The following is a 72,089-nucleotide window of genomic DNA, read 5'->3' on the forward strand; positions in this document are numbered from 1 at the left end:
GCCTTATCCGGAATAGAAAAGCCACTGCAACAGGAGCTTATCAGTGCCGGAATAGAAGTGGTTGTAGGCAAGTTGGCTAACTTGTCTATCCAATCGAATCTGCTAGAAGACATACGGAATGGTCAGAGACATGATGATTCACTAGCAACGCACATGGATGCAGTCAGAGAAGGCAAGACTACAGATTTCTCAATATCCAGTCAAGGTTTATTGAGATATAAGGATCGGGTATGCGTGCCAGACGATCAAAGTATTAAGAAGATGATCCTAGAAGAAGCGCACAACACCCCATACTCGGTTCATCCAGGGTCTACCAAGATGACTCATGACATCAAGGCAGTCTATTGGTGGCCAGGGATGAAGAAGGACATAGCGGAGTATGTATCTAAGTGTCTGGTATGCCAGCAAGTGAAGGCGGAGCATCAGCGGCCTGCAGGATTATTGCAACCGCTTAGCATACCGGAGTGGAAGTGGGACGATATAGCCATGGACTTCGTGACGGGTCTGCCAAAGACAAATAAGCAGCATGATTCTGCTTGGATAGTCATAGATAGACTAACCAAGTCGGCTCATTTTCTGCCTGTTAAGACTTCTTATACGGCAGACCAATATGCAGACATCTACATCCAAGAGATTGTACGATTGCATGGAATCCCCAAGACGATAGTATCAGATAGAGGATCAGTGTTTACGTCAAGATTTTGGAGAAGCTTACAGCAAGCCATGGGTACTAAGTTAAGTCTTAGTACAGCTTTCCATCCTCAGACAGATGGGCAGTCAAAGCGTACGATTCATATTTTAGAGGATATGCTACGCGCATGTGTACTTGACTTCGGAGGATCGTGGAACAAGTACTTACCGCTGATCGAGTTCTCGTACAACAATAACTACCAGTCGACGATCGAGATGGCGCCTTATGAGTTGCTATATGGAAGAAGGTGCCGATCACCGTTGCACTGGGACGAGGTAGGAGAAAGGCAGCTTCTAGGGCCCGAAGCTGTTAGGCAAGCTCAAGAAGCAGTAACGCTTATTAGACAGCGTATGCTTGCTGCTCAAAGCCGACAGAAAAACTATGCAGATACCAAGAGACGCGATGTGGAGTTCCAAGTTGGAGATCAAGTCTTCCTGAAGATATCTCCTATGAAGGGTGTCAAGCGGTTCGGGAAGAAAGGCAAGCTCAGTCCCCGATTCTTAGGTCCTTTTGAGATATTGGACAAAGTGGGACCAGTTGCGTATAGACTAGCCCTACCGCCAGCACTAGCCGATAGTCACAACGTCTTCCACATCTCGATGTTACGCAAGTATGTGTTAGACCCATCTCACGTCCTCAAGTACGACACCATAGCGCTCCAGAAGGACTTAAGTTACGAGGAACGACCGGTTAGCATCCTAGATAGGGGGATGAAGCAGTTACGGTCCAAGAGCTTTCCTATAGTTAAAGTCCTATGGAGCAATAGTTCTGAACGCGAGGCAACGTGGGAGTTGGAAGAGGACATGCAGAGCCGGTATCCGGAATTATTTTGTAAGTAAATTTCGAGGACGAAATTCTTTTTAGTAGGGGAGAATTGTAGAGTCCAAGAACTTTACTTAGCTAATTGTTTAGTAGTATTATAGTATGTTTAGTGTTATCATTGTTACTTTGGATTTTTGGTTCAGACCGGGAGTTATTTGGACACTCATAGTAGTACTTATAGATTTTCTAAGTTTAACCTATAGTTTAAGAATATTAAGTATAAACCTAAGGTTTGATTAATGTGTCTGATATTAAGGATTATATTATTATATTATAAGGTTTAGACATCAACCAATAGGATTTTAAGCACATGTTTTGAATGGTAATTAAGGATTAAGTATTTTTGAGGATTAAATTAAATAAGGGTAAAAGTTTGAATGTATAGGGTCAGTCAGCAGCTTTGAGCACGTTGAGGGCTTAGTCAAGGCTGTTTACTCCATTCAAACTCAGCTAAAAATGTGTAAATTCGTGTTTAAATATTCAGCGTATGCCGATATATCGCAGCTATAGGGGGCGATATGTCGCAGCACGTAGATACGGAAAACACGAATCGATGCACGGTCGCCTCGGGAACAAAGGTCCAGGCGATATATCGCCTATAGGGGGCGATATATCGCCTCCACCAGCATGAATTCAAATACATTTGAATTCTTTTCCCTTCAGCCATTCAAACTCCTTCAACAGTCCAGCATCTTCTGAACGAGTCTTCAGCCTCTGCTGAACGATTATTCAAATGATTTTCACTTAAAAAGCCATTATTTTTATTCAAGTAAAATCAAGATATTTTCATTCCCAAACTCTATAAATAGGACCTAGTACCCAGCCATTATTCACCATTTGCTCTAAGTTCAGAGGCTGCTAGTGTTAAGTGAGTGTGAGAGTGTAAACACTTGGTTTGGGGAAAAACTATAAGCTTAAACATCATAAGCTTATCAAACACTTTGGGAAGTAAGTGAGTGCTATAGTATTTCGGTGGATGTTAGATTGATCTTGCAATCTTTGAGGTAAACCCAAAACTCTAGTTCTAATCTGTATTTTATGTTATTTCCTTTCTCAAAACCTTCTACTCAGTCCCCTAACCTTATTCTTATTTTGGTTAGGGAATCCAAGCTTTTAAGCATATAAGTTGGTAAGTATGTTTTCTATGGTTTAGTCTTTCCATCTCTTTCATTTCATCTCCTTTCTTTAGACTTACTCTTTCTTATGGTTTTAGGAGTGTTCCAACAATCCCAACTCAGTCCATAATCTCGGTAACTTTGGTAAGGAAAATAGGCTAGAATCTACATGTTTATGATTATGCTATTTAATGTGTTATGTTTTCATATGTTATATGTTATTGATGTGTATGTTGTAGGCTTGGGCATATGCCTATTTGACTAACAAGACCCCAAAAGGATTATGGGCATAAGCCTATTTAGCTGGTAGGACCCCACTAATCTCATGGGCATAAGCTTGTTTAGTCTATGGGACCCCAAGTAATAATGGCCATTATAATAAGTGAATTATGTGTTATGATATGTCTTTATGTTTTCTTATGAAATTATGTATATGACTATGTGTTAGGTTTTCCTTGCTGGGCATTAGGCTCACTCCTTTCTGTTTATGTGCAGGAAAATAAGTTTAGAGGCGGTAAGATTCGTGACGCTTGGAGGATGTGTATCGATGATGAATGGAGTCAAGGGGCCGAGCGTTATTCGATTCGAGGATATAGTCTCCTTTTATGTTTTCATGGTTTTTATGTGTATTTTCCGCATTATTATGTAATGTCTTTTATTTTAAATCTTGTTTTGTTTTAAAGACAATGGGATCCCAAAATCCTTCTTAGTATTCTGTTTATTTGTAAATAACTCTTATTTTCAAGTTACTCAATAAATTATGGTATTTTCGTAAAAATGTAAGTTTTATGTATAGTTTCGATAATGGTCCAATTAGTCTAGATTAGTGGGTCATTACACTTTCACATTAACATTGATCCGCCTAATTAATCTGCATTCAGCCCAGTCATAAAAGTAGATGAAGTCATTTGAGCACATTGCTAATAATGTCCCTCCATACATGTGCTCACATAAGAATGTGGGTCGAATATTTTTCTTAACCTGAAAAATGCCATTTCAGTAGAATTCCATTAATGAATAATTTTTTTATCGTCCACAACCATAAGACTCGTAGCAATCTCAGATTTCAATCCTCTTCCAAATTATGCATTCAAAAGGGTCAAACCTGGAATGTCTTGTTAAATAATTTGATCCTTGTTGTACTTTCTCTAACTGCGTATTCTCCATCTGATGACCAGGAAAATTCCAGTGCTGAGCCAAAGGATCTATTTCTCCAAGCTAAGGCTGTATATATAATGTACTCGCCATCTCCACAAACAACAACAAACCTCCCATTGGGATTGTGTTTTAAGCTCTGACACCAAACGAAAAGTAAAACACCTTCATATTTGGTTTAAATGCAAAATAAGTGAAGCTAGAAACTAACCTTCTTTAGGTCATCTCTCCAAATTGCAACTATCTCTGACACCTTGCTTGGAAGGTAAGATCGTGCCATTAAAGCTGCTTCAGGTATTCGGTTACGGTCCAACTCACCACCCCCAAACAGCTTCATATAGAAGCTAGTCTGAATCAACCAACACAAGAAATGTATGTTAGGAGAAGAATTTCACCTCAAGAAGATATAATAAATAAATAATTTAATTAGAGAGATTCACATTTTACCAAAATTTCAAGAAGAAAGAAGAGGGGGCTCGGACCCCTCTACAAGACTGAGCCACCTACGACCTCTCTGCGAGACCGAGCCACCCACCCCCTCCGCGAGGCCGATCCACCCACCCCTTCCGTGAGACCGAGCTACCCACAACCCTGAGCCCGTCGTTTTCACAAGACCCACGAGCCCGTGTCATTTGCGCCGTTTGCCGATGATAGGGAAGGTCGGGCTCCATAAAGACAGGTCAGAGAGAAAGAGGAAAGGAGAGAGGTCTGGTGGGAGAAAGAGATCCGAGAGAGAGGATATGTGCCTCCTATATCACCTTCGAATGTGGTGTAGCCCTTCTCAGGATTTGTCTTCCGTGAATGGGAGTGAGAGACCGAGAGAGATAGGTCTACGGGAAATGCGTCAAAGGGAAATGGGAAATGGGTCAAAGGGAAATGGGTATACCAGGAAAAATGAGACACGGGAGAGTATACCAGGAGGAGAAAGATTGAAGAAAATGAGATTGGAAATGGGTATAGGGGAAATGGGAACACGGGAAAGGGGAGTTACTGTACACGGGAAAGTTTGGCGCTTTTTTATTTTACTTGCTGCCTGAAACTTTGATAATATACCATAACTCTTTTTAAATAGTATTATAATGATGTGTTATGGTAATGGGTGTTTGGTGTAGTGAGAATTATGAAATGGTTGTGAACTTGGTTTACGTCATTATGGAATTTGGTGGTATCATGTCTTTGTCATGAGGAAAAAGGTAGAAAGCTAGAACAATGAGCTGAGGGTTTGCTTGTTTGATGGCTATTCTAAAGGTACTCAGGGTGGTCTGTTTTATAGTCCAGTAGACAAGAAAGTGTTTGGCTCTACAAATGCTACTTTTCTGGATAACGACTCATAATGAATTTCAAGTCTCATAGCAAAATAGTATTAGATGGAAAAATGATAAACTATTATTTCATCCTTACCGATGCAAGTCGATGAAAACAAGGTACATTTAGAAACCACTAATCCAAGTCAGAAAGTTATGATGCCTCGTCATAGTGGGAGGATTTCTCGGAACCCGGTACCTATGATATGGATAGTGAAACCCACAAGTTGGTTGGGGACACAAGTAACAATGATTTGTTGGCCTTTAAATAGGCAATGGGTAAGTCTGAAAGGGATTTTTGACTCGAAGCCAAGTACCAGGTAATAAAGTCTAAGTACTCTTAATTTGTGTGAGATCTTGTAGATGTGCCATTGGAATTTAGGCCCATGGGGTGCAAGAGGATCTATAAGAAGAAGAGAGGAGCTGATAGAAAGGTCAAGACATTAAAGGCTCGACTCGTGGCAGAGAGAGAAATTTAACTTAGAGAAAACTTTTTCTCCAGTAGCCATGTTAAAATTCATTTAGTATACTCTTACCCATAGCCACAACTCTTAATTAAGAGACAAGGCAAATGGACATAAAAGAAGCATTTTTCATGGCTATCTTGATGAGACAATTAACATGCATCAATCAGAAGGATTTAAAGTAGTTGGACAAGAAATTCGACAAGCTGAGTAAGTCAATCTATGGACTTAAACAAGCTTTGCGCTCCTGGAACTTAAGGTTAAATGGAAACATTAAGACCTGAGTTTTTGAACAAAATGTATTTGATCCTTGTGTTTGACAACTTAGGGAAAAAGACATTGTGGTGTTTTTAATCCTTTATGTAGATGATATCTTATTCATTGGAAACAATGTCAAGAAATTATCAAACATAAAGAACTGGCTAGAAACGAAATTTTAGATTTTATTGTAGCAAGTCGTGTTCTTAGTATCCAGAACATCAAGGAAATAAATAACTAAACTTTAGCTCTAACTCAAGCAACCTACTTTAGTGAGGTTCTTGGTCATTACTCTGTAACAAATTCTGAGAAAGGATGTTTAGTGTCTTGACATGGAATTTATTTTTCTAAGCAGCAGTCTCCACAGACTCCTCAAGAGAAAGAAAAGATGTAATGAATTCCTTATGCATTTGAAATTAGAAGTCTAATGCATGCTATGTTGTGTGTTGGGATCGAAGATCTTCTATGCAGTGGGAGTGGTGAACAAGTGTCAGTAAAACCTTGGAAATAAACAATATATGGAAGTCGATATCTTTGATGGACTAGAGACTATATGTTAGTCTTTTCAAGTGGATCTTTGTACCTGTTAGGCTACACATATTCAAATTTTAAACTGATGTTGAAGAAAAGAAGTCTACTTTTGAAAAATGTGTTTACTCTTGGGGGTGGAGCTATGATTTGGAGAAGCGTTAAGCTATATGCCATTTTAGAATCCACTTTGGAGGCTGAGTACATAGCTGCGTCTATGACGGCTAAGGAAATAGTCTGGCTAAGGAAGTTCTATACGAATCTCGGTGTTATTTCAGAAATGGTTAAACCACTCATTTTGTCTAGTGACAGTAATGAGGCAATAGCGAATTCGAAAGAACCTCAAAGCTACAAAAGAGCAAAGCATATAGAGAGAAAGTACCACATTATCGAGGATGTGTGGCGAAGGTGTGAAGTGAAGGTGATGAAGATAGCATTACAAGGCAATCTTTCATATCCCTTTACAAAGATATAAACAGAAAACATAATTGTGAAGCATGTAGAATGCATGGTTTTGAGAAACATGTCCCGTTTGCTTTAAAATGGCAAGTGGGAGTTTGTTGGGTTTTATGCCCTTATAAAACCATGTTGGACATGTAACACGATTTCATATTATCAATAAAAGTAGTAGAAATCATTTAGTTTGAAAACCGTGTTGCTTGCTTGTTTCATTACATGATTATTGAAATAATACAAACATTTATACAATCCCGAACATATGGATAGTTACAATTATAGTGACTAGGTCACAGTGGATTATAGTTGTAATTATATGTTCAAAAGAACGAGTCCTAAGATTAGATCAGTGCATTGGATTTTCACTGATTAGGCAATCTACGATATGATCTACTTACACATTCAGGGTGTGATGTCTTGTCCAAGGCTTCGACCAAGTAGATAAGATCAGATGTATTTAGTTACATCAGACTAGGACCGATATTGATTATTGATTGATAAATAAGTATCGTTGTTATCAAATCTAATCAATGTCACAACGTTGACCATATATTAAGTCGATCTTAATTCTGAGTGATAATATTATGCTAATTATATTATTTAAATCTTTTGACTTGTTCGTTACCAGCTTACCCTACGGTTTAGCCCATACTTACATCTTGGAGATTTATTAGTGTAATTGAGTAGGAGTATTATTCATAGATACGAAATCTATAACTTCTGTATGAGAAGTGAAAAAATGATTTCCTTAATTTCTTTGTTCAAAAGGTTAAATGATTGAGATCTCATTTCTGTGATTAAGTTCACGGAAATATCATTTATAAGGAACTTAATGGGAGTTAAGGATAAAATACTGATGAGGGGTAAAACGGTAATTTGCACCCAGCTCGTTTGTAAGTCATCGATAGAGGATTGACTGATTGTAATGGTTATAACAATGGATAACGTATTTATGGTTTTGAAAATACGTTCTATGAATTCAAGAGTTCAATTCCGAGTCTATAGTGGAGTCACGAGGAATTAATAAGGCAGTGAAATAATTCGTAAATAAATTCACGGTAACTTGTTGGAGCTTGATTTCATGGATCCATGGTCCCCGCATCACCTTTGAGTAAATCATCTAGAATGTCTCAATTATTTGATTTAATTATCAATTAGGATTTTCAAAGTTGACTAGACCAATTTTGGAAAATTTACAGAGATATGAGATTTACAGAATAAAAGAGAATCTTTGGGTAAATTTATTAATATTGATAAATTGGTATCAATATAAATAAATAATATTAAATCAAGTTTCAAATTATAATTAGTTAATTTGAATAAGGATTTAATTAATTAATTAAAAAAAATAAATAAAAGGTTTTGAATTTAGGCCCAGTTGGGATTTAAATTCAAAACAAAGAGATTGGGCCCAAGTCCATTTATGGTAGCCCAAGGCTTTTATTTTTGTTTATTATTTTTAATTAATTTAAATTTAAATAAATCTCATTAAGTTGCCTATATAAGGAATATGATATCTAGGGTTTTCAAAAAGGGAAGTGACTTTCAGTTGATTGGTAAGTGAAAACCTAGACACTCTAATCCTTTCTTGGCCACTCTATCTTCTTCTTCTCTGCAAGATCTCTATCTCACGTGTTGAGAACTAGCCCACACTAGTTCTAGGTTGATCAAAGGCTTGGTGAGGAAGACTGTGTTGCTGATCTTGTTCAATCTCTTGATAATACTCTGCTATAGAAAGGAATCAATGGTTAGAGAGATTGAAGGATGGAGTTGTTCCAGTTCCGCTGCGTAATGTAAGTTTTTACGTTACTTTGTATTTGTATCAATTTCATAGGAGCATGTTCTAGGAATTTGCATATTTGTTTGATAATATGTAAATTGCATGAAAATAAATAAAGATCCTGCAAATAGTTTTTCCTACACTTACTATGCGAATAAACAAGTCAAAAATAATGTTTCTTTTGCAGGAAGGATTGGCTGTAGCATATGGTTTGATGGGAAAAACTTGTGACTTTCGTAGTAATCCAAATATTATGGCACTTCCCTGGTGGAAAGAGGGGCATGCCATCTGGTTACTAGATTTCTTGGGAAATTTATCTCTGCAGGATGCTTAATGTGAGTATTAATGGCTAAATTTGAAATTAGGATGTTTATCAAACCGCTCACACCGCATAGTACGATGTCACTACTACAAAAATAGACTTCAACTTCGGTTTTTTCGCTTGTTATTCTTCGGATCTCGCGTAGATATTAACCGAAGTTAATCCGTGCGAAGTTAAAAGTGTCTAAAAACTGAAGTTAAATGTATTTTTTCCTAAAAAAAATATATTTATTTTATTTTATTATTAATTTGGTTTTTTATAAAATATTTTAATAATTATTTTATTTCTAATTTGCAATTATTTTAATATTAATAAATATATTTGAACATTCCAATAAACTTAAAATAAAATAAAATTCACAAACTATATAGACTTAATGTACATATATATACACATTCAAATAGAAATAAATGCTAAGTACCACATAAAAATCTAATGTGTTCATACAACTAAACATGTGAAGTTCACCTAAGTAATTATTTGAAATATTACAATTTCTTAAGTATTAAATATTTTTCAAAAAATTTAGCAGAATTTCCTCTCTAAATAGGACTACCCATACTTGTTGACATTCAATCTACAACTAAAATTTTCAATAGTTTACATAGCAGATAAGCATAATTATGTCAAGTTTATCAGAAATTGGAGGAATATTTCATACCGAAAAGAAAAGCTTAGTCTCCAAATATTATAGAACTCATGTTAATCCATTTTCATCTTGAATGCTTGCCTTGAATTTTGATGGTATCCATAGGCCTCCTAGTTCAAAGTAACATTATCTAGTCAAGAGGCATGATAAGGTTACTTCAACCTAGGGACTTATGGTTATCACCAGAGCATATGGTTTGATGGGAAAAACTTGTGACTTTCATAGTAATCCAAATATTATGGCACGTTCCTTGATGGAAAGAGGGACATGCCATCTGGTTACTAGATTTCTTGGGCAATTTAACACTGCAGGATGCTTAATGTGAGTATTAATGGCTAAATTTGAAATTAGGATGTTTATCAAACCGCCCACATCGCATAGTTGGTTTGTGGTTTTGAATTTATAAATGCAGTTTAAACCATACATTACGACATCACATCATTATATATATATATATCAAATTTTCACATATATATACATATTCAATTTGACCACATTTAAACTTAATGTATATATATTTATATAGTATAATATACACAACATCATATGATGCTAGCACATATTTTACTTCAACCTAGAATTATTCCTCCTTAATCAAAACCTTTATTTCTAAATCACATTTTCTCTTTGTTATTAGTGTTGTATTTATTTATTTATTTTTGCTAAAAACTTATTAGTTTGTTATAGTTTTATTGTTTTGTTGAACACTATTTAATTATGAGTTTTATTATGAATTTTTATTAAATATAATATTTAATTGTTAAATTATTTAGCGATATGTATAAACCGTCCACAATGCATTGCATTTTGCGGTGCGATTTGTGTTATTGGAGGTCTGTGTGATGCAGATTGTGGTTTGGAAAATTGATCAAACTACATGTGCGGTGTAATCTAATAAATTGCCAAAATATCGCACCGCTCACCCCCCTAGTTGAAATTGAATCTGTGAGAGTTCTGTCTTTGGTGAATTATAAAATTCAAATCATTGAATTTTTTTCTTGTCTTCTCTGTGTATATTTTATTTCAAGTGGGATAATCATTTTATATATGGTACTTGGTTATTGTGCATTAGTATATTGGAAAAAGGGGGTACTATGTTTACATTTGAAGGAAACACAGAAAGATGTACTTACAAAACAACTATCAAAGTTCACAGTCCACAATTTTATTGGAAGGTATGTAGTTTTTTATTTCTATCATTTGATGAAAATGTGGTTCTAGATTATTATTTTTAGCATAAATGTCTACTCTCTCAACTCCATTATTGACAGTTAATATCTATTCCTCAGGTTGCGACACGAGCTGATTTAGGCCTTGCAGATGCTTATATCGATGGAGATTTTACTTTTGTTGACAAAGATGAAGGTCTACTAAATTTCTTCTTGGTAAGAACCATTCATGAGTTCTAAGATAAGTTAACATTTCTTGATTATTTTTTTTACACTAAGTAATAACTTCTTGTTGAGCTCGCTTTTGTAGATTGTTATTGCTAGTAGAGATTCAAATTCTTCAGCCTCCAAACAAAACAAGAAAGGGTAAAATATATACAATGTGTAGAAATGTGTTAAATGAAGTTTGGATTGTAGTTTTTATCTCCTAGAACTTACTAACTTAGGACTCCCATGTTGTAAGCCCGAGGGGATGGTGGACTCCATTGTTGTTCACAGCTAGTATAGCCTCAGCAAAGTATTTCTTTCAGCATGTTTCAAGGCAGAATACTCTTACGCAAGCTCGTAGAAACATCTCTCGCCATTATGATCTGGTATAATATCTCTGAATTAGAGTTTACGACTCTAATAATATTTGTACTTTTTTTTTGTAGTATAAAGACACATAAATACATGATCAAACAAGTTGAAAAGGAACAACTTGACAACAAGGCAATGGACAATAGTGATATTTGAAAGAAATCTATAGAATAAGTGGTAACCATAAAATATTGAAAGTCCACATAGAAATTCTGAATTGATTTTCATTCAACAAGTAAAATCCCAAAAGTAGCCAACTATTATCTCTATGTGTGCTTTTAGAGTAATGAACTTTTTGCTCTGGTCCTGGATGAGACAATGTTATACTCGTCTGCGGTATTTAAGGTTAGAATTAACCTCCCCATTGATTTTCTATTATAAAGGTTTAACTTGTATATTAATTTGTACCACGAATTATTTCAGTCAATAGATGAAGACTTGAAGGTTGCACAGCTACGAAAAAATTCTATTCTAATTGAGAAAGTGAGTGTCATTGTATACAAATTCTATAGATAATTTGACGTTCATTTTTATAAGTTATTATTTTCTCTTTTCCTCTTCAATGTTATCCAGGCCAAAATTGATAAAAGTCATGAAATTCTTGAACTTGGGTGTGGTTGGGGAAGCTTGGCCATTGAAATTGTCAAAAATACTGGATGCAAGTACACTGGCATCACTCTATCAAAGGAACAACTAAAAATAGCACAAAAGAAAGCTAGAGATGCTGGCTTGCAGGTATCAAATATAATCGACAATCTCTTCCATATTAGAACATATTATAATATGGAAGCAATGCAAAGCACTGCATATGTATAGCCTTGATATTTGGGTACTTTTATCTTATATTTAACTCTTTTCCACAAGAATAAGAGACCAATTAAAAAATAATCGTTATTTACTTTTGACCACTTTTGCTAATAGGAAAGCATAAAATTTCTTCTTTGTGACTATCGAGGATTGCCTGCGAGCTACAAATGTGATAGAATCATAGCCTGGTGAGTCAATATATTATGCCAAATTTTATTGTATTAGACAGTAACATTCTTAATTGATGTTAATGAATCAAATGTTGCATTTTATAGTGAGATATTAGAAAATGTTGGTCATGAGTTTATTGGAGACTTATTTGGTTGTTGTGAGTCTGTGCTAGCAGAGAATGGTCTTCTTGTTCTACAGGTAATGAATGACACTTATTTTCCAAGTTAATAATTGACATTGTACAATAAATCTTCTTTTATAGTTCCAATGGCGTAAGGTAATAATCAGAACGATCATATAATTTTGCAATCTTTTCCAATTTTGTTAGTGTACAACGATGCCAGATGAACGATACGATGAGTATAGGAGAAGTTCAGACTTTATCAAGGAGTACATTTTCCCTGGTGGATGTATTCCTTCACTTAGTAGAATAGTATCTTCCATAATGTCTGCTTCATCCAGACTCTGGTACATATAGTTTACATTTTTTTGTTGATTTTCTTGGTCATATTTTGTTTTTATAATAACTAATAATGGAATTGCAGCGTGGAATACCTTGAAAATATTGGAATTCATTACTACCAAACACTAAAGATTTGGAGGGAAAATTTCTTGAAGAAGCGAAGGTTAGTAAATAACCATATAATGATGTAGATTTAATAATATATTTTTCTTTCTAGGACTTTGGTTTTGGGAAATTAATATGAGTGTGTATCAACAGTGAAATCTTAGCTCTTGGATTCAACGACAAGTTTATTAGGATGTGGGAATACTATTTTGATTATTGCTCAGCAGGGTTCAAGTCTCGCACTCTCGCAAGTTACCAGGTACGCACAAAGCTTTCTGCATTAATATTAATTTCTTTGCTGCATACAACCTCAACTATTAAAAAGTTTTTAACTTAAAAACTTTTAGATATTAAAGACAAATTTTTAGACTATCAAACTAATAATGATTTTGATTAGTACCCGATGACAAATTCATATTAAATAAATTTTTGCAGATTGTGTTTTCACGTCCTGGGAATGTGGCTACCTTTAGCAATCCATATAAATACTTTCCTTCTGCCTATGGAGTTGAATTTTATTGATAACATCCTGCTATTGGATGGTATGCTGCATTTTATTTTAAAAAAGTCATTCTCTTGATTTTGGCCTTGCATGGCAAGACTTTTTAAAAGTACTTTTGACTTTGTAAAACATTTAAAACTATTTTGAGCGTTGATTGGATTTACTCATTTTTTGCTTTTTATTTTCAAACAACTCATTAACAAGAAATCATATTTTGTTATTTTTTGAGAAAAAGCTTTAAAATGTTCAAAGCTCAAAGTAAAAATTTCGCCAACCAAACCTACTTTGTATTAAACCATAGCTTCTTCTTTTCGTTAATCTCCTTAAATATTAATTAGATGGTGTTTCTAAATAATTATTATTCTATGGATGAATCTAACTTTGCGGTGACTTGATTCTCATTAAAATATCCCCTCTCCTTTCTTTGACCTCGTTCTTCTTAACTAGTTTTACTTTTCCTACATCAGTGTTACTGTAAATGGATATTTATCAATATTAAATCATACCCATCGAAGCCTGATATTGTGTGATGTTGATTTTCTTAGAATTTTATATATGTAATTTTACGTGACAATTCAGGTTTTCAATTATAACATAATTTGGAGAAGCTTTTATGCATCATAATTTTATGTAATATTCGTATATATTTATATATACTGTAACGCTCTATTAATCCAGGACCGTGGTTACACTGTGTGTAAAATAATGCTTAACTCATTAAATGAGTCATTTGCACTCAAAAGTGTAATTAAAATAAAATAAGAGTTTTATAGTGCTAAAATTTTTGGTCAAAATGTTTAAACCTTTAATTGATATTATAAAAAGGTTTACAGGTTGAACATGCATGCGCTGCTCTGAAGTCCTCCAACTTATGGTTGATTTACTTTCCCGTTGCCCTTACCTACACCATAGAACATATGTAGCCAAGGCCTAGCAAGAAAACTCAACAAGGCATAGAAACATCATTTCAAACATAAACATCTTCTAGCATGCTTTACAAGTTATAAACATATTCATTTCAATATCATAAATAGTTTATATGGCCTATGCCGAGCAAGGCGCATCATGGGTGTAACGACCCAAATTTCCTAATAACGCTCAGGGCTTTGATTAGGGGGTCAGGATGACAAATTTTGGAATTATATGATTATACGATATTTATGTGTATCATTATGTGATTATGTGAAAAACATTATAATATGACTTAATATGCATGTTTAGGTGTATTAAATATGCATGTGGACCCATTTCTGTTTAATTGGGTAATTTTCATAATTTGAACCGTTATGGGTATATTTGGCATATATGTGGTATGTGTGCGGTGCTTCATTATTATTTGGTTATGCTAGGGTTACTCAGCACGAGACGATCCTAGGAGACAAGCTAGTGCGAAAGTCACAACGAGATTCATACTTGACTCGGAGTGAGTCAAGGGGTATTTTGGCTATTTAGCTCATTACCAGGATATTGGGTAATGGGAATAAATATTTGATGATAAATTGGGAGTTAGTGAGATCACGAGGGAATTATGGGAATTTTGACTATTTTACCCCCGGGGGCGTTTTTGGGACCCTGAGCATTATGATTTGCTTGAGGTTACTTAAGCTTGAAGTAACCTGTTAGAATTATAAAAAGAACATTATGAACGTTCTCTCTCCCTCTAGTTCCATTTTCGATACCCGATCACATTTTTGAAGGAAACTTGAGTTTTAGAACTCGGATTCAAGCAAGGATCGAGGCATATAGATTCTAGGGAAGATTAGAAGCTTATTAGCCTGAGGATTTAGCTGGGAAACAACTCAATTGGAGGTAATCCAAGTTTTAAGTTTTGAGTTTTTAAGCTTTAATATTTTCTGTTTTGATGAGTTTTTGGATGATTTGGAGCTTGAGTTTTATTGGTATTGGATAATTAGGATGTTTGGGAACTTTGATTTTGGAATTTGGAGATGTTTGAATAGGTTTTCGAAAGGTTTTTAAATGGAGAAAAAGAGGTTTTTGGCAGGATTCGTGGTTGGGTGGCGACCATGTTCTTGGGCGCCGCGGCCTAGGCTTGAAGAAGGAGGAGGCTGGCTGATTTGCAGATAGGGCCGCGACACAAGGTTGGTGCGCCGCGGTGCAAGGTGCAGACAGAGAAGCGGCTCAGCCTCTGTTTGGAGGCGGGCCGCGACGCTTAAGGGAAATTTTGCCCAGAGTTGGTTTTTATTCATGGGAACTTAACTCTAAGGGCCTAGGATCGATACTACTACCCAGTTCAGTAGGATTCGACGTCTCGGAGGCTAGGTTTGGGTTTGGAAGTATTTATTTACTCATTTTGATGAGGTTTTATATTATGGTTGTGACTAGGTTATCACTAGGGGCTTGGAAACAGGATCGTGCTTGTGGCTCATTTATTGGTAACCTGTGCTTGGACCAAAGGTAAGAAAACTGCACCCAGTATGTGATGCATAACATACATGTGATTAGGGCATGACATGAATGTTGAAATTGAGATTGATCAGAGCTTGAGTCTTTGTAAATGTGCATGATCATAATTATGCTAGTGAATGTTGAGTAAGCATGCTGAATGCCCTGTATTTGGATATTTGACATATGATATATGCCTGGTTGCATTGCTTACTTGTGAGTAGAACTGACTCCATATTCAGAATCAGCAATGGTGTTAGTATTGACTATGAAGCTGTGACTCATTAGTCAAGTTCGATAATAGTACTGAGCACTGGTCGTATGAAATTTGTTAGGAAAATTAGTTTTTATCTCAATGGAAATGATAAGAAAATTACAACTCTATGAAAAAATATTACAATAGACAAGGATCGATTAAATAAAGTGTTACAACTCTATAACTGAAAATACAAGTGAACAAAAGAAGAAGAAGATTAAGAGAATAGTGAAATACAACTCTAAGCAAAAGATTACAAATAAAGTAAAGTGTTTTAAAAAAAAGAAAAGAAAAGATTACAACTCTTAAACAAGAAGTACAAGTAAATAGAGAAGAAGAATATAAAGATGAGAAGCAATAGAATAAAAGAAAGGAATAAGAAACAAAAGATAAAAAACTCTCACTCACACTACCAAAGTGAAGAGTGTTGGGGATCACCAACTTGAACAAGGTTTGAAACCTTTGTCCAAATGCTTATTTCCCCCCAAACTCAAGCACTAAGGGATCTCTCACAGATTATAGGAAATGCTTTATGGAATTATCAAGCCTCAAGATGTTTCTAGCCAAGTGCTCTAATGGATAGAAAAATTGTTGTGTCTTTCAAGTGAGCTATAGGCTCCTATTTATAGAGTTTAGAGACACCATTTGAATTTCAAATTCTACCAACCCCCATGGCTGTTACCAATGATTAATTGGATTATTATAGAATTAAAAATGAGATTTGGGAGTTATTTGGGTTTTTGGAACCGTTCAACATATTTGGAAAAAACTGAAAAATTGGCCTGAAATGCACTTGTGGTCGCAGCCACTGCTCTCTGTCCCCTAGGCCCCGGCCACAGCCCAGTTTCAGCACACCAATTTGTGCTGTTTTTCCAAACGGTTCTAAACCCTCCCAATTGATTTTGTAACCCCCAAAACACATTATTGGGGTTAAAATCATATCTTTAACAGTTATTTCACATATGACTTTATGAAATTCATCACAATATTGTGTAAAAACAAATTTACACAATAAATGGTAATATTTGGAAGTTACAAATTTGTAACACCAAATATGTTACATATTTGGATATATCTCATATGTCTAAATATTGTAACTCTCTATTATATGTTACAATATATTACACTCTTTGTCACATTTATTTAATCTAAAATATTATATTATAATATAATATAATATAACATTCCCCCACTAGATTAAATAGTTATCTATTGTAATACTTATTTAATCAATCATTATATTTTAAAATATAACATATCCCCCACTTGATTAAATAAGAACTCTCTCTTATAGGAGTCATTGCATTAGTGCATAAAGAAAAGTGTTTTTCAACTTGAACTTTACTATAGTGTAATTATCACGAAATTTGTCGAAAATTTGGTTGCACTAGGCATTGAACCATCTTTTCATAATAACAAATCGGTGATAACACACACACCTTTGCGATGTTCATTTGAGACCTCTATGTCTCGCTTTGCACCGTTAATGGCCATGTGCACTTTCCATTCATGGACGTTCTTGAGAATACTCCCAATTTTCATGAGAGACGACACCACCCCTAGGTCCATATAGGTATAATTCTTACAGTATTTTGTTACCAAAAATACTTGTCTTCACAAGACAGAATTCTATTAAAAAAACCTTTCGGTTTTAACCCTCAACTTGGTAACTCACAAGTACTCAATATCTTAGATGAGACTTGTTTTGAGTACAACTAATATTCACTTGATTGACTTGTCGTTACCTATTGAACATAACACTAGTTGAATAACTAGTGTTAAGATAAGTTACCATCAATCGTGAATCTCTTTAGGGAGTTTAAGTCTCATCCCTCAAGATGATGTAGCCACTAAATCCCTCATTAGTGGCTTAGTGAAAGGATCCACCAGATTTTCACTTTTTCTCACATAGGATATTGAGATGACTCCTCTTTGAATCAACTCTCTTACATATCCATGTCTTAGACTAATATGTCTACACTTCCCATAACACACTCCGCTGTATGCTCTAGCCAATGTCGCTTGGCTATCACAATGTATCGATATAGTGGATACATTTTCTTTGATTAAGGGTATCTCTATTAACAGATCCTTTAACCATTCAGCCTCTTTGCCGGTAGCAGCTAGAGCTATAAACTCTGCTTCCATAGTAGAATGAGATATACATATTTGTTTCTTGGAACCCCAAGAAAGTGCACCTCCACCAAGTGTAATACCCAACCATTTGTGGACAAGTTGTCCCCAAGATTGGATATCCAACTTGCATCTGTATATCCTTCTAAGATTGAAGGAAATTTGGAGTAGTGAAGGCTTAGTACTTTGGTTTTCTTGAGATAACCTAGGACTCTTCCAATCGCCTTCCAGTGATACACACTTGGATTACTTGTAAACCTACTAAGTTTACTTACTGCAAATGCTATATTAGGTCTAGTACATTGGGCAGCGTACATTAGACTCCCTATAGCACTAGCGTACTCCAATTGAGCCACCGCTCTTCCTTCATTCTTCTCTAGTTTTACACTATGGTCGAATGGAGTATTGACATCTTTAACCTTGAGATGATTAAATTTGTTCAATAATTTCTCAACATAGTGGGCTTGACCCAGCGCAAAATCCCCCACTATGTTTCTTTACTTTGATACCAGGTATGGTGTCAACTTCTCCAAGATCTTTCATCTTGAAGGTTGATGATAGAAACCTTTTTGTTTCTCATATCACTTGGAATAAGCATGTCATCCACATATAAGCAAACAATGATCACATATCCTTTACAAGTTTTGGAATACAAACACTTGTCTCCATTTTTATGTCTAAACCCATTAGACATGATGGCTAGATCAAATTTCTCATGCCATTTCTTAGGACCTTGTTTCAATCCATATAAGGATTTTACAAGTCTACATACTTTATGTTCATATTTTGGTAGGACAAACCCTTAGGGTTGTTCCATATAGATCTCCTCATTGAGGCCACCATTAAGGAATGTCGTTTTGACATCCATTTGATGAACATAGAAGTTGTGTATAGAAGTTAAAGTGAACAAAATTCTTATAGAAGTTGTTCTTGCAACAGGCGCATAGGTATCGAAATACTTGAAACCCTCTTTTTTCCTAAACCCTTTAGCTACTAATCTAGCTTTAATGGTTTGAATAGTGCCATCAGTGTGATATTTTCTCTTAAATACCTACTTACACCCAATTGGCTTAGACCCTGGTGGAAGGTCTACCAATTCCCAAGTGTTGTTGGAAAGAATGGAATTCATCTCATCATTAATGGCTTTTTCCAAAATGCACTATCTCTCGATTGCATAGCTTCTCTATAAGTCTTAGGATCATCCTCAACGAGAAGTACAATAGGAATTTTCCTAATGACTTCCTCTCTATTTCCTTCTACCATGTAGAATGAAATTCGTTGAGAATCTATCTCATCCACTACTAGACTTTAATGATTTTTAAGTCTTTGACTTCTTCTAAGTTCAAAGGGTTGCTTTACATTCTTTTGAGAATTCTCCTGTTGAGAGTCAACTTTGGATGTAGAAGCTTGAGAATTGTTCTCATATAACAAATTCTCCTTTAGAGATGTTGAAGCTTGAGAATTGTTGTCACATAACATATTCTCAAAAATTCAACTTCTCTAGATTCAATCACAATATTAGACTCTAAGTCTAATAGCCTATAATCTTTAATATTGTTGGCATAACCAACAAAATCACACTTTATGGCTCTTGAACCTAACTTTGTTCTATTAGGTTCGTTTTTCTTGCAATATGCAAGACACTCCCACACTTTGAAGTACCCTATGTTGGGTTTTCTTCCTTTCCATAACTCATATGGATATATCTCATTTTTCTTCATCGGTATTCGATTAAAAATGTGACAAGCAGTTAATAACGCTTCACCCCATAAGTTGAGATTCAACTTAGAAAAACCAACATAGAATTTATCATCTCTAGATAAGTCCTATTTTTCCTTTCGGCAACACCATTGTGTTGTGGTGTATAAGGTGCGGTGCACTCATGAATTATACCATTTTCTTCACAAAATGTATTGAATTCATTAGAGAAGTACTCTCCTCCTCTATCACTTCTTAACACCTTAATCTTTTTATTTAGTTGATTTTCAACTTTTAATTTATACAATTTAAAAGCATCAAAAGTTTCATCTTTATGCTTTAAAAGAAACACATATGTATATCTACTAAAATCATCTATAAAAGTAAGAAAATACCTATTACCACCTCTAGTTAAGACACCATTTAATTCACAAAGATCACTATGGATTAAATCTAGTAAATTAGATGATCTTTCTACACTAGGAAATGGTTTCTTAATCATTTTTTCCTTAACACATGTTTAACATTTACCATAGTTTTTAATATTGCATGCAATCATACCACATTTTACTACTCTTTTCATGGTTGAAAAACCTATATGCGATAGTCAAAGATGCCACAAAAATAAAGAATCATACTCAACAATATAGGCGGAATTAGCATTTTTATTGATAACATTGAAAGTTACATCATTGGTGCACAATTTAACCATACCCTCACAAGAGTACCCCTTTCCCAAAAATACATTTGATTTGGTAAGTATAAGTTTACCGAACTCAAAGACGGCATTAATGCCGGGCTTGCCAAGCAAATCACCACTTACTAAGTTTCTACTCATTTCAGGAACATAAAGTACATTCACTAATGTAACTTTCTTGCCGGAGGTGAAAAAGACCTCAATGGTACCTTTGCCAAGCACCTTGGATTTTCCCTCATTGCCCATTTGAATCTCATGGTTGCCCTTTGACTCTTCAAAGGTCTTGAACAATGAAGTCATAGGTGACATGGACGGTGGCACATGTATCATACCACCACCCTTTCACCTTGCCTTGGACCGTATTCACCTCACTAAGGGTAGCAACTATGTTTTCCTCTTGAGTTGCATTCACCTTAGGTTCTTGTTGGTATTTTCTATGCCTACACTCTCTAGCATAGTGACCCTTTTTCCCACACACAAAGCAAGGACCTTTCTCGTCCTTAAACTTGTTTGGGTTGGTTTTTGGACCCAAGGATTTCTCGTTACCCTTTTCCCCTTTGTTTTTGGGATGTTTTGGTTGTGACATCGCATTTTCTTGGGAAGTCTCTCCATTAGACCCCTCCACAAGTTTATCTCTACATATGATTCCTCATCGATTCGAATATGTTTTTGGATTTCTTCCAAAGAATAATCCTCATATTTATGAAGGATTCTTTTCCTATAGCTCTTCCAAGTTGGTGGTAATTTAGCCACTATAGCACCAACTTGAAAGGCCTCGAGAAGCTCAATCTTTAACACTTTCAATTTGTTAACAATTATATGAAATTCATGTATTTGAGGAAGAATAGGTTTATCACCAAAAAATTTGAAATCAAAGTATTGAGATATCAAAAACTTTTTGGTACCTTCCTCTTCTGCCTTGAACTTTGTCTCAAGTGCATCCCATATCTCCTCGGCCAAGTTGGTCTCTCTGTAGAGATCATAGAGCCTAACGGAAAGGGAGTTGAGGATATGACCCCTACAAAGGAGATTGTCCTCCTCCCTCTTCCTTCTTTTCTCCACATCCTCGGGAGTGTCTTTGTCGGATGGCGTTGGGAGAGGTTCTAGAGTGGATTCTAGAATGTAGGCAATTTTGAGAGTGGTCAAAAGAAACCTCACCTTGTCTTGCCATCTAGTGAAATTGAAACCATCAAACCTATCCAACCTCACTAGGTCTTGATTCATTATCTTGATGGTCCCACCTTCCATTGAAACAAACAAGGATAAGCTTTTGAATGTTAGGAAAAATAATTTTTGTCTCAATGGAAATGGTAAGAAAATTACAACTCTATGCAAAAATATTACAATATACAAGGGTATATTAAATAAAGTGTTACAACTCCATAACTGAAAATACAAATGAACAAAAGAAGAAGAAGATGAAGAGAATAGTGAAATACAACTCTAAGCAAAAGATTGCAAGTAAAGTAAAGTGTTTGAAACAAAAGAAAAGAAAAGATTACAACTCTTAAACAAGAAATACAAGTAAATAGAGAAGAAGAATATAGAGATGAGAAGCAATAGAATAAAATGAAGGAACAAGAAACAAAAGATAAACAACTCTTACTCACACTACCAAAGTGAAGAGTGTTGGGGATCACCAAGTTGAACAAGTTTTGAAACCTTTATCCAAAAGCTTAGTTCCCCCTAACTCAAGCACTAAGGGATCTCTCACAGATTATAGGAAATACTTTCTGAAATTATCAAGCCTCAAGGTGTATCTAGCCAAGTGCTCTAATGGATAGAAAAAATGTTATGTCTTTCTAGTGAGCTATAGGCTCCTATTTATAGAGTTTAGAGACACCATTTGAATTTCAAATTCCATCAACCCCCATGGCTGTTACCAATGATTAATTGGATTATTATGGAATCAAAAATGAGATTTGGGAGTTATTTGGGTTTTTGGTACCGTTCAACATATTTGGGAAAAACTGAAAAATTGGCCTAAAATGCACCTGTGGCTGCGGCCACTGCTCTCTGTCCCCCAGGCCGCGACCACAATCATTGGTTGTGGCCACAGCCCAGTTTCAGCACACCAATTTGTGATGTTTTTCCAAACGGTTCTAAACCCTCCCAATTGATTTTGTAACCCCCAAAACACATTATTGGGGTTAAAATCAAATCTCTAACAGACATTTAACATATGACTTTATGAAATTCATCACAATATTGTGTAACACCAAATTTACACAATAAAGGGTAATATTTGGATGTTACAAATTTGTAACACCAAATATGTTACATATTTGGATATATCTCATATATCTATATTTTGTAACTCTCTATTATATGTTACAATATGTGACACTCTTTGTCACATTTATTTAATCTAAAACATTATATTATAATATAATATAATATTACATTATATTATAAAATAATATAACAAAATTAACTTATGAGTCAAGAGTGGCATAAGCGTAATGAACGCAGAGCCGAAAAGATTAGATATAATCAACATAAGCATTGAATAAAATATCATGAGCATTAATGCTTGACTGACCTTAAGTTCGATGAAAACTAAAAGCACTTGTCTAGTCTAAAGGCTAGTTACTTAGAGCCAGGGCCAAAAGGCTCAGGTGACTGCAACATCACATGGCTATGGGTGTTGAGCCCAAGTTCGTGACTCACTCATTAGTCACTTATCTGATTAGGGTGCGGAGCCCAAAGTGTGACTCTTTAGTCACCTATCTAATTCGGGTGCGGAGCCCAAAGTGTGACTCACTCATCTGATTAGGGCTACAAGCCCCATCATGATTATCGGAATCATAAAGTGTTATTCACTTATTTGATGAGGGTGCAGAGCCCAAGTGCGTGACTTAATTATCACTTATTTGGGTCACTTATTTTAGATGGACACATTAGTCATCTATTCTCATTATGACTTGATAGTCATTGTTATATTATTTTATAATATAATGTAATATTTTATTATATTATAATATAATGTTTTAGATTAAATAAATGTGACAAAGTGTGTCACATATTGTAACATATAATAGAGAGTTACAATATTTAGATATATGAGATATATCCAAATAATGTAACATATTTGGTGTTACAAATTTGTAACTTCCAAATATTACCCTTTATTGTGTAAAATTGTTGTTACACAATATTGAGATGAATTTCATAAAGCCATATGTGATATGGCTGTTAGAGATATGATTTTAACCCCAATAATGTGTTTTGGGAGTTACAAAATCATTTGGGAGGGTTTGGAACCGTTTGGAAAAACAACACATTTTATTACTGAAAATGGTTGGTGGCCGCGGCCACTGAATGTTGGTGGCCGCGGCCACTAATGTCTCTGGTCGCGGCCACAGGCCAAAAACTGACCATTTTTTAATTTTTTTCAATCTTTGTTGAACGGTTCAAAAAACCCAAATAACTCCCAAATCTCATTTTTAATTCCATATTAATCAAATTAAACATTGGTAACAACCATGGGGTTGGTGGAATCTGAAATTCAAAGGGTGTCTCTAAACTCTATAAATAGGAGCCTATAGCTCACTTGTAAGACACAACATTTTATATCCATTAGAGCACTTGGATAGAAACACCTTGAGGCTTGATTATTCTAGAAAGCATCTCCTATAATCTGTGAGAGATCCCTTAGTGCTTGAGTTAGGGGGAAATAAGCTGTTGGACAAAGGTTTCAATCCTTGTTCAAGTTGGTGATCCCCAACACTCTTCACTTTGGTTGTGTGAGTGAGAGTTTATTGTTTTGGTTATTGTTCTTATTTTCTTCTATTGCTCTTTCTTCTTTTCTTCTTCTTCTATTTACTTGTACTTTTGTTTAAGAGTTGTAATCCTTTTATTTCCTTTGTTCAAACGCTTCTAGTTTACTTGTATCCTTTTGTAATAGAGTTGTACTTTCTATTTCTATCATCTTACATCTCCTTCTCATTTTATTTGTATTTTCAGTTATAGAGTTGTAACACTTTATTTAATCAATCCTTGTCTATTGTAATATTTTGCATAGAGTTGTAATATTTTCTTACCATTTCCATTGAGACAATTTATATTTTCATAACATTCAAAAGCTTACCCCTTTTTGTTTCAATGGAAAGGGAAACCATCAAGATCATGAACCAAGACCTAGTAAGGTTGGATAGGTTTGATGGATCCAATTTTACTAGGTGGCAAGACAAGGTGAGGTTTCTATTAACCACTCTCAAAATCGCCTGCATCCTTGAGTCTTCCTTGGCACCTCTAGCCGAGCCATCCGACAAAGACACTCCTGAGGAGGTGGAGAAGAGAAGGAAGAGGGAGGAGGACAATCTCCATTGTAGGGGTCATATCCTCAACGCCCTATCCGATAGGCTCTATGACCTCTACACCGAGACCAAATCGGCCAAGGAGATATGGGATGCACTTGAGAAAAAGTTTAAGGCGGAAGAGGAAGGCACCAAAATTTTTTTGATATCTCAATACTTCGATTTCAAAATTTTTGGGGATAAACCTATTCTTCCTCAAATTCATGAATTGTAAATTATTGTTAATAAATTGAAAGTGTTAAAGATTGAGCTTCTCGAGGCCTTTCAAGTTGGTGCTATAGTGGCTAAATTACCACCAACTTGGAAGAGCTATAGGAAAAGAATCCTTTATAAAAATGAGGATTATTCTTTGGAGGAAATCCAAAAACATATTCGAATCGAAGAGGAATCGATATGTAGAGATAAACTTGTGGAGGGGTCTAATGGAAAGACTTCCAAAGTAAATGCGGTGTCACAACCAAAACATCCCAAAAAACAAAGGGAAAAAGGGTAATGAGAAACCTTTGGGTCCAAAAACCAACCCAAACAAGTTTAAGGGCAAGAAAGGCCCTTGCTTTGTGTGTGGGAAAAAGGGTCACTATGCCAGAGAGTGTAGGCATAGAAAAGGCCAACAAGGACCTAAGGTGAATGCAACTCAAGAGGAAAACATAGTTGCTACCCTTAGTGAGGTGAATGCGGTCCAAGGCAAGGTGAAAGGGTGGTGGTATGATACATGTACCACCGTCCATGTCACCTATGAAAAATCATTGTTCAAGACCATTGAAGAGTCAAAGGGCAACTGTAACGCCCTGGATAGCCAAGACCGCTACACTGTGTACTTATAAAGGTGCAAGACTTGCTAATCAAGTAAACAATTTTAAAACGTGTCATTAAACATGTAAGAGCTAGGGTGAAAAAGTTTTTGGTCTCAAAAGGCTCACTTTATATAATTAAACTAATACATACACGGGATCCCAAAAGAAACAGAGTTAAAAATAAGTTTATAGACTCCCAAAGGTATATGAGTACTCATTAGCCATGCTAAGGCAAATAGACAGTCTTTGTGTCTCGCGTCCCTGCCTAAAACTCAACCGTGGCGGCTGAGCAACTGGCCATGTACATTCCACTCGCTGAGCTCTCCAATCAAGGCTGATCCAACTTGCCCTTGCCTTTACCTGCACCACGTAGCACTCGTGAGCCAAGGCCCAGCAAGAAAACATCTTATATAACATAATCGATGATATCAAACAGTTAAGTCATCAAGCATGATTTCTTATCAAATAATTCACAATAGACATTCAGCACATATACTCAGATTCAAGATGCTCATATCACATAATATTCAGAGCCGAAGACTTAGGCCGAACCCTCTGTTTAACCCACTGACTCCGACCCACTTAAACCGAGCTCAGTGCATAATAAGCTGTCCTCGGCTACCAGTGGCCGAGTCGTGCCCTGTGCACTTGTGAAACCCTTGGCACCCTTAGGCCGTTGGTTCACTAAATAGCTTGCATGGACTTATACCATCATTTCAAGCCTTTACAATAGGGAGCCCTTGGTCCCATCACATATATTCAACCAGGTGTAGTTTTCTTACCTTTAATCTTTACAGTTGTTGAATTACGAGCAACACCCCTTAATCACTATCCGTTCCTGAGCCTAAGCCTTTATCACCTAGTCACAACCAAAGTATAGGGTTCCATTAATATTCAAATATAGGTTTCCGGTTACAAAACTAACTCCCGGGGATCCGAATTCCACCAAGCACGGTGGTGAAACCAATCTTGAGCAACCTAGACCACATTCCCATGCCTAAATGTAATGACCCACTAATCTAGACTCTTGGACCATTATCGAACTATACATAAAAATTCTTACTAACACATACATTTGCGAAAATACCATAATTTATTATAAACTTGTAGAAACAAAGGTTACTTTCATAAAAATAAGTAGGATATGGGTACCCATTGTCTTTAAAACAAAAATAACTTATAGTGAAAAGAGTTACATAGAAAATGCGGAAAATACATTTAAAACCATAAAAACATAAACAAGACTACATCCTCGAATCGAATAACGCTCGGCCCCTTGACTCCATTCACCATCGATACACATCCTCTAAGCGACACGAATCTTACCGCCTCTAAAGCATATTTTCCTGCACATAAAACAGAAAGGAATGAGCCTAATGCCCAGTAAGGAAAATCTAACACATAGTCATACACATAAATTTCATAATAAACGTAAAGACATATCATAACACTTAATACATACACTTATTATAATGGCCATTATTACTTGGGGTCCCATAGACTAAGCAAGCATATGCCCATGGGATTAGTGGGGTCCTACTAGCTAAGTAGGTCATATGCCCATAACCCATTTGGGGTCTTGTTAGTCATATGGGTCATATGCCCAAGCCTACAAACATACATGCATACATATCATAACACATTTAACAACATAAAACATAAGATAACATAAGCATATAACATATTGATTCTAGCCTATTTTCCTTACCAAAGTTACCGGGATATGTGGACTGAGTTGGGACTTTTGGAACACTCCTAATAACCATAATGAACAAGAGTGAGTTGAAAGAAGAAAAGAGATGAAAAAGGAAAATGGGAAGACTAAACCATTTGAGAATCATGCTTACCGAAACTTATGTGCTCAAGAACTTAGATTCCCTAACCAAAATGAAGATTAAGGTTAGAGATTGAGTAGAAGACTATGAGAAAGAAAATAACATAATACAGAAATGAACTAGAGTTTTGGTTACCTCAAAGACTTGAAAGACCAATCTACTCCTCAACCGAAATACTATAGAACCTCACTTCCCAAAGTGTTTGATAAGCTTATGATGTTTAAGCTTATGATTTTTCCAAACCAGGTGTTTACACTCTCACACTCACTTAACACTAGCAGCTTCTGAACTTAGAGCAAAAAGGTGAATAATGGCTGGGTACTAGGTCCTATTTATAGAGTTTGGGAATGAAAGTATCTTGATTTTACTTGAATAAAAATAATGGCTTTTTAGGTGAAAATCATTTGAATAATCGTTCAGTAGAGGCTGAAGACTCGTTCAAAAGATGTTGGACCTTTGAAGAAGTTTGAATGGCTGAAAGGAAAAGAATTCAAAAGAGTTTGAATTCATGCTGGAGGAGGCGATATATCACCCCCTGTAGGCGATATATCGCCTGGGCCAGTATGCCCGAGGCGACCGTGCATCGTCTCGTGTTTTTCGTATCTACGTGCTGCGATATATCGCCCCCTATAGCTGCGATATATCGGCATACGCTGAATATTTAAACACGAAATTACACATTTTTAGCTAAGTTTGAATGGAGTAAACAGCCTTGACTAAGCCTTCAACGTATTCAAAGCTGCTGACTGACCCTATAACATTCAAACTTTACTCCTTATTAAATTTAATCCTCAAAAATACTTAATCCTTAATCACCATTCATAACATGTGCTTAAAACCCTATTGGTTGATGTCTAAACCTTATAATATAATAAATATAATCCTTAATATCAGTCACATTAATTAAACTTTAGGTTAACTTAATATTCTTAAACTATAGATTAAACTTAGAAAATCTATAAGTACTACTATGAGTGTCCAAATAATTCCCGGTCTGAACCAAAAATCCACAGTAACAAAGATAATGCTATAAATACTATCATACTATTATCTATCTTAGCTAAGTAAAGTTCTTGGACTCTACACTAAAATACTCAAAAGTTCATGTGCACAACCAAGGGCTGCGACCCTTGAATCTTAGCCGCGACCCTAGCTTCAAAATAGAACCAAGGCCAACCTGAACAAAGACACGTGTTGCGGTCCTTGCTTTGGGCGCTGCGGCGCCCACCCTTGGTCGAGCTTTCTTGGCCTTTCTTCATCCTAGGGCCACTGCGCTCTAGAACAGAGCCGCGACCCTTTCCTTCGTGCCCAGAAAACCCACCATTTCAAAGCTCAAAACCTCAGCCAAAACCACCCCTAAGCTCCCTACTTCAACACCCAACATTCCCACAACTTATGCTACACATTTCAACAAAAATTCAGTCTAAAGAAACCATAGAAATCTCACTTTTAATTCTTGAAACTCTAAGAACTTAAATACCCAATTTAACCAGCCAAAAACTCAAACCCAAATCATCAATTCATGAATTAAAGAGTACCTTCTTGAAAGAACCCTTCCTCTAACCAAAACTCAGTTGATTCCCAATGATTTCCCAGCTCAATTCCACCTTAAACAATAGTTGGACAACACTTCAATAACCAATTGATACACAGAGTTAAACTTAAAAAAAAAACACATGGATTAACCCTTACCTTAGTCTTGATTTAGTCCTGGATTGTTTCTTGAGCTAAGCCTCAAAGTCCAGCTTAACTTCCCAGCTCAAAGGTCCAAAATTTCCCTTTGTTTTCCTTTGGATTCTCACCTAGCTTCTTCCCATTGTTTTCCTTGAGAAAGAGAAGAAAGTGTTGAGAGAAAGGTGTTAGGTCAGTTTATCTTTTCCTTCTAAGGGTTTCTTATGTTTGTCTTACCCACTAAGTTAATTCCCAAAGCTCGGGGTGCCGGAACCGTCCCCGAGCGCAAAATGGTAAAATCCCCCAATATTCCCGTCTAGACATCCTAACCTCAAATATATCTCCATATATTTATTTTCTTAACCCAATAGTATAAATAACTACCCGATACCTAAAATACCCCTGACTTGTCCAAAGTCATATTTTAAGTCCCGTTGTGACTTTTCTCGCTCTCTGACCCTAGGATCGTCTTGAGTCGTGCTCTGCGGACCTGCTCACATAATAATGTCGTTCTTACATATATCACATGTTTATTTCATATTATCATAAAAACATTACTAGACATATAATTACACATTTAAATCAAATTAATCCATTAATGCCCTCGTGGCACACTAATCAAGTCCCTTAAGCCTTATTAGCGATTTTGGGTCGTTACAACTATCCCCTCCTAATGAGAATTTCGTCCTCGAAATTTACCTGAATAGCTCGAGTTACTGATCCCGCATCGCTGTCTCCAATTCCTAGGTCGCTTCCTCGACCTTGCTATTCCTCCAAGACACTTTCACTAACGGTATCGTCTTATTCCGCAAAACTTTGTCCTTCCGATACAAAATCTGAACTGGTCTCTCCTCGTAGGACAAGTCTGTCTGCAACTCCAAGTCCTCATACCTCAACACATGTGTTGTATCAGAAACATACTTCCGGAACATAGAGACATGGAATACATTATGAACTCATGATAGCGACGGTGGCGAGGCCAGCCTATAAGCCACCTGTCCAATCCTCTCTAGGATCTCAAAAGGTCCAACAAACTGAGAGCTCAACTTTCCCTTCACTCCAAACCTCTTCACCCCTCTCAGTGGTGAAACTCGCAGAAACACGTGGTCCCCAACCTGGAACTCCACGTTCCTATGCTTAGGATCAGCGTAGCTTTTCTGTCTACTCTGCGAGGCAAGCATTCTTGCTCGAATCTTCTCAATAGCCTCATTGGTCTTCTGAACCATATCTGGCCCTAAATACCTTCTCTCACCCATCTCATCCCAGTGAATGGGTGATGTAACGCCCTACTCCCTTAGATCCGTTACCAAGTGTGTTTAAAATCGTGTCTCAACTCGCTAATCGAGGTATTAAATTAAAAATGTGTAACTAAGCCATAATTAGAAGAAAACATTAGAGAAAATAGATTTTCATAGCTAATCATAAAATTTTACACTTGGGATCCCAAAACATAGTTTAGAAAAAAATATTTACAACGCGAAACTGATCAGAGTCGACTAGACGACAAAATCAAGGTTCCCTTACAAACATCTCCCAAAATCAAATCCCCTGGCTGTGGCGGCCAGGCTGGCAGGACATGTACACACCGCCTCACGCCAGCTGTGCTCATGGTTGGTTGATCTTTTCCTTACCCTTACCTGCACCACAGAGCATCTATGAGCCGAGGCCCAGCAAGAAAACCCATAACAGATAACATATGCAATACACAAATCACACATACAAGCAGGCCACCAAAGGCTAAGCATATACGGCCTAGCCGTCCCAGGCATTTACTAAGCCCTGGGTTCATGGACCACGCCGTAAGGATATCCCAGGTATCCTATCAGGGACTCACCTTGGCAACTCGCACCCCTCGTGCTCAATGTTGCTCCCGGCCCTTTGCCGTTCTCGGCCTTGCACTCAATGTGCCCGATGCCGTTCCCGGCCTCACGGCGTTCTCGGTCTACACCGTTCTCGGCCCTTGTCGTTCACCCATATACTAGCAAACATGATATATCAACAAGTAAAGTATTCAAGCATAAACAGACAAAGAGCTACACTCTACAATTCCAGCATATAGGGCTCGACCCTGCATATCATTCCAATTCAACACATTGGGCTCAGCCCTGCACACAAGCTCCATGGAAACAGGGGTTTTCTTACCTGAGTTCCGAGCTTCCTGAGCACCGATGCCCCGAGCACAGTCCACTATTGTGAGCCTCACTGAAGACCTAGTCACAACACATAGCAATATTTGACCATCAAACTCCAACCTAACAAACAACCTCAAATCGTAACCCTAGCCTCCGGGATCTTGAATTCTATCACTCCGGGTGATAAAATCCATCCCGAGCCTTCCCCTTTAAGTTCTTAGATAAAAAATATCATGAAAATCCCCACTGTCACTAAGGGCTGCGACCCCACCCCCTAGAGCCGCGGCTAGCCTCAAAACAGAGGCTAGCTTCCCACTGACCAGCACGCGGGCCGCGGCCCGCCCTGCAAGTGCCGCGGCGCACCTAAGTTCATTCAGCCTCTCGAGGTTGTGCGCGCATGCGGGCCGCGGCACACCCCTCCTAGGGCCGCGGCACTAACAGCAAACCCAGAATTTCCATCAACTTTTCATCCCTTCTTCAAGCCAATTACCACTAAAACCAACCCAAGACTCCTAGATACTCAACACAATTACTCCAGCGCAGAAACAACATTGAACCTCATTAAAATATGCTCTCAAGAACTTGGCTAAAAACACCCAAGGATCAAGCTAGCTTAACTACATGCCAACCTCTAAACCAGCAGAAAAAAAATGAAAGACTTTGAAGCTTACCTTGCTGAGTTTAATCTCAGAATTATGATCCTCAATCCCCAAAGCTTCAAGCCCCTAATGTTTCCCAGCTGAACCTCTTCAATTCCTTGGTAATTCCTCTAGGTTTCCTCTTGAATTCCTCCCTTGAAAGTGAAAGAGAAAGGGAAGCAAACTAACTTCAGTTCTTAGGAGTGTGTGGGTCGGTTTCTCAAGGCTTCTAAACTATTCCTTTCTTTTATTTTGTTTTATATAACTTAAGTCTAAAGGTTACCTCAAAGCTCGGGGTACCAAAACGTCCCCGAGGGCAAAAATGGTAAATTCCCCAAATATTCCCACCTAGACATTCTATCCTCGAATATATCTCCAAATATTTATTTCTATATCCCGATAATCCCATAACTCAACTAATACCAGAATTACCCCTCGACTCGCCCCGAGTCCGAATCTCAACCCCGTTGTGACTCTCTGGCTAACTGCTCCCCAGGACTGTCTCGGGTCGTGCTGCACAGACATATCACACATATACCACATATATTCCATTTATCACATTTAACTCAATTAAACATGCACCATAATCATATAAACACATAGATTCACATATAAGCATATTTAAACCACTTATTGCCCTCCAGGCACAATAATTAAGGCCCTAAGCCTGATTAGCGAATTCGGGTCGTTAGAGGTGATCTGCACTTTCTTCCATATAACATCTCATAAGGAGCCACTCCAATCATGGACTGATAACTGTTGTTATATGAAAACTCGATCAATGGAAGATACTTACTCCACGAACCCTCGAAGTCAATCAAACATGCCCTAAGCATGTCTTCCAATACCTGAATCTTCCTCTCAGACTGTCCATCAGTCTGAGGATGAAAAGCTGTGCTAAACTTTAGCTGAGTCCCCATGGCTCTCTGCAGAGCTCCCCAAAACTTGGAGGTAAAGATAGGGTCTCGATCAGATACAATAGACTTTGGAATCCCATGGAGATGAACTATCTCCCTCACATACAGCTATGCATACTGTTCCACTGAATACGTCGACCTCACTGGTAGAAAATGAGCTGACTTGGTGTAACTGTCCACTATCACCCACACCGAGTCATGAAGTCCAACTGTCCTGGGTAATCCTCCCACGAAATCCATCGTAATATCCTCCCATTTCCACTAGGGGATACCCAAAGGATGAAGCAACCCCGCTAGTCACCGATGTTCAGCCTTAACCTGCTGACATGTCAAACATCTAAACACATACTCTACCACATCCTTCTTCATCCCGAGCCACCAATATAGTGTTCGTAGATCCTGATACATCTTCGTGGTACCTGGATGAAGTGAGTATGTCGTAGTGTGAGACTCATCCAATATCTCTCGTCTAATCCCCTCATCTGCTGTAATACATATTCGTCCCTGATATCGGAGCAAACCTGTCTCAAAAACTGAATAATCCTTAGCTGTCCCCGCTAAGGCATGCTGCCTAAGTTCCTGCAACTTTGCATCCACTAACTGACCCTCCTTGATCCGCTCTAACACAGTCGACTACAAAGTGATATTGGCTAACTGGCCTACCACCAGTTCTATCTTTGCCCTGACCATCTCATCAGCCAATTCCCTCGAGATCTGGGTAGAACCATACAACTGTCCTGGGCCCCTCCGGCTCAACGCATCTGCCACCACGTTGGCATTTCCAGGATGGTAAAGGATATCACAGTCATAATCCTTAACCAACTCCAACCAACGTCTCTGCCTCATATTTAGATCCTTCTGGGTGAAGAAATACTTCAGAATCTTATGATCAGTGAATATCTTGCACTTTTTCCCCATACAGATTATGGCGCCACACCTTCAGTGCGAATACCATTGCTGCTAACTCCAAATCATGAGTCGGATACCGCTGCTCATAATCCTTCAGCTGCCGAGATGCATAGGCTATAACTTTCTCATTTTGCATCAGCATGCAGCCTAAACCCATCCTCGATGCGTCACAATAAACCACAAACTTTCCTTCCTTCGAAGGAAGACTCAACACAGGTGCAGAAATAAGCCATCACTTTAGTTCTTGAAAGTTGTTCTCACACTTCTCCGACCAGACAAACTTCTGATTCTTCCTTGTCAACTCTGTCATCGGTGAAGAAATCTTTGAGAACCCCTCTACAAACCGCCTATAGTAACCAGTCAACCCAAGGAAACTTCGCACCTCTGAGGCATTCCTTGGCCTCAGCCAATCCCTAACTGCTTCTACCTTGGATGGATCCACCTTAATCCCTTATGCCCCAACAATATGTCCAAGAAAGGTCACCTCTGGTAGCCAGAACTCACACTTCTTAAACTTGGCATACAACTGATGCGCCCTCAACCTTTGTAGAACCTGTCGGAGATGCTGCTCATGCTCTGCCTCAGAACTGGAGTATACCAAAATGTCGTCGATGAAGACAATGATGAACTGATCCAAGAAGTCCTTGAACACCCTGTTCATTAAGTCCTTGAAAGCTGCGGGGGCGTTGGTCAGACCGAAAGACATGACCAAGAATTCATAATGCCCATACCGCGTCCGAAAGGCCATATTTGGTATATCCTCATCTTTGATCCCCAGCTGGTGATAACCAGATCGAAGATCAATCTTTGAGAACACCGTCTTACTCTGCAGCTGATCGAACAAGTCATCAATCCTTGGTAGAGGGTACTTATTCTTGATAGTCAACTTGTTCAATTCTCTGTAATCGATGCACATCCTCAAAGTCTCATCCTTCTTCTTAAGGAACAACACTGGAGCGCCCCAAGGAGAATAACTAGGCCTGATAAACCCCAAATCCAGAAGTTCTTGCAACTGTATCTTAAACTCTTTCAGTTCTGCTGGTGCCATCCTGTACGGTGTCCTTGATACTAGTTCTGTCCCCGGTGCTAACTTGATCTCAAACTCAATCTCCCTGCGTGGCGGCAACCCTGGCAGATCCTCAGGGAATACATCTAAAAACTCATACACCAACCTGGTCTCTCCCGGCATAACTCTAGCAGTATCCACTACACTGGCCAGAAAACCTATGCATCCCCCCTGCAACAAGTCTCTGGATCTCAATACTTAAATCATGGGTACGCGGGGTCCAGACATCGCACCCACAAAAACAAAACGGTCCTCGCCCTCAGGCTCAAAAGTAACCATCTTCTTCCTGCAATCAATCGTAGCACCATTCCTGGTCAACCAATCCATCCCTAAGATCATATCGAAATCCTCCAAATATAACTCAATCTGATCCACCGAGAGTTCCCTACTATCAACCATCACTGGCAGTGCCCTAATCGATCTCCTAGAAACTACCAGCTCCCCTGTAGGCAATAAAGTCCCAAACCCTGCAGTCCGATACTCACTAGGTCTACACAATCTATCAATCACTCTACTAGAAACAAAAGAATGTGTAGCACTAGAATCAATCAACACTATAAAAGGAAAGCCAGCGCTAGAAAGCTGACCTGTCACTACCGAGGGACTAGCCTCAGCCTCTACCTCAGTCAAGGTGAATACTCGAGCTGGAGTCAAGCTATCCACCTTTCCCACTTCACCTTTCTTCACGGTTAGGCAATCTTTCCTGAGATGCCCTACTGCCCCGCACACAAAGCATGCCTTGGCCCGACACTCGCCCAAATGACGTCTTCTACACCTCGGGCACTCTAGATAGGTCCACCATGCCTCGCCGCCCCCCTGACGGCCATCCTGACCACCTCGACCCCTCCTATCAGGACCAGCAGCGATCGAAGTGTCAAGAGTCTTTCTCTTGAAGTCACTGGGGCCTCCGCCCCTGAATAAGGAGGCACCGCTCTGCGGCCCTCACACCTTACTGCGCTCTCCCTCCATATCTTGTTCTCCGCTTCCTCAGCAGTAAGAGCCTTCTCAACGGCCTGGGCATAAGTTGTTCCTCCAGGTACCGTTGTGATCCTGACATCCTGGGCTATCATAGCATTAAGCCCCCTAATAAAACGATCTTGCCTAGTTGCATCAATAGGCACAAGATCTGGTGCAAACTTCGCAAGCCTATAAAATTTCAGGGCATATTCAATAACAGTCATATTACCCTGCACCAGACTCATAAACTCATTGACCTTTGCTGCCATGACAGCAACATTGTAATACTTCTGGCTAAAAAAATCTTTGAAACCTTCCCAAGTCAAAGTGGTAACATCCCTGGTCTGCGATGCCACTTCCCACCAGATGCTTACATCCTCCCTCAACATATAAGTGGCGTAGGCCACTCTATCATGCCCCTCAATTCTCATAAAATCCAGAATTGTAGTGATCATAGTTAGCCACTGCTCGGCTTTTAACGGATCCGATCCACCCTCAAAAATTGGGGGTTGCTGCTTCCTGAACCGCTCATATAATGGTTCCCATCTGTTACCAACCTCCCCTGACTGCACAACTGGTACCACTGCAGATGGTACAATAGGGCCAGCACTCCCTGATGGAGCCTGCTGTCGCAGGATACGAATATGCTCATCCTGACTCTGTAATCGAGCCTGCATATCAGCCATTAATTGCTGCCAGTTCTCGGGGACTGGCAGGGGATTCTGGCCCTGATCATCACTACCAGTCCTGGACCTAGTGCGGGCTAGTCGTGTAGATTTTCTTGGACACATAGCTATCCAAGTCAATCTGCAAATAACGACTCGGCAGTCAGACCATGATGACTGGGTAAAAGCTTTTCCAAGATCCACCAGTGGAACATAACCAATCACAAGGATTCAACATATAAACATCCATCCACATGCACTGGCTGCTCAAAACCACGCCTACAATTTCACTACACAATAGCTATAAAATAGGCATTCATCCATGCACAATATACAATCAATCATCCATATATTCATGTACACGCATGGCAATGCTAATAAACATGCCTCAATATTTTCACACCATAGTCAAGGGCCAGGCCCTATCAGTATCTCATGCTTCCTAATAATCCAGTAAATAACAACATTCATAGCTCATCTCAGGCATATAAGCACATATACACATTACCGAACCCTGATTTGAGCTTGTCTCAAGCAGCGAATGTACATGTACAGCCTGTCTTTAGGAACCCTTAAACCTAGGACACTCTGATACTAAGTTGTAACGCCCTGGATAGCCAAGACTGCTACACTGTGTACTTATAAAGGTGCAAAACTTGCTAATAAAGTCAAAAAATTTAAAACGTGTCATTAAACATGTAAGAGCTAGGGTTAAAAAGGTTTTGGTCTCAAAAGACTCACTTTATATAATTAAACCGATACATACACAGGATCACAAAAGAAACAGAGTTAAAAATAAGTTTTCAAACTTCCAAAGGTATATGAGTACTCATTAGCCATATTAAGGAAAAATAGACAGTCTTTGGGTCTCGCGTCCCTGCCTAAACCTCAACCGTGGCGGCTGAGAAACTGGGCATGTACATTCCACTCGCTGAGCTCTCCAATCCAGGCTGATCCAACTTGCCCTTGCCTTTACCTGCACCACGTAGCACCTGTGAGCCAAGGCCTAGCAAGAAAACACTACAAGAAAAAGCTTCATTAATAGCATTGCATTTGGACATTATTAAAAAAACGCTATTAAAAAGTTACATAATCTATACAGCACACTGTTCATTTAATTGGCGGGAGTATTATTTCATTATTGGCGCTTATTGTTGTTCTTTTTTTTTTTGTCAAAACAGCTTAATTGAAAAAGGAAAAGACAAAGAAAAACCCATTTCCCCTCCCTCATTCCCGCCTGTCTCTCTCTTCCCACGTTACCCGTCTCTCCCATTTTCTCCATTTTCACTCCATAGCATAATCCATCTCTCTCTCAAAGGAACCCAGACGAACTCGCCTCTCCCACCCACTCACTGTGAATCCCTCTCTCAGAGGAACCCAGACGAACCCAGTGCCTCTCCCACCCGCTCACTGTAAATCACTCTCAGACGAACCCAGACGAACCCAGCGCCGACGAACCCAGTGCCTCTCCCACCCGCTCACTGTGAATCTCTCTCAGAGGAACCCAGACGAACCCAGCGCCTCTCCCACCCGCATATCGGTTCTCTCAGTCAGCACAGCCAAGGGTCTCTCTCGGTTCTCTCAGTCGGTGCCTCTCCCGTCCGATCACTCTCTCTCAGTTAATCAAGCAGCTCCGAAGTACACCTCTACCCAGCAAGTAAGTGCATGCATTTTTGTTTCTTCTAATTGTATACATTAAACTCATTTTTAAAAACAATTCTCTGTCTTTCCTCTAACTCCTTGATGTATAACTTGTTTTCTTCAATAATTTGAGCTTGTTTCTCTGTAAGACTCTGCAATCGGTTTCTGACCTGGGCATAGTGCTGATGTTAAGTAATAGAAAACACCAAAAAGAAACTCCAAGGGGCATAGAAAGATGTGAACAGATAGAATTTTTTTTAAAAATGTTGTAGTTTTCTCTTTAGTAATTGAATGGTAAAGGGTATACCTGGATTCTTCCAAAGATCGCCTCAACTTAGTTATCTCAAGCCATAAATTCTTTGTGGTATTTGTAATCCACATAAAAGAAACAAGAAGTCTTAACTATATAAAAGTTAATGTTAATATAGTTAAGGTGGTTAAGTTAGTTAATAGTCTCGGGTTAGATTAGTCTTTTGCTCTCTATTTAAACCGATGGTTAGAACTCTTTGGAGTACAGAGTATGATGAGTTAGTGAGATTGATTCATACTGAATCATAGCTAAGGAGATTAAAGTCTGAACAAGAATCACTTTTCTTGTTCTCAAGTGTTTTGAGAGGCAAAAGTTTTCCCGAGAGTATTTTTTTGTATTTGTTCATGATCATGGTGTTTTGATCATTGAGAGATTGAGCTGCTGTAATCAAGAGTTGTATACACATTGTATCAAGATCAATAAAGGGGAGAAACTGGAAGTAGGAACTACCATTTGGCCGAACCAGTATAAAACTGTTTGTGTTTCTTGCTTTATTTTCTTTTCTGTTTTGCTGAGATAATTGCTGTAGCAATACTTTAGCATTCGACTGTTTGATTGGTATTTCTGTGTTCTTGTGCATCAGTTTTAATTATTGCTAACATTTAGCATTAGTTTGTAGTTGTGCTTGCTGTTTAGTTGTGTTAGCAGGAATTACCACATTCTTCATTATCCTCTCCACAGTTGATGCCTAATAAGAAAATTTCAAAATGACAGTAATTAGATAGTTTTAACATTTGTCCGATTCTCAAAGGTCAATCATCTAGTTCCAGTTTCAGACTAATAATGAAATTGGTGTTGGCCATTCTTAATCAACTAAAGGTAGGTAATCTTAGTACAGACATACCAGGCTTTTATTCGTGGAGAGGATAGAAAATTTACAACCTTATATCACTAACAAGCTCAACTAGGCACCACAACGCACAGGTCAAGTAATTTCTATAAAATTTGAAATGAACCCACAGCTAAAATTCCCAATTACTAGAAGAGCCACACCCTTATACCTCATCAAAATCCTGGAAACTTCTATATATTTTCAACAACCCCACTATCTTAATTACATATATGTCTAGATCTCCAATCCACCTAAAATTTAAAAAGTAAAAATTCACCTATTTTCTACGTCAGAGTATGAGTTACATACAAATAAGTAAATCATCCTGTCAGAATTTCGAAATCAAGTCCAGATTTTAGACCCAATAAAATAAATTCTGAACCAAAATTCTCTCTGGTATGATTTGGTGAGACAGACTATGGGGAATGGGGAGCCAGATCTATATAAATTTTATTAACTACCCAATTATGTCAATTGTAGAATACAAACCAAAAATCAGCAAAATCTATTAGATACGAATAAAAACAGTTACGAAATATTGCATCCTCTTCACACTCACTGCTATCTGACTTGGTTCCTGAAAAAATCTCTAGTGATTGCTCAGTGTTCCCACTTCCCATCATAAACCCAAATACAGTGCTTGCTCTTCATACTCTTTTTTTTTCCCCTGAATTCTCAGGAAAAAAGGAAAGGAAAAACGGAAAGGAAAGAAAGAAAGAAAACTTCACCCCCTAAATTCTCTTCGTTGGTTCTCCGCATTTCATCTCTATCAGGTATCTAATGTTACTCTTTAATTTCCATATCTATGTTTTGATTAATCTAATTTATGTATATCAGCATTTGGGTTTTCAAGAAATTTTAATAATGTACTGAGCTGAGATTCTCGTAGGTGAAAAGAAATTAAGTCAATTTTTGGTGGAGTTGGTTTCTTAGAGGTTTCTCTCGTGATGAAATGATGGGATTATTTATTTGTTCTCAATTATTTTTTATCAAATAGACAATTTCTGGGCTGTTGAAAAATATTTTACTTGTTTTTTGTTCTTTTGATTTTGATTTATACATTTATAAGCCAATACTTTGTATGTAAACTAACTAAAACAATATTGGCATATTATCTACTTTCTTATATGAGTTTGCTCTATTTTTGTCATATACTCTGTGATGAGTTCTATTTAATATCCAAATATAAAGGTAAAGTGAGCTATTTCATTCTACTTGGAGTGAATTATATGGTACTAATTAAAGAAAACAAATCAAAACTATGATTGGATTCAGAAAACTTAAAGTTGTACTTCCATCTTAAAGTTATCTACCAACTTTGATACAAGAACACTTGATGGGCACTAAATTGTTTCTCTCTCTCTCTTTACTGTTTTCTGGCTGGAATTGAATTCTGGGTTGATTGGTCTGGATTTTATTGCTGTTTTTTTCTCTGAATTACTGGGTTAGCAATTGTTTGAAGCAGGAAGATTTTATCAGTTTTGCCTAATGATAAAAGCAGTTTATATGAGTTCTGTTTCAATCTTTCAGGACCACAAGAGTACAATAAAAGCAATTTACACGGGTTCTGAATTTCTGGAGAGTGTTTTTGCTGGTGTTGAAGTTGGTATAGTGTTTCTGTACTTGGCGTTTTTTGTTCATACTAGTTCGTAATTGTCCTTTATGCCTTAACAAGCTTAAATGATCATTTATTCTGCTGGAGTAATCCTGAATATTGATGCACAGGCTCGATGCTTATTTGTTTCGTCGATTTCAGTTATTCAGGATTCACTCCACGAACATAAACAACGGGTGGACTTGCCAAAAAGTAAGTGTTATGTTTATGGATAGTTTCCCTTGATATCAATGTACAAAATGTGTCTGTGCATGCATGTTTTCATGTCACTCAAACTACATCAACATCAAGAACAAGAATATTCACAAGCTCATTCCCTCCCTCCCAATACTATTACAATTTTTTTTGGTCACTGTTGTATATGCAAAAACAATCAATAGAATATTCTTTAGATATTTTAATTAATTTCTTCTTTTTGTAGAGAAAGAAAGAAAGATAAAACTTGTTCTAATTGTAGCTTAAATGTTAAGATATTAATGTTTATGCATTTTTGTTGAGTGTTCTACAATTCTAACATCTACTAGTCTTCCTAAAAAAAATAGTTGTTGGGTTTATTATATCTGTGTATTTATATGTATTGAAAGAATGTTAGCTACTTGTTGTCTTTGGTAGATTTGTGTTGAATTTCATTTTCTTATCTATAGTATTTACAAGTTATATTAAATATAAGAAAGTGAAACTAATTTTCATTTCCATTAAAGATATTTGGTTTCGTTTGTCTATTAATTGTTTTAATGTTTGCACAATAACTCTCTCCTTTGCTCATTATTGTATTCTCTCAAACTTGTTCCTCATATTTTTTTTAATCCTATTGAAACATATTGTGCATTGTTGCAGGTACTTTTCCTTCGGATAAAGAGAGAAGACATTTCTACCTTAGGTTAAAGAGAGAGAGAGAAGACATTTCTGTAGAGCATCAGGTTTAAAATATTTAAAATACATGTTTTTGTATGATGCAAATTTAGTGCATATTTCAAATTACTTTTAACTAAATCTCTTAATCTCTTAATCTTATACAGGTACAATATGGAGACTAGAAAAAAGAAGCAGGATGGAAGTGTAGTCAATGAAAAGGATGGAGGTTTAGTCAATGAAAAGGAGGTTGGATCACCTTCAACTCAAGTTCACTTGCAACCTGGTGCTTTGAAAGCAATTGTGGCAGAAAAGAGGAGGCAATTAGCAGCTAAGTTTGGAAAGTTGGCAGAGAAGAAGAAATCGAAGCTTCGTTTTGCATCCTCTACTAAAGTTGTAATGGATTCACCACCTGCATCTAAAAGATCTTATGAAGCAGTGTTTGGTATAAATCCAACAAATGAGGATGACAACGAAGATGAAAACATGTCCTCACAACGAGCAACTGCGTTAGGTAGAACCCAAGCAACATCTCCACTCCACAACCTGAACAAAACAAGAAGATCTCTGCGCCATTTTGTTGACAATGATTTTGAAGATGATTTTAACACTCCACAAAAGAATTCAGAAACTATGATGAACGAGTCACCCAAGTCTAGGTTGATTAGGCCATCAACCAAAGGTTCTCCTGCTGCTAATACAAGGTCCTCCCATCGCCAATCTATTGCTCATGAAGAAGATGTGCCTCTCAATAATAATCAGGAAGAATTTCTAGTTAACTCTACAGAGCATGTCACTCAAAACAAAAGAAAAAGAGGCCCAACAAAGCTGAAAGGTATTGCTCTCCAACCTGATGGTCGTATTACTGTAAGGTTTAATGCAAGAGGACAAGCTGTAGGGGAAGGCTCGGTTAGTCTTTCATCATTTATAGGTCCTCTTGTAAGGGAACTTGTACCATACACAATAGCTGATTGGCGAAAGGTTCCAAAATCAATGAAAGATATTTTGTGGTCAACAATCCAGGTTCTAAACTTATATTTATTCATGTGTTAAAAGGTAAAATTTTTAGGTGAATACTCATAAATTAATATTTAATGTGAATGCAGACAAGGTATAAGGTGGACAAAGATTGGGAACGAGACTGGTGTATGAAAGTAATGGGAGACCTGTGGAGATCTTCCAAGTCCAGGCTAGTTACTAAGCTGAACGAGCTACCAAATGAACAAGAACAACTAAAATTAAAGCCTGATAATATCAAATCAGAAACTGAATGGAGAGTATTTGTGCGTGAAAAAACCAGTAAACAATTTCAGGTAACCAAAATTTCAATATATGTATTATATAGATTCTGCTTATTACAAATAAATTGGGTACCATACTTATTTCAGTTTGGTTTATTATCAGGAGAAAGATTGAGAAAAAAAAAACACTCATTGCTTACTTAGCTGTTACATCTCTGATATTGATGAATTATAGTTTTAATGCTTTTGGTATGGATAAATAGCTAAAGTTCTTTATTACATCCTATAAATGTAGATCAGTAGATATATCTATATATATATGTATGGATGCCTTTCGTGTATGAAAGAATTGTAGAAATTTTAGAAATAAATTTATCAATGATGGTTCTATGATTATTCTTGGATTCGATTATTAGAATTTAATAGTTTATTCATTATCACAAGTGTTTATATAATCTAGTTTTAAATATGTTTAGCTTTATTGATATTATCATACATATGTGGATATATATATATATATTAATTAGTTTAAAGTTTTATATTGGTATGCAGTTTAGACTAATCTCCTTATGAATATATATCTATAGAGAGAAAGAGAAGAAAAGATCTGTCATATGTCTATAAAAAAATTAAAATTTCTAAGCACATAAATGATACTCTGTTATTAGCAATTAGTTAGTTCTTTTTATATATGCATAAATAGAATAAACAATAAGAAGACATGTCTGGCAGTTAGAAATTGACTTACCACTGTTGGTCTTTTTTTTTTTTTTTTTATGCTACTCCACTCCATCTTATTGTATATAAGTCATAGGGACATTGGATTGGGATTACTTCTTAAATTCCTTGAGAGATTCGATCCATTTACATCTTCTCTTACAGAATCACTCATTTCACACATTTAAACTTAATTTAACAAAAACAGAAAAAGATATATCATATGAGGCATGTTAACAGTTTCATTTAACATATAAATCAATTTGGTAATGCAATACAATCAATCAGTAAAAATAATCATATTCAGGAACTTAATTGTTATATTTTATAATTTAGGAACTAATTTACTAAATCAAATAGTTTAAGAGGCTGTTATGCTAATTTTTTTATTTTTGAACTTGTTAGGAATGAATTTGATGTAAAAGTATAACAGACAAAATAATAAAAAAGAGCAAGTCAACCAAGGGTGTAGTTTCTTTTGTCATGGCTTAGTTGATGATCCAGATAAGGGTTCTTTTTTTTAGGCTTTGATAGAGAAAACAAAACCCAGTTCAATATCTGGTTAGGTGAAAATGTTTATCAAGAGATTGGATAAGTAAGATATTTTTTTCTTGGTGTTATGGAGTATATAATATTCTTATTCTAGAACAATGCATTATGCTATACCAGTCAATTAAAACTATTTCAGGTCTGATCAAATTAAGGCAGTAGAAATCCTTAGTAGTTTCTGCATAATCTTAGCAACATTAGATTGTCTTGGCTTGATATGCACATATGAAAGTTAAACTCTATTGGCCTCAAGAGCTGCATTGGGACTACAATTATGGTTTGTTTTTAGAATATCTTTATGCTCTAAATTTGAACTCTTGCAACCACAAACAAATTTCAGATTCCAAATTTACAATTGGCTTAATTGTATTCAAATTATGTGAGCAGTTGCTGCCCTGTTTTCATGAAACTTTTGTACTTTAAATGATTTATTTTTTTCCAATTCTCTTCTTGAAAATGTGTTTCTAAATTTATTTGACAAAGCTATTCAAGAGACACTATTATCACCATTCACAGTCCACCAACCATCCCATCCCTGTTCAGGAGGAGTTGTACTGTGTTTACTATTTCATTGCTAGAATACTGGTTCTGTATGTTTCTTTTGCTGCTGGAGTGTTTACTGTTGGAGTGTGTATTACATACTCTTTTCTTTGCTGCCATAGTTGCTGTTTTATTGTTGAAAAACTATTATGTGTACTGTGTTTACTGTTTTATTGCTAGAATACTGGTTTAGTTTTTTTGTTTTACTGCTGGAGTGTTTGGTATTCTGTATGTTCAATCGCTGGTTCATTTCTTATTTATTTTAGGCGATTAGCAATAAGTTTAAAGAGATGAGGAAGAAACAACTCCCACATACATGCAGCAGGAGAGGATATGCTCGAACAATGGATGACATGGTAAAAATTTAATAAATATTTTTGGTAGCTAAACATAAGAAAATATATGTTCTCTTTCTGAAAAATGTACTTGGATACAGAGTAGGGAAAGCTCAAAACCTGTAACAAGAGTTCAAGCTTTCTTAAAGACACACACAAAGAAGAATGGTGAACCTGTGAATGCACAAGCTGCTGAAGTTATTGTAAGTAATTTACCCTTTGTTTGTAGAAACATATGTATTTGTATGCACATAGACTTATTTAACAGTCAACTTGAAATGATTTATAGGAGAAGCTACAAGTTCTTGCAAATGAAAAACCAGATTCATGCACAACACAGAATACTGTACAAGATGCTCTCACTATCATATTTGGTCCTGACAAGAATGGTAGATCATTAGCTAATGGGAGGGGAGTAACTAATACAAAGTTAGCTATTCTAAGAGCAAGAGATGACCATATTTCACAATTGGAATCAAGTCAATCTGAGATGAAGAATAAAATGTCTGAGATGATGAATCTTATTAATACTATTGCAAAAAGTGTAAACATTCAGGTAAATTAAATTAATTGACTTCTGTTTATTTTACTCTATGCATTGAAAATTATAAATGACTAAATTATTCTCAAACTTGTAGGGGTTTACTCAACCAAGTGAAGCGGAGTCACACATGCCTTCTCCTATGGTAACTACAATTTTAATTACTACCTATCATTTCACTTTTAATTTTTTAAGTATCAATATTATCTATAAATAAATATATGTTTTATCATGTAACAGAGTGTTAATAATCTGAAGTTCACTCCTGAAAACAATGCTTGCAATTTACTTGATTGGAATGGAAGTGGAGAAATTGTTGCAGAAGGTCGATGGTCTTCTAGTGATCCTTTATGTGAGGTGCATCATCTTCGTCTTGGGCCTAATGCAATGAGAGTTTGGGTTGATGTTGCTAAGAAACCTACTGCATATTTATGGAGACCAACATCACATATGAGTACAATTGAAGAAGCGGTTGGTTGCACTGTTGCTTGGCCTTCTAATAAAGTTACAATGAGGTAAAATTTCATGCAACTTAAAAATGATTTATAAATAGTACAACAAATCAGCTGTAGTAACTAATTATATCATCAAAATATATAGGAAATGAACATAATGGATGAAATTCAATTGTTTCTTGGTAGATATCTTTGGTACGTATTTTTGCATAAAATTAACTAATGAATGAACATGTGTTTTCAACTATTTTGGCTACATTGTTTTCTTAATTTTATATATTTTTCACTCTTACAGGTGCACAACTAATGAATGAAGTGTAATATTTTGGAGGGACGCCCATGATCAACAAATTATGAATCAGTTTGTTTTAAAACTTTTGCTTATGTATTTTGTCTTGCAATATACTCGTACTTTTGGGATATTGATATTTTAGCTTTATGTAGCGAACATATTAAGAATATTTGAATTTATGTTAAGGTATAATTTTTAACGTGTTATATGTTTATCATTTGTTGCAATTATTCATATGTTAAAAGATAGAAAAATATAAAAGTTTTTGTTATGCCATGAAATTGTTCATATGACAATGATTAATGATAACAATAAAGAAACGCTATTAAAAGTAAGGATGATTACAAACAAAAAACGCTATGTCTGATTACTAATTACATTTTCAAAATGCTATTACATATCTTTACATAATGTTTGGAAAATGCTATTAAAGCAAGGGTAATTACAAACATAAAACGCTACGACTGATAACTAATTACATTCTTAAAACGCTATTGTATATCTTTACATAACAATTTAAAAACGCTATTCACAGTAAGTACGACTACAAACATAAAACGCTACGACTTATAATTAATTGCATTTTAAAAACGCTATTGTATATCTTCACATAACGTTTTAAAAACGCTATTAAAAGTAAATAATACTACAAACAAAAAACACTATGGTTGATAACTAATTACATTTTAAAAACGCTATTGTATACCTTTCAACATCATTTCTGCATAACGTTTGAAAAACGCTATTAAAAGTAAGTATTTTCAATTTAACATAATCAATGACTACATACATAAAACGCTATGACTGACATCTAATTATATTTTTAAAACGCTATTATATATCTTTCAACAGCATTTTTACATCACAATTTAAAAACGCTATGAAAAGGTCCAGACTTTTAATAACATGGGATAATATAGCGTTTGTAATAACGCTATCGTTTGTTAAAGACAACGTTTTAAAAACGCTATGGAATGCAGTTTTTCTTGTAGTGAAACATCTTATATAATACAATCGATGATATCAAACAGTTAAGTCATCAAGCATGATTTCTTATCAAATAATTCACAATAGACATTCAACACATATACTTAGATTCAAGATGCAATCAATCACTCATATCACATAATATTCAGAGCCGACGACTTAGGCCGCACCCTCTGTTTAACCCAATGACTCCGGCTCGCTTAAACCGAGCTCAGTGCATAATAAGCTGTCCTTGGCTACTAGTGGCCGAGCCGTGCCCTGTGCGCTAGTGAAACCCCTCCTAATGAGAATTTCGTCCTCGAAATTTACCTGAATAGCTCGGGATACTGATCCCGCATCCCTGTCTCCAATTCCCAGGTCGCTTCCTCGACCTTGCTATTCCTCCATAACACTTTCACTAACGGTATCGTCTTATTCCGCAAAACTTTGTCCTTCCGATCCAAAATCTAAACTGGTCTCTCCTCGTAGGACAAGTCTATCTGCAACTCCAAGTCCTCATACCCCAACACATGTGTTGTATCAGAAACATACTTCCACAACATAGAGACATGGAATACATTATGAACTCCTAATAGCGACGGTGGCAAGGCCAGCCTATAAGCCACCTGTCCAATCCTCTCTAGGATCTCAAAAGGTCCAAAAAACTGAGGGCTGAACTTGCCCTTCACTCCAAACCTCTTCACCCCTCTCAGTGGTGAAACTCACAGAAACACGTGGTCCCCAACCTGGAACTCCACGTTCCTACGCTCAGGATCAGTGTAGCTTTTCTGTCTACTCTGCGAGGCAAGCATTCTTGCTCGAATCTTCTCAATAGCCTCATTGGTCTTCTGAACCATATCCGGTCCTAAATACCTTCTCTCACTTATCTCATCCCAGTGAATGGGTGATCTGCACTTTCTTCCATATAACATCTCATAAGGAGCCACTCCAATCGTGGACTGATAACTGTTGTTATATGAAAACTTGATCAATGGAAGATACTTACTCCACGAACCCTCAAAGTCAATCACACATGCCCTAAGCATGTCTTCCAATACCTGAATCGTCCTCTCAGACTGTCCATCAGTCTGAGGATGAAAAGCTGTGCTAAACTTCAGCTGAGTCCCCATGGCTCTTTGCAGAGCTCCCCAAAACTTGGAGGTAAAGATAAGGTCTTGATCAGATACAATAGACTTTGGAATCCCATGGAGACGAACTATCTCCCTCACATACAGCTCCGCATACTGTTCCACTGAATATATCGACCTCAGTGGTAGAAAATGAGCTGACTTGGTGTAACTATCCACTATCACCCACACTGAGTCATGAAGTCCAACTTTCCTGGGTAATCCTCCCACGAAATCCATCGTAATATCCTCCCAGTTCCACTCGGGGATACCCAAAGGCTGAAGCAACCCCGCTGGTCGCTGATGCTTAGCCTTAACCTGCTGACATGTCAAACATCTAGACACATACTCTACCACATCCTTCTTCATCTCGGGCCACCAATATAATGTCCGTAGATCCTGATACATCTTCGCGATACCCAGATGAAGTGAGTATGGCGTAGTGTGAGACTCATCCAATATCTCTCGTCTAATCCCCTCATCTGCCGAAACACATATCCGTCCCTGATATCGGAGCAAACCTGTCTCAGAAACTGAATAATCCTTAGCTGTCCCCGCTAAGGCATGCTGCCTAACTTCCTGCAACTGCGCATCCAAAAACTGACCATTTTGTAAGTTTTTTCAATCTTTGTTGAACGACTCAAAAAACCCAAATAACTCCCAAATCTCATTTTTAATTCCATATTAATCCAATTAAACATTGGTAACAGCCATGGGGGTTGGTGGAATTTGAAATTCAAAGGGTGTCTCTAAATTCTATAAATAGGAGCCTATAGCTCACTTGTAGGACACAACATTTTCTATCCATTAGAGCACTTGGCTAGAAACACCTTGAGGCTTGATTATTCCAGAAAGCATTTCCTATAATCTGTGAGAGAGCCCTTAGTGCTTGAGTTAGGGGGAAATAAGCTTTTGGACAAAGGTTTCAAACCTTGTTCAAGTTAGTGATCCCCAACACTCTTCACTTTGGTTGTGTGAGTGAGAGTTTATTGTTTTGGTTCTTGTTCTTATTTTCTTCTATTGCTGTTTCTTCTTTTCTTCTTATTCTATTTACTTGTACTTTTGTTTAAGAGTTGTAATCCTTTTATTTCCTTTGTTCAAACACTTCTAGTTTACTTGTATCCTTTTGTAATAGAGTTGTACTTTCTATTTCTATCCTCTTACATCTCCTTCTCCTTTTATTTGTATTTTTAGTTATAGAGTTGTAACACTTTATTTAATCAATCCTTGTCTATTGTAATATTTTGCATAAAGTTGTAATATTTCCTTACCATTTCCATTGAGACAATTTATATTTTCATAACAGTCATCCCTATAAACGGCTGGGCCCATAAGTCTTCTATACAAAGGGCAAGGCCCATAAGTCAGCTATACAAACGACAAGGCCCAAAATCATTATTTGGACTTATTTGCATGCATGAATAGGGCTATTATCGCTAGGCATGCCTATTTTGATTTAGTAACATGTTATTACCTGTTCATGAGCATATTGAGTTTTCTTGCCGAGCTTCGGCTCACGGGTGCTATGTGGTGCAGGTAAAGGCAAACGAAAGCTAGACCATCCTTGAGTTGGAGAGCTTAGGTCACGATGTGTACATATGCGTCTGCTCGACCGCAACGACCGAGGGTTTAAAGAGGAACTAGGGTTAAACCCTATTTTGCCACTTAGGTCGGCTGGTTGTAAATATTTTATTGTAATTAACTTTTAAATTATATTTTGGGATCCCAATGTATACGGTAAACTTTTTAGTGAAACGTTGTATCTTTGACCAAAATTTTTAACCCTAAATCGTTAATCATACTTAGTTACACGATTATGGCCTAATGACTCGATTAGCGAGTCTATCACTTTTAAAATGCACAACGTAACGGTCCCTGAGTAGTAGGGTGTTACAACTTGGTATCAGAGTGAGCCAAGGTTAAGGGTTCCTGAAGACAAGTTAGGCTTGTACACTCGTCACTAAAGACAAGCTTCACTCAGGGTGTGGTAACTATTTATGTGGTTATGTGCATAACTGCTTAAATGAAATGTAAATGCTTTACCTGCATATTGTATTAAGGAGCATGAGTTTCTGATAGAGCCTGACTCTTGATTATTGATATGATTACATGATTATCTACTTAATGAATATATAAATATGTTATTTCCATGCTGGAATTGGAGGCATGGTATGAATGTTGGAAGAGCAGGGGTGATGAGTTGATGTATGAATGTTGTGGGCATGTTATTAGCACTGCAGTGGTTTTTGAATTTAGTGTGGTATTATTGTTCACGGGGGGGACGGCTTTTGAATATGCTCATCATGTTTAATGGGTCAAGTTATTGACTTCAGATTCAATCAGCAGGTATGTATTTGTTTACCCAAAAATGGCTCCTAATGACGTGGCAGGTTTAAGTGTAGGGATTCTGTTCGATCATCGACCATATAATTATTGATTCGTCAAGTCTCGTGATTGGGTGCGACCAGTCTGGTCACATACTTTCGTTTATTTCCTTTGAGATACGTAATCTTGTAATAATTACATTTATTATGTTTCTTTTTATTACCTGTATATGCTGATCTTAAGTGTAATTAAGGCCCATCGGCCCATGTAACCCTCTTGAGCCTATAAATAAGAAGAAGAGGGCTCAAGGAAGGGACTTTTGAACTTTTAATCTTTGTATTCAGAGAGAAAAGCATAGTGTGATTATCCACCGAAATTGTAATCCTCCCAAGGCTTGTGAAACTCAAGAACCCTAGTTCTTTGATCACAATTTCAGGATTCAATATTAATAGGATCACTAAGTGGACGTAGGTCATTACCATCTTATTAGGGCCGAACCACTATAAATTACTTTTGTCATTTCTTTTCCATTGGATTCTCTTCTTGATTTCTTTTTGTTCTTTGTCGTTTATTTGACTCCGTGTCGTTGGCCAAATCAAGGGTCAACATTTTGGTGCTTTCATTGAGAGATTAATCAAGAACTTCAAGAAGATCAAATGGCAAAGACATCCAAGAGAATTGGACAGACTTCTGGCACTGCATCCACTCAGCCTCCTCCTCCAAATGTGGCTGAAAATGAACCACATTTGGATTTTGAGGAGGAAGAAATGGACTCTGAAATGTTGAGGACAACACTAAGTGTGTTGCAGGATGAATTGGCCAATATGAGAGCCAATCAAGAGAATGTGCCGAAGACCTTGGCGCAACAACAGAGGGAAATCGAACGTCAGCGTGAGGAGCTGAATGAGCGACAGACAGATATGGACTGCCGGCAGAGAGATGCCACAACCGCTTTAGAAGCAGCCATTCAATTGGCTAAGGGACAAGCTGCACTAGATTCTCAACCAGATCTGCCACCAAATGCACCACCAAACCGAGCCCCAAATCCGAGTCCTCCACTTCAGCCAGCAAGCCCTCAAAGGCTGGAGCAACCGCCTGTTGCTCAACAGGACATCCCAATTCAGGGTCCTGAACAGCAGCCACCTTCTCAAGCTAGTCAAGACAATCCCCAGTGCCAAAGGCAGAATAGGGCTGGGCAGAAGCCCTAGAAGCCCAATGGTCGAAGATCTAAATCCATCGAGTAGGGGGCAACGTCCTTCTACTAATAGAAGGCACAACGAGTCAGGCTCTGCAGTCAGGGGCCCCCCACGGCATAATAATGCACGGGGGCCCACCGACCAATGCAGGCCTCTCCCTGACGCTCGAGAGATGCCAGCTAGAGTAGGAAAAAACGTGACCAGCCAGTCGCGCTATAGTCAGTCGTAGTTTAGGGACGGCCATGACTATAATGAGGCCGGTTCCGGTAGAAGGAATGCTGGTCGAGGGCTTGAGGAAAGAGGTAGAGATAGGAACCCCCCACCAAGAGAAAATAGTCCTAAGAGCCAGAATGCTGGGGGGCAACCCAGACATCATAATGTATTTGAACGGTTGGGCGCTAGTGAGCAAAGGCGCAGAGATGACGACCTGAGGGAAGTGCTCAACGACAGGCGCGAGAGGCTCGATGAGTACGCTCCTCCGGCACCAGTCGCCCCAGTGATCCCCGACACTGTATAAGCCCAAATTGATGCTCTGAATTAGGCGGTACAACAGTTGGTGGGGAGCCAGACATCCCACATTGAGTACGATCGGAGGAGAAGAACTGTGTTTGTACAAAGGATTGATGTGGCAGAAACTCCCAGCAAGTTCATGATGCCGGTGTTGCCGAACTTCAATGGGTATGGGGACCCAGTATCTCATGTAAACAAGTTTGAGATATAGATGGATATTCAGAAGGTGTCGGGCGATGCCCACTGTAGGATCTTCCTCGCCACCCTATCTGACACCGCGTAAGAGTGGTTCTTTAAATTCCCTCCTGCTAGTATAGTATCATGGGAAATGTTCGTAAAGGAATTTTACGGACAATTCTACGTTGGTCGCGTACACCCCACTGAGGCCAACCAGCTGGTTGAGATACAGCAAAAGGAGGGAGAGCCCTTGAAGAAATACGTCCAGCATTTTATGCGAGCAGCTGCTGGAGCTAAAATAGTGGGTGACGAGGGAAAAATGACGGCCCTAACTGCTAGGGTAAGGCACCATTCTCCCCTATGGAACAACCTAATAAAGAATGGGGTAAAGAGTACCCAGGAGTTTCTTGATTGAGCTGATCAATACATCAAGCTCGAGGACGCGATTGCCAACGAGGGGAAATCGCCTGCAAAGGACAAGGGACCAAAGGAAGATCCCGCCAAAGCCGCCAACGGGTCTACCCAATGGCAACGGAAAAGGCGATAGGAATGGGAATGGTAAAAATGGTTGAAAAAGGGTGAACAATGAGCCATCAACGTCCGAAAATAAACGCCCTAAAGGTAATAGGTACGAGCCGAGATTCACCAACTATACGGCCCTTGTCGAAAGCAGGGCAGAGGTCTACCAGGCAACCAACTCCACTGTCCCTTATAAGTGACCAGCACCTATAAGGAAGGATATCTCCAAGAGAGATACAACAAAATTTTTTTGTTTTCACAACGACTACGGACATGACACCAATGAGTGTAACTAGTTGAAGGACGAGATTGAGTTCCTTATCAAATAGGGACACCTAAGGAGATATGTACGAGCTTCAGGATGATCTCAGTGAGAGGCTCAAGGAGGCAACGAGCAGGCACCTGCACCCCAACGCTCGCCACCTATACAGCCAGCTCTTGTGGAAGATACGTTACTCACCATTTATGGTGGCCCACACCTTGTAGGAGATAGTGGGAAGGCAAGAGAGCGGTATGATCGAAACTTACGTCACGACCAGGACATTGAGATGATGAGTGTGGAGGATCGAGCACCTAAAAAAGCTCGAACAGAGGAGGAGTTGATAACCTTCTCCGAAGACGACGCTCAGCACGTACGATTCCTACTTTCAGATCCATTGTTCGTTGACATCCAGATTGCAACCATGATGGTTAAGAGGGTGTTGGTGGACACAGGGAGCTCAGTCAACATCTTGTATAAGTCTTCAGTGGAGAGGATGAAGTTGTCCGTCAAGGATCTGGAGTTGTGCAACCAAACCATATATGGTTTTTCTGGCGAAGGACTTGCGCCAACAGGGTCGATTAGGCTCCCAGTTACAGCAGGAACTGCACCCGCGAACAAGACTTTACTCAGTACCTTTATAGTAGTTGATTGTCCTTCTGCGTACAATGCTGTAATTGGAAGACCTATTCTGGTCGACCTGCAAGCTGTTACCTCGGTTTGGCACCTCGCTATGAAATTCCTGACTGAGGCAGGGGTAGGATGCGTATTGGGAAACCAAAGAGAAGCAAAAGAGTGCTACAACTGCTCGATATCTAAGGCAAAGAAAGGTGGATCGAGGGAAACCGCCGGAAAAGAGTTGCAGACGACGAAAGAAGTACAAGCCCAATCAGGTGATTGTGTCACCAAATAGGGTGTTCCCAAAGGAGGATAGGGACTTGGATCCTCGCTTTGGGGATTTTGATGAAGAAGTGGGACCCATCGAGGACCTTGAAGAGGTCCAACTTGATGAAGCAAATCTGACCAGGGTTGTGAAAGTCGGTAAAAACTTAGAGAAAAAAACCAAACAGAAACTGGTAGAATTTTTGAAGAAGAACCAGGAAGTCTTTGCCTGGTCGCATAAAGATATGGTTGGAATAGACCCGGCAGTTATCAGCCATGTCCTGAACATTGACAAAAGTTTTCCACCAGTACAACATAAAAGAAGGCTGCTCGACAAAGATAGATCAAAAGCTTTAAAGGAAAAAGTCGAGAAGCTAAAGGAGAACAGATTCATCAGGTAGCGTTTTATCCATCGCGGGTCTGTAATCCCGTACTAGTACCCAAGCTGAATGGAAAATGGAGAATATGCTGTGATTTCACAGACCTTAATAAAGATTGCCCGAAAGATTGTTTCCCACTCCCGAGAATCGACCAGTTGGTCGATGCCACTTTGGGGCATGAGATCCTATCATTTATGGATGCATAATCCTGGTACAATCAGATCAGTATGCATCCACCTGATGAGGATAACACTAGCTTTCAAACCTATACAGGAATTTACTGTTACAAAGTAATACCCTTCAATTTGAAAAACGTTGGTGCGACTTACCAGCGACTAGTCAATCACATGTTCAAAGACCTGATCGGCACAAACATGGAAGTATATGTTGATGACATGCTGGTTAAGTCGAAAAAAGTAGAGGAAAACATAGGGTGCTTGCAAGAGTGCTTCAACGTCTTGAACAAATATCAAATGATGTTGAATCCCCTCAAGTGTTCCTTCGGAGTTGGATCAGGGAAATTCCTGGGATTTATAGTAAACTCATGAGGGAATGAAGCTAATCCTGAGAAGATCAAGGCCCTGGTCGATATGAAATCGCCAACAAAAATCAAAGATGTTCAAAGTTTAACCGGAAGGATTGCTAGTCTAAGTAGATTTATCTCCAAATCGACAGACAAGTGCGTCCCATTTTTTAATCTACTTAGAGGCAACAAGAAATTTGAATGGACGGAGGAGTGCGAATAGGCTTTTCAAGCTTTAAAGACGCAAATGTCGCAGCCGCCGATCCTATCTAAACCGATTAAAAAGGAAACTTTGCTCATATATTTGGCGGTCACCGAATACGCTGCTAGTGCTGTCTTGGTAAGAGAGGAGGAAAATGTGCAAAAAGTCGTATATTATGTAAGCAAAAGGCTAATAGGAGTAGAGCTGCAGAATCCGCCTATTGAAAAATTGGCATACTTCTTGATTTTAGCCTCCAGAAATCTGCGGCCGTACTTCCAAGCTCACCCAAACACAGTTTTGACTGACCAGCCTCTACGGTAAGTTTTGCAGAAGCCAGAAGCCGCAGGCCGATTATTAAAATGCGCAGTAAAACTTGGGCAGTTTGAGATCTCTTGTTTACCACGAGCAGAAATAAAAGGACAAGCTCTGGTTGACTTCGTCACAGAGCTCACTGGGCTTCTAGACAGCTAGCAAACAAAAGAGCCTGAACCTCAAGCTCTGGCCGACTTCGTCGCAGAGCCCTCTTGGAAGTTGTTCACAGATGGTTCTTCTAATGAACATCACGCTGGAGTTGGAGTGATTTTGATAGCGCCTGAAGGGCATCGATTTCACTGCGCAATTAGATTCGACTTCACGACGTCTAATAACGAAGCCGAGCTTGAAGCACTGCTCGCAGGTTTACGGTTAGCCAAGGACATGAAGATAAAGTCACTTGACATCTATAGTGACTCCCAATTAATGGTTAATCAAATTACTGGGGAATATCAAGATTGAGGTTTGAAGATGGAACCTTTCATTGAGTACTTGACACATGGTGTGTTGCCGTCGGACAGAAACAAAGCTAGGACTTTCTAGCAGCAGGCTGCTAGGTTCATCCTGGTCGACGGAATTCTGTACCGAAGAGGATACTCTATGCCACTCCTCAGGTGTATTTCAAAAGAAAAGGCTAAAGAATTAATGAGAGAGGTCCATTAAGGCTTTTGTGGGGACCATGCTGGGGGGCAGAGTTTATTGAAAAAGATCCTAAGGCAAGGATATTCTGGCCAGCAATGAATGAAGATTTGATGGAATTTGTGCGAAAATGCGACAAGTGTTAGAGATTCTCCAAGATCTCGTGAGCAGCCCCTAATGAGCTAAACTAGATACAAAGTTCGTGGCCATTCGTAGTATGGGGTATAGACCTAATTGGATCTTTGCCCATAGGAAAAGGCAGCGTCAAATACGCCGTAATGGCTGTCGATTACTTCACAAAGTGGGCCGAAGCTGAGCCACTTGCAACCATAACAAACAAGAAAGTGCTGGATTTTGTGGTCAAGAACATTGTGTGTTGCTATGGATTGCCAAGAAAAATTGTCTCAGACAACGACACGCAGTTCGATAGTGATCTGTTCATGGATTTCTGTGAGCAGCATGGAATTATCTAAAGCTTTTCTTCAGTTGCTCACCCTCAGGCAAACGAACAAGTTGAAGCTATCAATAAAACACTTAAGGATACTCTGAAGAAAAGGCTTAAGGAAGCCAAAGGGGCATGGCCAGAGCGGTTGCCTGTTGTCCTCTGGTCGTACAGAACATCCCATCGAGCAGCAACGGGCCATACTCCATTTTCCCTAGCTTATGGATATGAGGCTATGTTGCTTGTTGAACTAGATCTGTTATCGCATCGACGGATAGATACGATCAAGATACCAACAGTCAATTATTAATGGAGTCTTTGGATTTGATCGAGGAAAGGCGTGAGCAAGCCCAACTCCGAGTAGCAGCTTACAAGCAAAAGGTCGTCTGATATTTCAATTCTAAAGTACGTGAAAGGAAATTTAATGTGGGAATCTAGTACTTAGAAGAGTTTTCCTCAACACCCGCGATCAGGTTGCTGGAGTACTCGGACCTAACTAGGAAGGATCATACCAAATCAAAGAATTCCTCCATCCAGGCACTTACAAACTTGCTTGCTTAAATGGAGATCTCATTCCTCATTATTGGAATGGAGAACACCTGCGCAAGTACTATCAATAAACAATTCTTCTAAAAGAATTGGCTTGTATTAATTTTACTTTTTACAAGTTTATGAACAAGGGTTAGTCATTTTTTGTGACTGATCGCTTATAAGTGTAAGATCATTTTAGTGATCACTCGTACATACACGATTTGTCCATTTATTACGAGAAATAAAAGGGACTGTGCGCAACCAGTCAATCTTGCCAACTATTGTATTTATTACCAGTATTTTCTCATTACGTGTGTTGTTTTGCTATATTTTCATTTTTACAAGTATTTATTTCGAGTAGGAATGTTTGAACAGGTCCTAGTCAAGGAAAGTGACCGAGGACCTAAAGCTCCTCAATCACTTGGGGGGCATATAAGGTATCTAGTAAGCAAAGCATATCAAAAGGTATGTAAACACACGAGCAAAATAAGTGAAAGCATGCTACGGTACTTAGAGTATTTTTCAAAATTTTGTTATTTTGTGAAATCAAACCAAAGTACTATGCTAAGTTTGCTCATGCAAACAGATGTTATAATAGAATGCAAATATTATAATATCAAAAATGAAATCCTTTACACCGCGAGCAGTTACTGCTTGGATGTAATTTTTTGTTAAAAGGAAAAAGATGTCCGTGTAGTAATAAAAATAAAAATTGTCTTTACATCAAGAGCCATAGATTGTGTATCTCAAAATAAAAGTTAAAGAAAAAACAAATAAAAGTTACGAAGCGGCCGGACGATCCTGCTGAGGCTCTTGTGGCAGCTGGTCGACGGCAACTCCTGTGTCTTCCTGGACACCCTCAATGCCTATTGCTAGAGAGATCTCGGGAGACCCTTGAGTCTTCTCTTATTCCAAGTGAGCAGCACACCTCGCCAACTCTGCCTCCCTTATATGATTTGGTAGATAGGAAAAGTTGGCGTTGGGATTGCATTTCCAGAACATATAGAAACACTCAAATGTCGCCCCCGTAGTAGTTTTCAATGTTGCGAGCGTTCGCCTCCTCTACTTCAGCAATCTCCTTGCGACTTATCTCCATCTCTTCTTGAAGCTTGTGGGCTTCCTGATAGTTCATAAGAAAGACCTCTTTATAATGCTCTTTGGAAGCAGAGATCTTGGCAATTGAAGCTTCCTTCTTCTTCAGCTCCTCCCCGAGAGAGGCAAGTTTGGCCTCAGCCATTGCAGCGCCTCGGTATGCTTCGCCTCGACCTCCTTGAGTGCCTCCGAATGCTTCACTTCAACTTCCTTGAGCTGCTCGGTGTGTTTAGCTTTGATTGCCTTAAGCTGCTCAGCATGTTGGGCATCGACCATGCCAAGCTGGTTGCTAAGCCTTTTCTCAAACTAGCCAACCAGTGTCCTCGAACTCCACCAGCCAGAGCTCATGGTGAGAACACCCTGCGATCAGAAATAGATAAAGTTGTTAGTATGAATAAACTGATGAGGAAAATTAATAAAGTAAATGGTGACTTACGCTAAGCACTTCGTTTAGTGCACGATTGAAGACCTGATCGACCGCCATGGAGCCAATCTCTTGGATGGCCTCTCGGCTGTTGCGGTGCTTTGTTGTCTTGGTCAGCCTATCTTAAATTGAGCACCACACTCATAAGATCTTCTCTTGAGGCCTCTTCTGGGTGACCAACAGGCGTCTGGTCGGTTGAAGCCGGAGGGGTGAGGTCAGCAGGTGTTGTAGGAGGAGTCTGTTCGACAAGAGCTGGGGGATTTTGATTCACAGGAGTTGGCGGAGGAGTTGTCTCTTTGGTGGGAGTTGGCACAGGAGGATCCTCTATTCGAGCCTTCTTTGCAGAGGAGTTACTGCAACCCTCCCCAGGCTGGCGCTTGCTGGACTTTTTCTTGCTCGCCGATTTGGCGTATAGGTCAAAAACTCTGTCAGCAGGCATGTCTGGAAGGAAGAAATCACACGAACAGTAAGGTAATATAATAAAAGGAGCTTGCCAAGTTAAGGAAACATGGGAAAATAAATTAAAAGTATAATACCTGAGCTATAATTACTGGTCCCTACACTATTTACTTTACTAGTGCTACACTCACTTTCTGGCCTGAAGAAGTCTGAATTTAAAGTAGGGGTGTATTTAAAGTTGTCGTCCCCGTCGAATAAGTGACAGGGAATAGGCAGACTATCTAAAAGCAAAAAATTAGAACCGTTCTCGTTGGATGATTCAAGAATAGGCTCGGGGTGTTCGGAAACCTTCTTCTTGCCCTTCCCTATAGGGACTAGAGCAGTGGCAGTTCGCGGGGCGCAAATAGGTTCGTTGATGGTCACTCCTGTTACCCTCCTTGTCGGGGGTTGTGACAGATCCTGGTGTTGCTCGGGGACTTCACCACCAGTGGCACTCCCTGCTGTGGATTCCCTCATATCTTGGTGAGGTACCAGAAGGCCGACCAGCCTCAGATTGGCCTCTGTGACCAACTCTTTGACGCTTTTTTCTACGTCGGTCATGCTGGCCAAAGATGCCGCTCGTATCTCCATCTGTGGAGTAGGAGCTGGTCGTAGACATGGACCTGAACGGTATAAAAATTCTAATAAACGCGTGGGAAAGATAAAGGAATTTAAGCGACCAGCGAATAATTTTTTTTGCCTCCTTCAGTGAAGGCCAAGTTGTTGGCGACCAGGTCTGTGGTTAAAAAGTACTCCTGGAAGTACTTTCTTACATTGGATTTATAGGTGGTCTCACTTAGGAAAACGCGAGTCGATTCATGGTGGCAGAAATGAAAAAACCCTGTGTTGTTTTGGTTGGGGTTGGACTTAAGATCAAACAAGTAGTTGATCTCATGTGGCGTGGGAACATGCCACTTTTTATGGCTATAGAGGATATAGAGGGCAGAAAGCGTTCTATACCAATTTGGATTTATTTGAAAGGGAGTGACCCCGTAATAATTGGCCACTCCCTGGTAAAAAGGATGGAGAGGCAAGATTTCTCCTGCCTCAATGTGGTATCTTGACCAGGCACTGAAGGCGCTACTGGGCAGGTTTGCTCGCTGATCGATGGTGGGTTTGAATAAAGTTACCACAGGAAGTCCGTACTTCATGAGGTAATTGGTTAGCATCCTAGAAGTAATGTTGCTAGGGGGTGCAACATACCACTCGACGTCTGGTTGAAGGACGTCCCGAGGTTGGGCTTGTGTTTGGATTCCTGGCTCAGGGGTGTTTTCACCTCGATTGCTAGTTGAAGGAATTTCAGCCCGAGGAGCAGGCTGATTTTCTTGAGGGTTGGTTGGTTTCTTTTTCTGGGCTGTGGATTTTACTCTGCCCATGTTTGATGGACTGGTCGAAGGTCTGTTAGATGGGGTATGGGAAAAAGGAATCTCCGGAATGAGTAACAACGGCTGTTCTTCATCCTCGAGCAGCTGAGCGAGCAGGTCATCTTTGATTGGGCTCTCACCTCCCCACGGACCGTGCATGAAAATCTGTGAACAAAGAAGGGGAGATGAGAATCTACGACCCAAAAGACCAAGAGGTGTAAAGAGTTGGAATAACATTGCTCGTGTATAAAAGTTAAGCTTTCATACGACCAGTAGCATTCTAACAAAAACACTAGGTTCTATGCGAACAGTTTGGAAAATGGATCAAAAAGCAGAAGTAAAAAGTTTTACAGGAGAAACTTTTTCGACTTTGAAGGGGCGGGAAAAGCCCAGTTTTTCTACAAGCTTAAAAATCGAATTTTTACTTCGATTTTACGCCCTAAATTTATTATCCTAACTACCAAACTGATCCTGAACCCCTGCAAAGTTTCATTTCAAGCTCAAATCTACCTGTCCTTTTTACCTCGAAATAAAATTTTCAAGAACGGTAAAAAACATTCAAGAACTCAGAAACTCAGAATCTAAAATGGAGATAAATCAGATATTGCATGGTATCTCAACAACTGGAAAGTTTGAGAAACTTACTTGTATAGAGGATGGAGTAGAGTTCTGAGATGCTAACTCATTTTGGCTGGGAAGGAACTTCATGAATCGTCAAAGACCATCTGAGCTTCTGAAGATATTATGCCTTGTTCTTCGGTGTGCTTGAGGATAAAGGTAATATGTAAGAAGTGAAAATGATTTTGAGGGATTACTTATATTAGTCGAGGAGCAGTTACCGAGGTAATCATGAGGGGTAACTTTCCAAGGCATGGGTAAGTGCAATAGCCATCAGACCACTTTTGGGAAACCGAAAAGACATGATTAGTTGCCATTTTCGAGAAGGCATGGACAACTCTGACAGATTTGATGGGGCATGCGAAAGGTCGGTCACCTAAGTTTACTTTATGTTGGTCCTAGAAAAATAAACTTGGGGGCAAATGTTTACCCAAAAATGGCTCCTGGTGACGTGGCAATGATTTCTTACACGTGGCAGTTTTAAGTTTAGGGATCCTGTTCGATCATCGACCAGATAATTATTGATTCGTCAAGTCTCGCGATTGGGTGCGACCGGTCTGGTCGCATACTTTCGTTGATTTCCTTTGAGATACGTAATCTTGTAATAATTACATTTATTATGTTTCTTTTTATTACCTTGATACGCTGATCTTAAGTGTAATTAAGGCCCATTAGCCCATGTAACCCTCTTGAGCCTATAAATAAGAACAAGAGGGCTCAAGGAAGGGACTTTTGAACTTTTTTATCTTTGTATTCAGAGAAAAACACATAGTGTGATTATCCACTGAAATTGTAATCCTCCCAACGCTTGTGAAACTTAAGAACCCTAGTTTTTTTTATCACAATTTTGGGATTCAATATCAATAAGAACACTAAGTGGACGTAGGTCATTACCATCTTATTGGGGTTGAACCACTATAAATCGCTTGTGTAATTTCTTTTCCATTGGATTCTCTTCTTGATTTCTTTTTGTTCTTTGTCATTTATTTGACTCTGTGTCATTGGCCAAATCATGGGCCAATAGTATCCAAGGTAGATAATGAAACCTCGTGGTGGTTATACCGAGGCTAGGAATTACAACCAGTGTTTGAGTTCTTCACCTGCCTCTTAGAATTTTCAGCAGCAGGTGTTTACAAATATGCAATTAAGATTGCAGAGGCAAGAGGAAGAGATTAGGTGTTTGAAACAGCAGCAGAATCTGTTAGGGAACACCTCTTCCTTTGGTATGCCAGGAGTGGCACCAATATTGGCTCAGCCTAGGGTTGAGAATAAGTGGGAATTTCTTTGTGGAAGATTCCAGGAGTATTACCCTGCAGTCTTTGTGGGAGGCCTAGATCCATTCAGAGCAGAGTAATGGATGGGCATGATCACTTCCATTCTCGATAGTATGGGGGTGGTAGGTCACGATAGGGTGATCTGTGCTACATATGTATTGCAGGATGATGCCCAGACACAAGATACAATTGTGATGGACTGGAAAGAATTTAGGCAACTATTTAATGAAAGATATTACTGTGATGCAGTCAAGAATGCTAAGATGAATGAGTTTCTGAACCTCGTTTAGGGAAATGCAACAATAACAGAGTATGTTAACAGATTCGATGGGTTTTCCAAGTTTTCTTTTGATATGGTACCCATGGATGTGGCTCGGAAGGAAATGTTTATCCAGGGATTGAATCCCGGAGTAGCGCAGGGCATTAGAGTTGCCCCAGTGCATGAAATCTCTACCAACGCTCAGGTGGTAGGAAAGGCTCTTGTGGTTGAGTGCAATGGAAATGAGATTATAAAGGAGAGTGCCGAAGAGTACAGAGCTCAGACAGTGATACCTCCATTTATTGGATCGAGCAAGGAAAAGGATTGGAAAATCTACCCACAATGCAATCGGTCTAAGAGGCGTCATCTGGGAGAATGTCAACCAAGGGTATGTTTCTTTTGTGGAATGGTTGGGCACCGTAAGAAGAATTACCCAAAGTGAAGGAAGGATGAGCCAAAGGGGGTGGATAACTTGAATCCAACTCGAGTGTTTGCTCTGATGTAGTCAGAGTCAGGGACTGAGACTGAGGCTGGTTCCTCAGTGGTGGAAGGTCAACTTTTTAGTTTTGATTTTTGTATTGTGCTGACTAGTTTTGGTGCCATGTTGTTCTTTGCTTGTTGAATCTAGAGAGGCATAGACTTGATATGCAGACTACATGGTTATGTTGTGATGATAATGTGATACTTTACTGGTGATTTTAAGAGATGGATTGGATTATTATAGAAAGGAATCATCAGTTGACTTGATAGGGTTGATTATGGCTGACTTCGGTATGATCCTGGATATAGATTGGTGTAGAGTCCCAAAATATTTACTTAGCTAGTTAGATAGTAGTAGTAGTAGTAATAGCTAGTAGTAGTTATAGTATGTTAGTTACCGTGGATTTTGGTTCAAACCGGGACTTAGTTGGAAACTCATAGCAACAATTACGGATTTTATAAGTTTAACCTATAGTTTAAGAAAATTAACTATAACATAAGGTTTGATTAATATTGTTGGTCCTAGAAGTATTATTTATTATAACCTAAGGTTTAGATAGAGCCAATAAGAACATGACACTTGCCATAAGCATGATTATTAAGGAATTAAGTATTTTAATGATGAAATAAAGAAATAGTAGCTTTAGTGCCTACCAAAAACTATTGTTAGAGAATATATTTTATTGCTCAGTGGAAATATGGAAAAACCAAAATACAACTCTATGCAAAGAATACAATAGACAAGGTAATTGATTAAATAAATATTACAACTCAATTGCTCAAAACACAAGTAAATAGAAATAAGAGAAGGAAGAGAATTATAAGATCTAAAACCCTAAAACAAAAGATACCAATGAATATGTAAATAGAAATAGAGAAGAGTATTACAAACTCAATAAACTAATAATATAAGAAGAACAACAGAATGAAAAGACCAATGGAAAAAACAAACTCTCACACAACCAAAGTGTAGAGCAGTGGGGATCACCAACTTGAACAATGTTCAAAACCTTTGTCCAAAAGCTTATTTCCCCATATTCTCTAAGCACTAAGGGATCTCTCTAGGAAATAGCTCTCTGGAATTATCAAGCCTCTATGGTGTATTTTCCAGCCAAGTGCTTTGTGGATGGAAAATGGTGTGTCTTACAAGTGAGCATTAGGCTCCTATTTATAGAATTTGAGATACCCCTTTGAATTTCAAATTCCACCAACCCCCATGACTGTTACCAATGTTTAATTGGATGTTTATGGAATTAAAATGGAGATTTGTGAGTTATTTGGGATTTTAGAACCGTTCAATTTGGAAAAAACTGAAAAATCATATGGGCTGTCAGCCTCACTGGCCGTGGCTAGGACTTTTCAGTGGCCGCGGCCACTGGCTTCTATCCCCCAGGCCGCGCCCACAGAAAGTCAATGGCCGCGACCATAGGCCATTTTCAGCACAAAAAAGTCATTTTTCCAAAACATTCCAAAACGTCCCAAATCCTTTCCCACATGATTTTGTAACCTCCAAACACCTATTGGGAGTTGAAAACATGTCTCCAACAACCATATTTCATCATGGTTTTGTGAAATCCAATCTCAAATGTGTAACATATAATATACACATTATTGGGTAATATTTTGGAGTTACAAATTTGTAACTGATTTTGTAACTCCAAAATATGTCACATTTGGGCACACACATGTGTCTAATTTTGTGACTTTCAATAAAATGTTACAAGGTGGGACAAATCACATTTGTGTGACAAATCACATTTTGTCACATTATTTAATCTAACATTATATTATATGAAATAATATAACATTCCCCCACTTGATTAAATAATAACTTTTTTAATACTTATTTAATTAATCAAACATTATATTAAAATATAATATTCCCCCACTTGATTAAATAATCACTTTCTGTAGAAACTTTTGCATTGGTGCATAAAGTAAAATGTCTTTCGACTTGAATTTTACCTTAGTGTAATTATCACAAAGTTTGTTGAAATTTTGGTTGCCGAAGCATTGAACCACTATCCCTTGATAACAAACCGGTGATAACACACACAAATTTGCTATGTTCACTTGAGACCTCAATGTCTTGCTTTTGCATAGTTAATGGCCATGTGCACATTCCATTCATAGACTTTTCTTGAGAATGACTCCCAATTCTCATGAGGGGCGGCACCACCCCTATGTCTATATAGGTAGAACTCTTCCAGTATTTTGTTACCCTAAAATACTTATCTTTTCAAGACTGAGTTCTATTAAAAAACCTTTTGGTTTTAACCCTCATTTTGGTAACACACTAGTACTCATATCTCAGATGGGACAAAATTTGAGTACTACTATCTATTCACTTGATTGACTTGTTATTACTTATTGAACTTAATACTAGTATTAAGACAGGTTACCATCAACCGTGAATCTCTTTAGGGAGTCTAAGTCCCACCCCTTGAGATGTAAAAATGCCTCCATTTGAATAATTTATTTTCTCATGTATGCATACTTTAAACACTCTTTATTTTATTCAAACTTTGTTGCCCATAGTTTGATTAAAATAGTTTCCTCTTTAAAATAGTGATTTTGACTATAGTCAACACCCCCACTATTTTATAGTTTAATATCCAAGATAAACATTTTCCTTGAATATTAATTCTAGAAACATATTTATTTCTAAAATTATCCTTTATGTTTTAAATTGATTCCTTATTGAATCAAAATATTACAAACAATGACTTTAGACACCAAACATGTCTAGATTTGTCCGTTCTATACACATATAGCCAATGTGATTTAGAATGCGAAATTCCAAATCACCTATTTGATAGGATGACCAAATTAATAAATTATTATCAACAAAATAAATTGATTTAAATTTTGGAGCATCACCCTCACATTTCTCACATAGTGATAATAAAATATCACTTTAAAATAGAAATCTCTTCATTTCTATTAAGTTGTTTATCCTCCAAGATAAATCTAGACCTATGATTCTCAAAGTTCATCATGAGTCCTCTAAGCCACATGATAAACTCTCAATAGATCAAGATAAAAACCTCAATGTTTATCTTGATTTATTTACTTGCTAAAGCAAGACACATTTCTTTCAAAGTAACTTATACTTAGTTTCTTTCTTTTATGTATTTCACAAAATAAAATGTGAACACAAATGTAATGTGAGAATTTCTCAAACAAATAATCACAAATTTTCATTTTTTAGTTGTCTAAATAATCTCAAAATCACTTAAACAACTTTTGTGTATTTCTTAAGAGTCTCTTTGAGATTCTTTTGAAAATATCAATTTGACATCCATTGATTTTCTCATCAAAATCAAAATCAAAATGTCAATTTTTTTAAACACTTTAAATCAAAGAAAATAAAACCTCATTGATTTATTTAAACACTTTGATTTCTTATGTTTTGTTTAAAATTATCTCCTCATTGAGATTAATTTAAACATATCACCATCTTTAACCAAAATGAATAGAGTTCTCTTTTATTCACCATTGGTGTAAAGATTCAAAATTGCTTCTCCAATTTTGTAATGTCTCCTCATTAAGATATTCAATATTTAAGAATTATTGTCACTAAATAATTCTCAAATATTTTCTCTTTTGACCATTGTTAAGCAAAAATTTCATATTTAGAAAATAAAAAAATAAATGCGAAACACAATTTCACCTATGCCAAATTTATAACATAAGATTTTATTTATTTAAGTTCGATCCATCCGAGATTATAAGAATAACCTCTTAATTACAATCCTTTTGTTTAAAGTAAATACCATTTGATTCCAATTACGATGATATTAAATAATTTGAAATAATTTAGGGAGAACTGGGATGAATTTGGAATTGCAGCTGAACTCAGTACTTTTAGCTAACTCAGTTGCCTACATACCTTCTTTGTGAAGGATCAAGCCACTTGTAGTTCGAATTGAGATATTTTAGAATTTGAATATAAGAATTCCGGTATATGACCATTTTCAAGAATTCTTTGCCATTTGAAAATTTGGAAAAATTCCTAGGTGGATGACCTTTTATGGAATTTTGAGATTTGTGTTTTTATATCATTTTGCGGTATTGGCGACTGCACTTAGTCTTAGCAACTAAGTTGCCTATGTATCCCTTTTTAGGAATCAAGTCTAACGTAGTTCCAGTGTTTTCAAAGATTTTATGATGCTTTGATAATTAAGAGGTGAATGACCCCTTTTTGAGATACCATTTATTATGGCTTTTAAGTTTTAGTGCACTTTTGAATTTGTAGGTACAATAACCATTTTTTGAGATTTTGTGAGGTAAATGACCTCTTTGAAATTTTGGAATGATATTTCATCATTTGAATTGATTTTGGTGAGCTCATTTGAGATTTGGAAATTTCATACCATTTCACATGGTTTTAGAATTTTATCATTTTGGCGACAATTTTATGTCTTAAAATCTCTTTATATATATATTTTTTATTAATAATTTATTTTATATATAAAGAGATTTTTAAAAATCAAAATTTTAATTGATTATTCCAAGATTTGTGGGGAATAATTTTATATCAGGTAATATCATTATTTTAAAATTCAAATTTTATTTTTTTATTTTTAAATTTGAATTTAAAATTTTGAGATAAAATCTGACTGTTTTATGTTTTGAATTCATCAAATAATAAAAATATCTTAAAGTTTGAATTTAAATTTGGTTTCAAATTCAAGATATTTTTATTATATATTACTTGATTATTAATTATTTCTGTGGGTCTATTTAATGACTTTACAGAGATAAAGTGAGAGTTATATGATAAGTTGTCATTCTTCGACAGCGCATACACACAACTTTGCTACACTCAAGGTAAGCCCCTTTTAAATATATTTTTGCATATGCATAATACATCTCATTTTTTTTAATTTTATATGTATATACATATACATGTTATATTCTTCCCAGTTTAATTAAATATATACATATATATTGGATTTGGCTCACATATCAGACTGATCGCAAAACCTAAAATAAATTTTTGTTTTATTTTGTTTTGTTTACAGCTGATATTTATTACTTTTGCTTTAGTCGGTTTGGTCTGGGACTTTTGGATTTGTTTCAAATTCGATACTCATACGCATGAGTAAGAGACGAGAAGATATGAACTTTTCACAACTGGATAATCATTTGGTAAGTTGTACACATATATATTTTCAAGCTCACACACATATATATAAATATATATATGTATATATGGTCGACCGGGTCATGACTCATTTTGAAAGCACTGAAGAATACAATCTTTACTTTTGCTTTGTTTATTGGCCGTATAAGACATATAAACTTTGCTTTGTTTATAGTTTTCTTTTTTATTGCCCTTATAAGACAAAAGTGCATTTATAACATATGCATACGCATGTAAATCATTTGTTTTGTATATATGGAATGCAAGACCAGCCATTTATATATATATATATCAGCAATTGCCTGATTAGAAGTCAGAAACCACCACGATAAAGATCCTAGCCATTGGAGGCATTTTGAACTATATATATATATAAATTCTGTACTGATTTATTTGCAAACATTTGTCAGTATTCAACCAGTTTTCGTGCTATTAGTCCTTCCAGTTTTCATTTATTTATTTTGGTGTACAACTATACACATATATGTCAATATTCATTCAAACTTTAGTGATTTTTTTTTGGAACTTGACCAGGAAATTGACTAGCCAATCCCAGCACTGCTTAGACAAATACTTTGATTATTTGCAATTTCAGTGAGGTATGAGATATTCAACCAAGTTTTCTATCTTGCTTTTATTATTTTTCATTAAAACCCACACTTAGTGATAATTTTGGCGGCATGACAATTTCTTTAAATCTTTTATTCTTTCCTTTTGTTATGTACCTCATATTGACTTATTTTCTAAAGTCTAGTGAACCAAAAGGAAGCCATGAAGATTTACAATAAATCAAGCAGCATAACACCATGAAAATTTCATATTTCTCTCTTTGATTATGTATCACATGTTGACTTATTTTCTGAAGTCTAGTGAATCAAAGAGAAATATAAGAATCCATGATGAAATTGACAATATAAAAATATTAGTCTTTTTATTTCCCCTTTGATTATATATCACATCGACTTATTTTCTGAAATCTAGTGAATCAAATGGGATTAGAATGACTCTTAATCACCATATATTAAAAATAAAAGAGTCAAAAGAAGAAGATATAGATCATTTTTATGAATCTTCACTTACCCTTGTAAAGCTTGAATGAAGGCTTTAGAATATGTAGTGTTCTTTTCTTCTCAATTTGTCTAGTTCACTTTTGCGTATCAATTTTCTTTGTCCAAAACCTCCAAAAAAAAAATATTTCCAGTAACTGTTCTGCTCTCTACCTTTTTATAGAGCCTTTAATTTTATTATTTTTATTTTTAATAAAAAAACCCACTCAACGTAAAAGCAGTGGAAGTGGAGAAAATATCTCCTTTATTTGCTCTATTGACTGACTCGTCCCTTTTTTTTATATATTATTATTATTGTAATAACTAAATATTCCTTTCAGGTTTTAACTAATTTATAAAGGAAATATTTATATATTAATAATAATTTGTTGCTTTTTTTTTTCCGTTCAACAACCATTCTTTAGACTATAAGTCTATTGAGTCAATATATCATCCCACAATTTTTTAATCCACTTTGATCCATTTTTCTTGCAATGGCAAGACACAACCATTAAAAGATGTAACCCCCTTAGTTTCATCTTTTCTTATCTCATAAAATGAGATGCTCATCTTTTAAATGAGAAAATTTTAAATTCTCAAATAATTCTTTTATTCACAAATCACATACTAACAATAATATAGGATAAAACCTATTAAAATCTCACTAATGTTTGTATGATTATATTTCAATATAATTTCACATTGATGTCAACATACATGACTAATATCATACTAATATGGCTCTTTATTAATATGAGAACATGAATTACAAATATCATACACATATGATTTCACATTTCTATTGATTCAGAAAATCAATATATTTATACATGTCATATAAAACTCATATAGTTGTCATTCTAATAATTTCCCATTAACACAAAATAGGACAATTCTATGACATGCTAGCATTTTACACAATAATCTACTAGATTATTTACATATTAATCACATATAACAAAAACTCAAGATATTAAATTATCTTCTAATCTAACCACTATATTTGAAAAACAAGGGAGATTAGAAAACAATGAACCTCATTTATAAACTTTTATTCTTCTCATTTATACCAGTATATGAAAACCATTAGATCTTCAAAGAAAACCAAAGAAAAATATTACATTATCTTACCATCTTTTCAAAGTTGGATCCTCATATGATCTACATGGTTTCTCCTTCCATTGAGAAGAAAATTAAGCTTTTGATTGTTAGATAATATATTTTATTGCTCAATGGAAATATGGAAAAACCAAAATACAACTCTATGCAAAGAGTACAATAGACAAGGTAATTGATTAAATAAATATTACAACTCAATTGCTCAAAACACAAGTAAATAGAAATAAGAGAATGAAGAGAATTATAAGATCTAAAACCCTAAAAAAAAAAGATACCAATGAATATGTAAATAGAATTAGAGAAGAGTATTACAAACACAATACACTAATAATACAAGAAGAACAACAGAATGAAAAGACTAATGGAAAAAACAAACTCTCACACAACCAAAGTGTAGAGCAATGGGGATCACCAACTTGAACAAGGTTCAAAACCTTTGTCCAAAAGCTTATTTCCCCCTATTCTCTAAGCACTAATGGATCTCTCTAGGAAATAACTCTATGGCCGCGCCCAGGAATTTTCAGCCTCATTGGCCGCGCCCAGGAATTTTCAGTGGCCACAGCCACTGACTTCTCTCCCCCAGGTCGCGGCCACTGTAAGTCAGTGGCCATTTTTAGCACAAAAAAGTAATTTTTCCAAAACATTCCAAAACGTCTCAAATCCTTTCCCACATGATTTTGTAACCTCCAAACACCTATTGGGAGTTAAAAACATGTCTCCAACAACCATATTTCATCACGGCTTTGTGAAATCCAATCTCAAATATGTAACATATAATATACACATTATTGGGTAATATTTGGGAGTTACAAATTTGTAACTGATTTTGTAACTCCAAAATATGTCACATTTGGGCACACACATGTGTCTAATTTTGTGACTCTCAATAATATGTTACAAGGTGGGAAAAATCACATTTGTGTGACAAATCACATTTTGTCACATTATTTAATCTAACATTATATTATATGAAATAATATAACATTCCCCCACTAGATTAAATAATCACTTTTTGTAACACTTATTTAATCAATCAAACATTATATAAAAATATAATAACTGTTAGGGTCGTATTTTTGACTCAGTCAAAGCAGTTATCCAACCTTAATTTTGCTGAAAAAGTGCAATTACGTGTTTAAAATATTCACGTATGCCGATATATTGCAGCTTGGAGCCGATATATCACCTGGCGAAGAATACAGAAAACACGTTGATGTTGCACGATCGTACGAACGGAGGCTCGGGATTAGGGCAAAGTCGATATATCGCCACATAGGGGCGATATATCGGTCTTAGTATATATATACTTTAGTTTTTTTGTTTTAATTTTAAAATTAAGCCTTAAATACTTAGACCTACCTCTGAACGTTTTTGACCGAGTCTTCAGCCTATGATTGATGAAAATTCAATTCTTTTTCATTTTAAAATCATTATTTTATTCAAATCAAAATGGCGTTAGTTTCACTCCTCACCTCTATAAATAGGA

The 72,089-nt window shown here is 37.3% G+C and overlaps 2 protein-coding genes and 1 long non-coding RNA gene across 3 annotated transcripts; all 3 read left to right on the forward strand.

Moving 5' to 3' along the window:
- The first annotated feature begins 9,716 nt into the window (after positions 1–9,716).
- LOC133779954 (uncharacterized) lies at positions 9,717–13,360 on the forward strand. Its single transcript, XM_062219849.1, has 14 exons — positions 9,717–9,865; positions 10,617–10,719; positions 10,834–10,929; positions 11,024–11,079; positions 11,177–11,306; positions 11,575–11,637; positions 11,716–11,775; positions 11,866–12,027; positions 12,214–12,287; positions 12,375–12,468; positions 12,599–12,738; positions 12,816–12,896; positions 12,992–13,097; positions 13,274–13,360. Exons 1-14 carry the CDS (start codon positions 9,717–9,719, stop codon positions 13,358–13,360), a joined length of 1,401 nt encoding a protein of 466 aa, XP_062075833.1.
- A 27,429-nt stretch (positions 13,361–40,789) lies between these two features.
- On the forward strand, positions 40,790–41,006 carry LOC133833977 (uncharacterized). The gene is made up of 2 exons (XR_009893245.1): positions 40,790–40,819; positions 40,939–41,006. It is a non-coding gene; the product is annotated as an uncharacterized LOC133833977 (long non-coding RNA).
- A 3,946-nt stretch (positions 41,007–44,952) lies between these two features.
- LOC133779955 (uncharacterized) lies at positions 44,953–45,851 on the forward strand. The gene is made up of 5 exons (XM_062219850.1): positions 44,953–45,083; positions 45,164–45,265; positions 45,352–45,618; positions 45,701–45,748; positions 45,846–45,851. Exons 1-5 carry the CDS (start codon positions 45,018–45,020, stop codon positions 45,849–45,851), a joined length of 489 nt encoding a protein of 162 aa, XP_062075834.1. The 5' UTR covers positions 44,953–45,017.
- Positions 45,852–72,089: the final 26,238 nt, after the last annotated feature.

The sequence above is a fragment of the Humulus lupulus genome, chromosome 5 (genome assembly GCF_963169125.1).
Source record: "Humulus lupulus chromosome 5, drHumLupu1.1, whole genome shotgun sequence".
Lineage (NCBI taxonomy): Eukaryota > Viridiplantae > Streptophyta > Magnoliopsida > Rosales > Cannabaceae > Humulus > Humulus lupulus.

Coding starts and splice junctions, on each gene's coding strand:
- LOC133779954 (XM_062219849.1), top strand. CDS start 9,717: ATGGTTATCACCAGAGCATATGGTTTGATGGGAAAAACTTGTGACTTT. Junction 11,776..11,865: donor ATTCTATTCTAATTGAGAAA/GTGAGTGTCATT, acceptor AATGTTATCCAG/GCCAAAATTGATAAAAGTCA. Junction 12,897..12,991: donor AATTTCTTGAAGAAGCGAAG/GTTAGTAAATAA, acceptor GTGTATCAACAG/TGAAATCTTAGCTCTTGGAT.
- LOC133779955 (XM_062219850.1), top strand. CDS start 45,018: ATGAGGAAGAAACAACTCCCACATACATGCAGCAGGAGAGGATATGCT. Junction 45,266..45,351: donor CACAAGCTGCTGAAGTTATT/GTAAGTAATTTA, acceptor AATGATTTATAG/GAGAAGCTACAAGTTCTTGC. Junction 45,619..45,700: donor CAAAAAGTGTAAACATTCAG/GTAAATTAAATT, acceptor TCAAACTTGTAG/GGGTTTACTCAACCAAGTGA.